Here is a 70,327-nt window from a genome sequence, read left to right as displayed (position 1 = left end):
AAATTTTCTAAAGTTAACTGTGGTAATGGTGACATGTATCTGTGAGAACATTAAAACCACTGAGTTGCATAACTGGGCTTCTAAACATGGCGGTTGGCTTCCTCCAAAGGGCGAATGTGGAAGCTGCCAGGCCTTCTTAAGCTTTAGGCCTGGAACTGACAGTGTCATTCCACTAAGTTCTGTTCATTAAAGCAGGTCACGGGCCAGCCCAGATTCAAGGGGAGGGAACTTATAATAATGTCATTTCAGAGATACATGGTTCACTGGGGCCCATTGAAGTAATAATGTATCACAATCTGCACTCTGTCTCCTAATGATATACTTCCTCCCATATGCAAAATACAGCTCTTAAGACCTCTCTCCCCAGGGACTTCCCTGGTGGTTCAATGGCTAAGTTCCATGCTCCCAATGCAGAGGGCCTGGATTTAATCCCTATCCAGGGAACTAGATCCCACATGCCACAACTAAGGATCCTGGATGCCACGATGAAGACTGAATATCCCGTGTGCCACAACGAAGACTCAGAGCAGCCAAATAAAAATGCATATTAAAAAAGACCCCTTCCCATCTCACCCCATTACTGTACCAAGATTGAATTGAAGTCTGTCATTTCATCAACTAATTCAGGTCCACATATGTTTGAGGTTTCTCAAGGAATTCTTCTCTGAATCTGACAACTTTGAATTAGAGACAAATTATCTACTCCTTTCAGGTAATGGTTAGGCAGAAGAAGGAAAATTCCAAGAGATACTCCTGTTCAGAAAGGAGAAAGTGGCATACACACAGCAGCCACAAAGAAAGAAAGAAAGTGAAGTCGCTCAGTCGTGTCCGACTCTTTGTGACCCCATGGACTGTAGCCTACCAGCCTCCTCCGTCCATGGAATTTTCCAGACAAGACTACTGGAGTGGGTTGCCATTTCCTTCTCCAGGGTATCTTCCCGATCCAGGGATCGAACCCGGGTCTCCCACATTGCAGGCAGACGCTTTACCATCTGAAAAACCATAGAGAAACCCTATAGCAGCCACAAGTCCATGACAGTTCTGAAGTCTAGTTGGGCACCTGTCACCCATTCCTTGGTTAGGTCCCAGTTCTTTAGGGTAGTAGGTCTTCTTACGTGGCATCTGGCATCCCCCAGAGCCAAAATATGGAAGCCGTCTTCTTAAGGCTTGAACCAGGCCCAGCGCAACATCACTGGCCCTACATTCTATCAGGGAAAGTGTATCACAGGGCCAGCCCAGAGTTAGGAGGATACCCATAGTTATGGTTCACTGGGCGTCACTGAAGGAATAGCCTACCACAGGAGTGGTCTATCAGAATCTCCAACCTTGGGAGGCCCTGAATTACAATTCTATACAAAAGCACAGCTCAGCCTCTCTGATGACTCAGACTGGCAAATGCCCTTGGATAAAAGCAGCCCCAAGTGCTGGACTCACTTCTCTGTTAGGGTTGCCAGATTTAATAAACAAAAACACAGGACATCAAGTTTATTTTAATTTCAAATAAACAGCAAATTATTTTCTAGTATCACTATGTCCCAAATATTGCATGGGCATACTTAAGCTAAAAATATTTTGTTGTTTATCTGAAATTAAGTGGGAGTCCTGTATTTTATCTAGCAACTCTAATCTCTCTGGATTCTTTTCGTGTATCTTGGTCCAGTAATTCCTCACTACCTTGCTAGATTTTTGATGCTTTAAAGATTCAAAAGTATTTGTCTAATGTATATAGCTGTCTTAGATAAGAGGAATGGTCCAAATTCTAAATGGCGTTTCTATATTTGAGGAAATCCTTCTATCACAAATTTCACCTCTCAACCTGGAAATCAGAACTCAAATTCCCAACCTCCCTTGCAGCTGGATCGTAGCTCTACCAATCACACACCTCAGGGAGAATTTGGAAATTTCTATTTGGAAATGTAGGACAAGAGGTTTGGTGACTGGCTCCCACTTTCCACTGGACAAGTGGCTATAAAAAAAATTCCAGTTTTGAAAATGAGGCAAATCTATGTATACTCTAGCAGAGATTGTTAGTCACCCCCAATATCCATTCTCCTTTTCTCCTCTGCCTTTTTTTTTTTTTTGACCATGCTTTGCAGCCTGTAGTATCCTAGGGGGATTGGACCCTCACCCTCAGCAGTGAAAGTGCAGAATCCTAACCACTGGACCACCAGGGGATTCCCTCATCTGCCTTTTGAACTGGTATACATATCTACCTAGAACACAGCCTCCTTTGTAACTAGATATGTCCCTGTGCTCTGACTAATGGGAGCTAAGCAGAAATGTCATAGGAAATGTCTTAATAGGAGAAAGGATGTCTCTCTCTTTTTTCCCCTCTTTCTGCTGGCTAGATGCAGATGTAATGCCTGGAGCTCAGCCAGCCATATTGGACCATGAGGTAGAAGCCCCATGTTGAATATGGCATAGCAAAAAACAGAAGGAATCTGGGTCCTTGATAATTGTGTAGTCGTAGTATTGCCTGGCTCCTTTCCTCTGGATTTCATTAGTGGAAGATAAACCAATGTCTAAGTTTTCAGGACACTGATATTTTGAATTTTCCATCACTTGTAGCTGAACCTAATCTTAACTAATACACATATTGATATAGAATGATTTCTATGATAAATTGTTAAATGAAAAACTAAGGTGCAAAGCAATGTACACAGAATGGTACTATTTTGGGAAGAAATTCAGATAGCTATAGCTATGTATGTATATGAGTAGCTTTTTCCAGAAGGATATACTGTTTTCTTTTCATGTTGAAATATTATTTAAGTTAATATTAACTTTAAAAAAATCAAATTTTAAACCTAGTTAATAAGGTTAAGTGATTTACATTTTAAAACCACAATATTTGGTGGAACTATGTTGATATTCTCCTCTTTCTACTTTTCTGTATTTTTAGATTTCTAAGCATATTTACATGCAAAATCAAATTTCCCCAGGCAATAAAAGTAATTTATGCTTTAAGTATTTTTTCTCTGTTGATATGTATACCCTTTAATTCCCAGGACCTCAAATATCAATATATCAAACATCCATTTTGGACTGCAAATCTGTTCAACAATACACATTGAATATTTACTCTATTAAGCTCTAGATAAACAAAAAACACAAAGTGTGTTTGGTCCTGGAACTGATGTTCTTATTGGGTGGACAATTAACAAGTAGACAAACAAATAAGATTCTTTCACATAGGACTCACTGCTACAAAGGAAGAAAAAACAGTAATATGATCAAAAATGTTGAGGAGAGGGTGGTGAGGAAAGGCCTCTGAGGAGGTAACACTTGTGCTGAGAACTGAATCATGAAAAGGAACTAGTTGTGGAAATTTTGAGAGGATGAGAATTCCAGGAAAAAAGCCCAGAACATGGGAGAAACAGAAAGATGGTCAGGGAGACTGGGGAAAAATGTGGGGGCAGGGGCAGTTGTCCCAGAAGAGGTTAGAGATATGGGCATAAGTGTGCTTCAGTGAGAGACCACTGCACACCTAACCAGTACTGCTAAAATGAAAAAGACCAACAATACCAAGAGTTGGCAAGGCTGCGGAAAAATTGGAACTCTTGTCCTTTCCTGGTGGGAACATACAGCCACTTGGGGATACAGTTTGGTAACTTCTTTTAACATTAATCATAGTTACCCTATAACTCAGCAATTCTGCTCCCTCGAGAAGCAAAAATGTACGTTCACAGAAAGAGTTGTATAAGAGTGTTCATAGCAACTTTCTCATAACAGCCTCAAACTATGATCAGGGACTTTCCTGGTGGTCCAGTGGTTAAGGCTCTGTGTTCCCAAAGCAGGGGACCCGGGCTCAATCCCTGGTCAGAGAACTAGATCCCACATGCGGCAACTAAGAATTCACAGATCTCGCATGCCTCCTCTAAGAACTGGAGCAAATATTTAAAAAAGGATAACCTCCAACTACAGGAGAAGGAATAGCAAATAGTGGTACAGTCATGATGGAGTAATATACAGCAATCAAAGGGAAAAAACTACTAATACATGCCAAAACAGGAACAAATCTCAAAATCATTATGGTGAACAAAAGAAGCCAGTTGCAAAAGCGTGTGATTACATGTACTTGAAATTCTAGGAAATACCAACCTAATGCAAAGTGACAGAAAGCAGATTAGGGGCTGCTAGGCCAGGTGGGGATTGATTGCAAAAAGGAACAAAGAAAAAATTTTAAGAAAATAATCTGTGTTGTGATAGAGGTTTCCCAGGGAAACACATTTGTCAAAACTCATCAAACTGTACAATGGGTGTGCTGTGTTGTTATATAAATTTTTGCCTCAGTAAAGTTGATGGAAAACACACACCATGTCCATGCTTATTTACTTGTCTGGTACATTATCTGCTTCCCACTGTATTTTCTAGGAAGTAGCTTGCAAATAATCATTTCTAACCTCCTTACTTGTTCTTCTTCTTCTACTCCTAACTCCAAAGAGAATTAAACTTGTCACCCAGAATTTCCAACTGTTGAGTCTGACTCATTCATCTCAACCCTCCATAGAGAAATGCTTATCTGCATTTTACAGAGAACAGGGGTCCCTTGTTTTTGTTTTTTTTTTTAATATTTATTTATTCATTTATTTTTGGCTGTGTGGGCGTATGTTGCTGTGCAGGCTTTTCTCTAGTTGCAGCACACAGATGTTACTCTCTAGTTGCGGTACACAAGCTTCTCACTGTGGTTGTTTCTTGTTGCAGTTTCCAGGCTCTAGAGCACAGGCTCAGTAGTGGTGGTGCAATGGCTTAGTTGCCCCACAGTATGATCTTCCCAGACCAGGGATCAAACTCACGTCTCCTGCATTGGCAGGCGGATTCTTTACCACTGCGCCACCAAGGAAGTTCCCCCCACGCCCAGTCATGTAGTTATGTCAGCAGGTGCGCTTTCCCCAGAAGCGTCCTTGGTGGGTTTGGGGGAGCCTCTTAAAGCCCCCAAGGAGTCTCTTTCCTCTGCTACCTGGTGCCTGAAATTCATGAGTCCAAGTTTCAGCATCGGGCTTTAGTAGCATGGGAAGGCAGATGGCACCAATCTTGCTGACTCAGTGAATGAAGAGAAACTCTTGCAGCTGAGTGTTCCATTCAACAGTGAGGCCCTTCAGGGACAGAGAGGCGTGACACCCAGGCCCTGCAGTTGGAGCGCTCACAGACTCCTTGAAGTGGTCTCCCTTCAGTACGCAGAAGACTCAGCCAGGAACTTGTTCAAAACAGACTCCCAGGGGATTCTTATTTGCGTGGGGCGTCATTAACAAGCTCCAGGTGGTTCCCGTCTTTGAGACACAATAGTTGGGATAGGATAAGTAATGACAAGAACTGTTCCAAAGTTGATGAATGAGCCCCAAGTAGGATAAACACAAGGGAAATCTCACCAAGACACATTATCAAACTATTTAAAAAAAAAAAAGTGATAAAGAGAAACTCTGACTTAGAGGATTTAAGAGAAAGTTTTTGCAGGATGGAAGGTGTTAGGAGAAAGCCCTAGGAGCAGGTTAAGAAGGGCAGGGTGGTGGGAAGGGGAACCTGATCATTCAAAGAGAATCATCAAAGCCCTGGGGGTTTGCTAAGGAGCAGCCCAGTGGCCTAGCCCCAGGAAAGGGCCCAGGTTCTGTTTTGGAAGTTAATTACCTCGCCACCTGAACCTAGGCCAGGAGGAGCCACATTTGTAGCCCATCCCAGCCTGGTTCTCAGGATCTTCAGCCTGTAATTGCATAGCTGGATTCTGCTCTCGCCCTGCCGTGCAAAGAACCAACAGGTATTTCCCAGGCCTGGCTCCCTGCAGGGCTGCGAGGTGGCCGGCACCCTGCACCCGCTCCCGGAGACGCTGAGGCACCAGTGCCAACTCCCAGGGACTTAGCTCTCATGTGTGGAACCTGGCTGACTCTCGAACTGAAATTGGCCCCATGCCCTGTGCACTCCCAGGAAGTATTTACTCAGGTTTCTTTGCAGCTTTGCTTTCTCGTCCCAGCCCTACGGGCACAAAGCAAAATTAACCTCATCGCAAGAAGCCAGTGTAACAGCACAGTGGGCACAAGGTGTTGTTGTTCAGCCACTCAGCCGTGTCTGACTCTTTGCAACCCCATGGACTGCAGCATGCCAGGCTTCCCTGTCCTTCACCATCTCCCAGAGTTCTCTCAAACTCATATCCATTGAGTTGGTGATGCCATCCAACCATCTCATCCTCTGTCACTCCCTTCTCAAACTATTTCAGTATTCTTGCCTCAAGAACCCCATGAACAGTATGAAAAGGGCATTAAGTGGGCAGGGACAAAAACTGGGGGCACTGACTTGGGGCATTTGGTGAGTGAGGACGGCAAAAAGGAACCACACAGCAAAGGCTCAATCCTGTGGCCTAGACAAGGGATAACTCAATGAGGATTTAGCACCATTATGAAGACCTCTGGCTGCAGTGACCATACTAGCTAGTGTCTACCGACAGCTGTGAGAAGCTGGATGCTTCCAATGATCTAGATGATTAAACACTTTAACTAATTTAATCTTCAATGACAACCTAAGGATGGATTGGATGAACTGCCAAGACAGCAAGTGGCAGAATCATGGCTTACCTTCTAAGCTATACCACAGTTCAGAGGTGTGTAGGACTGAGCTGTTGGCATTGGAGGATCAGCAATCTCTCCTGTCCTGGGGATGCTCATTTAAGCTTTTCTCCAGGCTTAAATGATCAATTTGCCCACAGGAGAGCAGAAAATTAAAAATAACTTTTTTTGACCATGTGTTGTGGCTTGCAGGATCTTAGTCTCCAACCAGGCATTGAACTTGGGACCCAGCAGTAAAAGCGCTAACCTCTGGACCACCCAAGAATTCCTGCAGAAACTTTAAAAATCAGCCACTTGTTCAAAACCGTATAGCTGCCTGGGGTGGAAGTGAAGGTGATTTCACACCTGCCACACCACCAGACACTGTTACCTGCCTGGTCTCACCTTCCATCACATCCTTTTTCCCTCTCCTGTCTTCCCGCCCTGCCCTTCCTACCACCCAACTCTGGAGTCCAAACATTCGCTGGCCTTCCCTGCCCCTCTCCCTTCTTGCCAGTTATCAAAATTCTTTAAGATTCAACCCAAATCTCATCTTCTCTAGAAAGCCCTCACTGACATCCCTGGGTGGGATGACTGTCCCAGGCCTGTGTGATGAGAATGGATGCGCTTCCAGCATCTGCCACAATTCACCTTGCCTTGGGTCACTTCTCAGTGGGTTTATCTCTCTGGGGGCAGCAGCACATGGTAAGCAGGTCATTAGAAGCAGCTGAGGACATTTGTCTCCATTGACCTGAAAAAAACGTAGGCTTAGTGATCCATGGAAATTTTACATAAAAAGCAAGACTATAAGATGAAAACATGATGTATGGGATTTTTCTTCAAAATCTATTTTCTTTAAACTGTTCTATGTTCTATAAAAGAGCTTTAGCATGGCAGAATCTTATAAATGAGGAGGAGCCCTACTTCTTCATTCCACTCAATTTTAATGAGTCACTCATTTATTTATTCATCAGACATTACCAGACTCTGATTGCTCAAAAGCTATATAAATTAGCAAACACAATAGTGAGTGAGGCAGTGTAGTGTAGGGATTAACTGCATAGACTCTTCAGCTAGCTTCCAGCACTTACGAGGCATATCACCGTAGGTGAATGAGTCACTTAAATTCTCGGTATCAAATTTCCCAATCTATAAAATAAAGATGATAATCTCTATCAGGGTTGTTATGAAGATTAAACAAGCTCATATGTATATATAATATATATCAAGTGATGAGTCAGAAGAGTGCCTAGTATGTGATTTTTAAGTCGCTTTTGTTAGCACTCTTATAAACGTGTTTTCATCGAGACCAAGAAGGACCCCACCTCAGTCTGGAAAGATGAGGAGGTCCTTGCTAGGTCAATGAGGGAAAGGCATTCCAGGCAAAAGGAACAGCACATACAAAGGCTTAGAGGTGTCCACCAGCAATGCCAGTTGGGGGAACTGGGAGTTGGGGGCAGGCTTCGTGGTACAGGGGAGCTGCGCATGCTGTATACAGGTGGATGCCTGTGCCGTGTCAGGCATTTATTCTAATGGTGGTGGGGAGCCAGTGAGGGCCTCTAAGTGACAGCCACTGTCTGAGGCAGGTGCCTCTGGCAACAGTGTCGGGGATGATGCACGCCTAGAGGTGAGACTTCCCCCGTCCCTTCAAGGTCCAGGAGGGAGGCGGTGAGAGACGCCCAGACGGTGAGCCCTGAGAGGAGAGAGCGGATGGAAGAGATGGGACGAGAAAACCCACAGGATGGGGGCTGACAGCTAGTGTAGGAGAGGCAGGGCTGGGGCAGCCCCCCAGGTGTCGCCCTGGGACGACATGGCCTTATATTAACAGTAAACCAACACAGGAAGCACAGCAGGGGGGTTAGGCAGAGGGCGCATTTGTGATGCTCTGGGCAGGGACGGGCAGAGGCGACGGCTTCCGTGCAGAGCCATTGTGTTTAAGTTCTCCTCCCAGGGGTTGTTCTGCCTGTGTGGGGTTTCATGGGCCACCACCCAACACACACACGTACACACACACAGTCACTCACTCACTCACTCACTCAAAAACAGTTACTGTGTCTTACTCATTTCTGAATCCACCCCCTCCTTCTCCCCACCCACCCCAACACCACATCAGGCACACACTGTGAGTGCAGCTAAATTGGGTTTAATAGAATCCAAGCTTGCTCCCTGCCCAACCCTCTAGATCAGGTAACTACGTCACAAACACAACCATTCCACCTCCTGTTCTCTGGACTACTGCTGTGCTGCTCTGGAGGAATCCAAGAGAAGCCCCCCACCACTTCCACTTGAGGGGGGCCAACCTGCCTGGCACCCTGCTGTTAGCCCCGGAGATGCCATATCAACCTTGGGACTGGGCCCTCTTCAAAGACTTCCACCCACCCCGTCTACACACACACATATAGGAAGAGAACATGGGCCTGAGGCCCATGAATGGATGGAATGGAGTGAAGAGCATGACAGTGAAAGCAGAAAGATCAGCCTCGCAAAACGAGCCTCCTTGGAGACATCGTCCCCAAGAGTGGCAGAGTCCCCCCCCCACCCTCCTGCCCCCATTCCTGTCTGTCCCCCACACCAGGTGCCGCCCTGGTTTGAGCTCACAGCTCTTAGGGCTTTCCCTGCTTCCCATAGGGCCACCCCTGTGGAAAGTTGGGAAACAAGACTCCAGTTTGATATAAATACAGAGGCACCAGACCCCAACAATGGAGCACTCTCCTCATTCCAAGTACAAGCTGGGCCGCTTCATCTGAGAGCTGAGGGTGGAGAGGAGAGTGCGTGTACGTGTGTCCTCTGGTATGCAAACATGCATGCCTGTGTGCACAGGCATGTGAGTGTTCCCTGCCGCAAGGTCCTTGTGGGCATGACCGTTGCCCGTGATGCACCCACACGTGTGCCCTTGTGTCTGTGTGTGCCCATGTGTCTGTGTGCGATGATCTTGTATTTGTGTACAATGCCTGCCTGGGGGAGGGGCAGAGGGAGCGATGGGGTGCATGTTTACAAAGTCGCCAGTCTGTTTGTGAGCAAGTGGGTAGGTGTAGGTTTGGGTGTGGCGATGGGAACAGAAGCCATATGTTTGTGGTAGGAAAGATTTCTGCCCAGGTGTCTGTGAATGAGGATGGGTCAGGTGAGGCAGAGCAGCTGTTCTTCTGCCTGAGACCCTGCCCGTCCTTCCCATCCTTCCTGGGCTCGCCTCCCAGGGCAGCCACCTTTGCCAAAAGGGCCCCAGTTTGATGCCCTGGGCAGGGCTGGCTGCCCAGCAGGAAGGCACAACCTCTTATAGGCCCCGAGGAAGGATGAGCTCGTTCTCGGCAAGTTGAAAGGGGCACATGGAAATGTGGGGTGGGAGCAAAAGTTCACTTTGCCTCCAGTGTGGCTGACAGAAAAACACCTCCTCACCCCACGGGAGGCCCTGTCCCAAGGTGGGAGCGGGGTGGTGCAAAGGGAGGGAGGCTCTGCCTGTCCTGGTAGTGGAGACCTGGGTGATACCCCCTCAAAAAACCCCCTGGACTGCAAGGGCCTCAGATGGGATTAGATGGCAAAAGACTGGGAGGCTGTCAGAGGAAGGAAGCTGGAGGGAAAAGGGGCTTCCAGCAGGAGAAAAACCTGAGCAAAGGCCCTGAAGCAGGAAGATGCCCAGTTCGCCTGAAAGACTTAGAGCTAAAGGAAGCTTAAAGCTCCTCTTGAGGCTGCCTCCTCAATGGACTTGGGAGAAAACTGAGGCCCATAGAGGGGACATGCTTCTGAGCCCTAGACGCAGCTAGGCTCCTGCCCTCCAGGTCAGCGTTCACTCTGCTGCTCCCGAGAGCCTGCAAGGAAGGAAGCCAAGGAGCCGGGCTGCTGGTTTCGCTTCCTTTGCTTTCTCATCCCAGCTAGGCTGAGTTGGGGACCCCCTCCCTCTGCCAGCAGCTAGCTGTGCGATACTGATCAAGTCGCTTTACGTCTCTGAGCCCCTGCTCTACATTAGGAAGTGGGCATAAGGCCTTGCCTCACCCAGGGATGCTACCTCTGACTCCTTAGGGAGCTGAAATTTGTGGTGGTCATTCTCCAGTCCCGAGCAGGAGCAGAAGATACAGCAACGTGGGTGCTGTATCTTCAGGGTAGGTGCTCAAAGAAGTGTTTTTCTCCTAAGGCTTTTTTTTGGATGGGACTATTTTTAAAGTCTTTATGGAATTTGTTACAATATTGTTTCTGTTTTTTATGTTTTGGTTTTCTGGCTGTGAGGCATGTGAGATGGAACCAGCATCTTCTGCATTGGAAGGCAAAGTCTCAACTACTGGGCCACCAAGGAAGTCCCAAATAAGTGTTTTAAAATAAAAGAAAGAAGGAATGATGGGCTCCTTGACACTTCCTTTCCCACCCTCCTTTGAGAGCCTCAGCCTCTCCCCTCCCCTTCATGTAGGGTGAAGGAGGCTCAGAATCACAAAGATCTTGAAAGGGAAGGCAGAAAAGACTAACAACCTTGACTGCACAGAGGCTCTGACTTCTCCCTGTCTCTAGGTGAGTGCCTTTGAGAGTGCCATTTCCTTGCAGCCTTGGCCTTGCTGAACCCTGCCTTGGTGAGGGGCTCGAGGAAAGGCCTGGATCTCTAGCAGAAAATGGGGGCAGCTGGACCCAGGAGGACCCCTGGCAGGAGTGAGCCCCGCTCACTGCCTCTCTGCTCAGGCGAATGTCTCCAGCCCTCCAGTCCCAAAGCTGAGGGGTTGAGCTAGTTCTGGAACCTCCCATTTCCATGCCAATTTTCCCTTAGTTTTTTCAAATTCCAATTACCCTCTTTTTTGAGGCTCCCTTTCACATTAAATTTTTTATTGCCCATTTCTTTCTTTTATGATAGCAGCTATATTTCTTCTAACCTTGTAAAACACACACACACACGAAACTAGTCTTCAGTTCAGTTCACTCACTCAGTGGTATCCAACTCTTTGTGACCCCATGGACTGCAGCACGCCAGGCCTCCCTGTCCATCACCAACTCCTGGATCTTACTCAAACTCATGCCCACTGAGCCGGTGATGCCATCCAACCATCTCATCCTCTGTTGTCCCCTTCTCCTCCCACCTTCTATCTTTCCCAGCATCAGGGTCTTTTCTAATGAGTCAGTTCTTCGCATCAGATGGCCAAAGTATTAGAGTTTAAACTTCAGCAACAGTCATCAGTCCTTCCAATGAATATGGGGATAGAAATCAGATCTTGGTCATCTCAGGGATGGGGCCTGACTAGGAACAGGCACGAGGGAACTTCAGTTCAGCTCAGTTCAGTCACTCAGTTGTGTCCGACTTTTTGCAACCCCATGAATCACACCACGCCAGGCCTCCCTGTCCATCACCAACTCCCAGAGTTCACTCAAACTCATGTCCATCAAGTTGGTGATGCCATCCAGCCATCTCATCCTCTGTCGTCCCCTTCTCCTCCTGCCCCAAATCCCGCCCAGCATCAGAGTTTTTTCCAATGAGTCAACTCTTCACATGAGGTGGCCAAAGTATTGGAGTTTCAGCTACAGCATCATTCCTTCCAATGAACACCCAGCACTGATCTCCTTTAGGATGGACTGGTTGGATCTCCTTGCAGTCCAATGGACTCTCAAGAGTCTTCTCCAACACCACAGTTCAAAAGTATCAATTCTTTCACACTCAGCTTTCTTCACAGTCCAACTCTCACATCCATACATGACCACTGGAAAAACCATAGCCTTGACTAGACGGACCTTTGTTGGCAAAGTAATATCTCTGCTTTTCAATATGCTATCTAAGTTGGTCATAACTTTCCTTCCAAATAGCTGTGAAAAGAAGAGAAGCGAAAAGCAATGGAGAAAAGGAAAGATATAAGCATCAGAATGCAGAGTCCCAAAGAAGAGCAAGGAGAGATAAGAAAGCCTTCCTCAGTGATCAATGCAAAGAAATAGAGGAAAACAATAGAATGGGAAAGACTAGAGAACTCTTCAAGAAAATCAGAGATACCAAGGGAACAGTTCATGCAAAGATGGGCTCGATAAAGGACAGAAATGGTATCGACCTAATAGAAGCAGAAGATATTAAGAAGAGGTGGCAAGAATACACAGAAGAATTGTACAAAAAGGATCTCCACGACCTAGATAATCACAATGGTGTAATCACTCACCTAGAGCCAGACATCCTGGAATGTGAAGTCAGGTGGGCCTTAGAAAGCACCACTACAAACAAAGCTAGTGGAGGTGATGGAATTCCAGTTGAGCTGTTTCAAATCCTGGAAGATGATGCTGTGAAAGTGCTGCACTTGATATGCCAGCAAATTTGGAAAACTCAGCAGTGGCCATAGGACTGGAAAAGGTCAGTTTTCATTCCAATCCCAAAGAAAGGCAATGCCAAAGAATGCTCAAACTACCACACAGTTGCACTCATCTCACACGCTAGTAAAGTAATGCTCAAAATTCTCCAAGCCAGGCTCCAGCAATATGTGAACTGTGAAATTCCAGATGTTCAAGCTGGTTTTAGCAAAGGCAGAGGAACAAGAGATCAAATTGCCAACATCCACTGGATTGTGGAAAAAGCAAGAGAGTTCCAGAAAAACATCTATTTCTGCTTTATTGACTATGCCATGATCTTAGTTTTCTGAATGTTGAGCTTTAAGCCAACTTTTTCACTCTCCTCTTTCACTTTCATCAAGAGGCTTTTTAGTTCCTCTTCACTTTCTGCCATAAGGGTGGTGTCATCTGCATATCTGAGGTTATTGATATGTCTCCTGGCAATCTTGATTCCAGCTTGTGCTTCTTCCAGCCCAGCGTTTCTCATGATGTACTCTGCATATAAGTTAAATAAGCAGGGTGACAATATACAGCTTTGACGTACTCCTTTTCCTATTTGGAACCAGTCTGTTATTCCATGTCCAGTTCTAACTGTTGCTTCCTGGCCTGCATATAGGTTTCTTAGTCAATAAGGGGAACTTAGGGCTACTCAAAATGTTCAAAGTCTTGATCTAGGTGATGGTTACACAGGTATACATTATTTGTCAAAATTCACTGAGCATTTGTGCATTTTACTGTTAAGATTTGTGCATTTTACTGGGTATAGGCTATATCTCAATAAACTACTGCTAGCAGAAAAGACACCCATACAGAGAAATACACAGACCAGGCAAGATCAGTTTAATGAATTATAAAGCAAGTACCCACATAAACACCACCCAGAATAACTGGTGCCTCCATGGAGTCCATAGTGCTGGCTCTCCTTGGACCCCAATTCCCACACACTGGGCATCAGGCCCCCCAGATTTAAGGGAACGCAGAGACCAGAGATGAGGGCAGCCCATGGGCTTTGGAACCTAGAATTTCCCACCAGGGTAGCCCCAGGCTTGATGGCAACTCCTGTTCTGGTGAGCTGGAGGAACAGAAAGCACACCCGTTTCCCCTTTCTGGGAGGGGGGGTTTCCGAAACAGCCTCCCCAGGGAGAGTCTTGGCTGGGGGTTGGGGGTGTCCCCAGTGAAAGTCCGGGAGAGATGTGCCTTCCCGCATCCCTGCTAAAAATAACCCCAGGCCGCAGTGCCAGCGCCACCGAAAAGCAGGAAGGATGAAACCAGGTTTTGCTTTAAACCTGGAGGCAGCACAGCAGTCGGGGCTGAGGGAGGGGTGGGGGGAGACAGGCTAGGGGTCTGAGAGCCCTGGCAGGACTCTGCCTGCTCCCACCCCCCAGCTCCAGCTGGCCCTCTTAAGGATGCCTGGGAGGGGTGTTGCGGGGGACGGGGGTGACAGGGCCTTCCCGCAGGGCAGAAAGCCCGGGAAGGCTGGGGATGCGTGGGGAGGGGTCTCTGTCCTGCTAACTGGAGTGTGCAGGCTGAAGGGTCAGGAGTCACGTACTCCACGGGGTCCCCACCTCCTTTAAGAAGGACTCTGTCCCAGCCGCCCACGCCAGGCTCCCTCTGCCGCCCCTGCCCTCCAGCAGCGGGGCCACCTGCCCCCCACCCCCTGGGAGGGGGCTCCTGGCACACACAGGGCTGAGGATGGCGACTTCACTGTCCCCAGCTCTGTCTGGCTTGCACTCTACCCAAAGAGATCGGGAGGTGTTCAAGGGCGGGTGCGGTCCAGAGACGAGGAATTTCCCTGGAAACGGGAAGTACAAGATGTGTCAGTATGGGATCCCGGCACGAGAAGCCGGCGGCTGGGCAAAGGGAAGAGGCCCTCCCGGCCGCCCTCTTCCCCTGCAGTGCCCCCACCCCGCTCGTGCGTCAGAGGCCTACACGTGGTGACAGGACCATTCTCCTGCGACCCCAGTTTTGAGAACAACCACAAGTGGAATGTGTACCCTGCTCCAGGCACTGTACTGACCGTATATAGATGACCTCATTCAATCCTCAGTTGGCAAGCCTATGCCATTGGGATTCTTATTCTCCCTATTTGCTGATGATCAAACTGAGGCTTAGGGGGATGATACGGCCATCCTCGGCTGCTGCTGGTAGAACGTGGCAGAGACAGGGCTTGAAGTCATGATTTGGGACACAGAGAATGTCCAGGGTGCATGTCCAGAGAACAGTGAGGCAGAATTTTGGAAACTGGATGGGTCCTAAATAATTTAGGACACTGGTTGTACAGCAACATGATACTTTGGTAGAAAAAAAGAGCAGTGGATTTAGAGCCCAAATTTGGATTACCAGTTAGGATATTGGCCAAGGAACTTAACCATTCTGATCCCCAGTTTCCATCTCTACAAAATGAGTACAATGATCCTTGCGTAGAATTGCTGGAGAGTAATGAACCCAGCATTTTTCTAAACCTGAAAGACACCAAGCTTCATCATGTTTCAGGCCCTTTGCAAGTGATTTTTCCTAGGCCTAGAACCCTAAGTGCCTGCATGTTCACATACTGGTTTGTTCTTGCCATCTTGGTCTCAGCTCAAAGGTAACTGTCCTTACAGCAGCCTCCACTGACTACCCAGCCCACCCCATCACTTGCAATTTTACCACTGTGTTTTGTTCTTGCACTCAGCACGACCTGAGATTATCTTTTTCATTTTCTTGTTTTGTTTGTGGCCTATCCTCCCTCCCCAACTGCCAAGGAGGTAAAATTTCTTGAGAGCTGGGACCTCGGTGGTGGTGGTGGGGGTGGGGGGTGAGCAATGACCCCTTCCCAGTGCTCAGAGCCGCAGGTGGCAAACAGGAGAACTTGTGAAACATTTATGAATGAATGAATGATTATGCTTTGGAAACAGCATTATATTGAAGTGTCTGCCTCTCTCTCAGGTCTTACGGAGCCAAAGGGCAGTAAATGTGGGTTAATGGCGACTTGAGAGTATTTCAGGCCTGGCCTCAGCCCAACCCTGGGGCTCCTAAGCTGTAGGGAGCCATCAGGCTGCTTTGGTTTCCGGCTGCTCCAGGATAAAGGTCAACTCTTGCTGAACAGGAGGTTCTGTACCATCTGGGGCTGCTTGCCTCTGGCCCCATCTGCTCAGGTTCCCCAATCTGCACTCCAGGTTCAGGCCAGACCAAACAACTCAAAGTGCCCGCCAGAGAACCCAGGGCAGCTTCACGCCATGTGCCTTTGTATAAAGGCGCTGTTCCTTCTACCTGGGACGCCCTGCACCCTTTCTCTGCCTGGCCAGCTCCTCTCTGGCTTGAAGACTGGCCTCCTCAGAGGAGCCCTCCCTGAGGCTTCTGGTCACTCCCAGTCTCTTGACTTCCCAGGCCATTACAGTAACTTGTTTATATGCATCTTCCCAAGTAGCCTGGAGATCTTTGGGGGCGGTGCACTGTACCACTTGGGGGACCTTAGTTCCCCGACCAGTGACTGAAGCCAGACTCTCAGCAGTGAAAGCCTGGAGTCCTAACCACTATACCACAAAGGAATTCTCTTACCTGGAGATTCCTTGAGGACAGTGACCAGCTTACGGGTCCCTAGGTTGAAGCACAATACCTGATGCACACAGTAGGTGCTTAATAAATGCTCCACCACAGCTTTTGGACTTTAGATCCTAGGCACTAACTTCCTTCTCCAGGGGATCTTCCTGACCCAGGGATCAGACCCGGGTCTCCCGCATTGTAGACAGACGCTTTACCGTCTGAGGTACCAGGGAAGTCCTAATAAACGCTCCACCACAGCTTTTGGACTTTAGATCCTAGGCACTAACACAATTCCTGGGACACAAAGTAGGCATTCATTAAGTGCACACTGAAGGCATGAACCAGAGTAATCTGACCCCTCTTCTCAAGTTGGAAGCAAAGTGAGGAGTGGGGGTAGGGGTAGAAATGGAAGATGCTTCCTTAAAAACAAGATGGTGTCAAGGGCAGAGGGCACGGAGGACCTTAGGGAACTTCTCAGGAGAAGGGACATACAAAACGCAAAGGTAAAAAGCAAACACGGATGGATGGAGGCATATAAACAGGACTCTCAGTGAGCAAAGAGTGAAAAAGAAGGAAGGATAAAAGAGGAAGAAAGAACTGCGCTCACAGGGGACAAAATGTGCCTGTGAGAGCCGCAGAGGACAGGAAGCCAGAGCCCAGGCCAGGCCAGCTGACTACAGGATGTCTGGGGCCCTTGCTTCAGCCCTGGGGTAGATAAGGGTGGCGTGGGCAGCATCCTAGGGTGAAAGGGCTGGATGAAAGGTCACATGTCACCAGGCTTGGGGACATCTTGGGAAACTCTGTCTCTTAGGAGAGGCTCAGCGTTATGAAACAAAGCACCCTAGATATCAGAGTTTCTTGCCCTTGAGTGAGCAACTGACCTGTTCATGCCTCAGTTTTCCCATTAGGAAAATGGGCACTATTCTCCTTCCTTTAGAGAATCATGAAGATCATAGTGAGCGTAGCGAGTTAGGAAATATAAGTGAAATGGACACACCCCGATATGGCCGGGGATCTGACATAATGGTGGTGATTTCTGCCAAAGCCCTGCTGTAAATGTAAGTGGGTCCTTGGAGGGGCCATGCCACCATGTCACCAAGTACCACAGAAGTTCTGAGTTGAGTCCTGGATCCAAGGTCTGGTTCTTAGTTCCCAGAGTGGTACGGTGAGAAAAAGTTTACTCCCAGGTGAGGGGCTGAGTGGGAGCTGGCATGCCAGCCGAGAGATGACTGAGGCTGCCCATAGCCAGCAGGTCTGACCACTTACCTCCACCACTGAGTGTCCCTTGGGGCCTCTGCATTGCAGCCTGTCCAATGGGCTGAAAATGGTTTTCCAGCTGTCATACGATACCTCCAGGCATATATAGGCTCTCAGGAGGCAGAGTTCCTGGAATCATTTGAAGGGTGGGAGGAATAGGACTCTGAGGCTTGAGAAATGGAGGGTTTGTGATTTAGATACAGACCTGTCATCTAGCAGGACACTCAGAAGTGCTGGCTTTGCTGTGAGATAGACCTAAATGTGGATCCCAGCTGTTACTTCTCTGAGCCTCAGTTTCCTTAACTGTCAAAGGTGGGTACAGAAGCACCCACCTCCTAGAGTCACTGTGAAGAGTGAATGAACTTGTGTATATAAACCCCTGAACCCAGCCAATGCTTGGTCCCTAGGAGGCAGTGGACACTAGTTCTTATTGTGAATAATAACATCATGTGCTCTTGGGGGAGGAAGGCTAGATCATAAATGTATCGATCTCTGAATGTCAAACCCACTTTGAGGAGAGTAAAGTGGTCACAACTCAAAAATAATTTTGTCACCAAGTGTCAAATTCCATTTTGCAGCTTCTATTAGGTATGCTTGACTCCTAGAGTGGGGGGAGTGGGGGTAGAATCCCCCTCCCCCACTCCCACCTCTGCCTTGTTCTGTAACCGATGCCTGGAGGATCATGCCTGGAGGATGGAAGATTAACAAGTCTGCCAAGGTTTTGGGGTGGGGTGTGGCAACTTAAATAGAGCCTTCAGTTCACTTCTCTAGCTGGGCTCAAGCACACTGCTGAAGCGCTCAGGAAAATAAGGGTGGCAAGGAGTGGTAGAGGGGGGTCCACCTCAAAGGCCCAGAGAAAATTCAGCCCCAGCTTGGAGTGTCCATGGCCTTGGAGGCTGTTTGGGGCTGGCTGATGGGAGGGAGAAGGGGACTGACGGCTTCAACCTCCCAGAGTCCAACTTTCCTCCAGGGCTTGCTCAGGTCCCCACCCTTACCACCCAGAAGAGTGCAGAACCCCTGGTGAATGGGGGAGCCCAGGTGGGAGGTAGGCAGATGAGAGCAGGGGTGACAGGCAGCAGGATGCCACGGCTGAAGAAGGAAGCATAAATATAAAGCAGCCAGTGTCGGACTGGACAGAGGCCATATGAAACACACGGTACATTCCGGCCCCAGCGTAACAAACTGTACCAGCCTTTTTCAGAGCTGAGAGCACTGAGGGGAGGGAGCAGAGCAGAGGTTCCTTCGAGGTTGGCTCTGCCTACTCCTCCCCCACTTCTCCCACAGCAGGGAAAGTCCCGATGTTCCTTTTGCAACCACAGGAAACCTCCTATCCCTGCTCACACTCTGTACCCAGTGTTCCTCTCAGCAGCTCCAGACTGGGAGGGAGGAGCAACGAGGGGGGTAGGGGCTAGGGGAGGGGAGAGCCACGGCAGCCCAGGTCACATCAGGGGAGGTGGTAAGCATCCCTGGGACACTGACCCACAGAGTCACAGCCTGGAAGTGCTGCAACGGAGGCACAGACGACCACGGAGAGGTGTAGGGAAGGGAGTGCCTGGCCCAAGGTCACACAGCCAGTCGTGCACCAGGGAGGGACCAGAGGGCATCCAGAGCTGGGCAGTGCTGGGCAGCTCTCTTGGGTGTAGTATGTAGGAGTGGCAGGCCACGGAGCAGGCAGTGCCTGGGGAGCGAGGGTGGGAAGCCCAGATCCAAGGCTGCCTCTGAGCTCTGGTTGGCTCTGGGCACGTCTGGCTTGGGTCCCCTCCACTCTTCCCAAACCCAGCCTGTTCTCTTAAATAGTAGAGATAATGCATGGTGAAGTGCCTAGTGTGTAGGCGGGTCTGCGGTGATGTAAACCAGACTGAGTCACCTCCACACCTTCTCTCTCCTCCTCCACACACACAGCTCAAAGCCTAGAGCCTCCTGGGATCTTTCTCCCATATCACCATCTCCTTCCCACCGAATCCCTATAGCTGTCACACATTTGGTACTCACCACCTGCTGGCTTGGGTTATTATTTAACCTCACATGCCATGTGTTTGTCTCTTCAACTGGCCTGCAAACTGCCCAAGGGCAGGAAATCACTTCAATGCACCTAACATTTATTGAACATCAACTCCAGTGCCAAGCTTGGCCTGTGGGGGATGAGCTCAAGCCATGGGAGAAGGCTCAGAGAAGCAGACTTTGTTTCTGCCTCAAGGACTTTCTAATCTGGTTAGAAGAACAGGATTAGTAAACAGATCACTAGAATATGAGACAGGCCACACGCTGTGCCCTGAGAAAGGTACAGACTGAGTGTGCTGGGCTTTCAGAGGAGAGAGGAATCAGATTTGGCTGGCACTGTTCCAAACAGGCTTTATGAGCTGGAGCTTGAGAGGTGGGTAGACCTTGGAGGATGAGCCCTCCCAGCATGGGGGAAATGGCACAGCAGACTGTGGAGGTTGGAAGGAGGGAGAAGAAAGGACTTTCAGAACTGCGTTGGAAACTTTTATATTGACCTCCTTAGCAGGAGCGAACTTATCCTTACATACGGTAGGGGCTCGGTATGTAAGTCCTTTGTCCCCTCTCCTTGGTCCAGGAACCTCTAGGCCAAGCGCTCAGGGACCTCTTTCTGCAGAAGGATGGGTAAGAAGACGTGGCCCTGAATACACCCGGGTTTGGGCTGGACGAAGGGAGGAGTCAGGCTCGGGTTTGGGGTCGTCTTCTTTCACCCTGCCGCCCACTCCCACCCGCTAGTGTCCAGGCTCTTCCTACTTACTCCTGGCGTCCAGCCAGGGGGTTCCCAAGCTAGCCGAAAGCTAGGCTTGGTTTGCCAGCCCCTGGGAATCACTGGAGTCTCCAGGCTTGTGTGAAGAAAGGATCAATCAGGGAAGGGGTCGGAGGAAGGAGAAGGCTCCGGGAAGATGGCTTGAACTGGCCCCTCTAGCGGGCTTCCGTTGTCACGTGACCGCATCCCAGGTCTCGCAAGTATGGGGCTGGCGCGTTCCTTGCTCTCCTCCTCCAGACTCCTGGACTGAGCACCCGTGGGGCTTGGGCGGCAGCCTGGGTGGCTCCTTCTCTCGCGTTTAGCTACCGATATCTGCCCCTCGCCCCTTCCCAACTGTGCTGCCCCAGGCCCCCCACTCGCCCAGGGATCCAAACCGGGACTCAGGTGGGGGATGGAGTGATCTGGGTTTACTAAGGCCGGAGATCGGGCAGAGCCTCAAGGACCCCTGGGGGATCCCGCTTGGGTGCTAGAGTTGAGCACCAGCCCCCGACCGTCCCCGGTGTCTGCGCCGGGCCCGTCCCCAGCGTGCACTCGCGGGACCGCGGCGGCGGCGGCGGCGGCGGCGGCGGGGAGGCTGCGCGCCGAGCGCAAGCCGCGAGCACAAACAGGGCGAGGAGGCTGGTGTGAGCGCCTGGGCCGGGTGCCAGCGCGCCGGGGCTGGAACACAATGTCCCAAGCGGGCGGGCGGGCGAACGGGGAGCGAGAACAGCCTGACTCAGCAGCTGGGTAAGTGGGTGTGCTCGCTCACCAGATCAACCGCTCTTGCAGCCTGCGGTCAGCGACGACTCAACTCTCTCGGAGGCTCCCTCGAGCGGGAGGAGCGAGCTTACGGCCTGCTCGCGGCTCCCGCCCCTGCCTATCGCTCTGGACCTCCACGTGGCCGGTTCGCGCAGACCTCTGTCTTCTTGCCCCCCCCCCCCCCCACAATTTCAGCGTTTCGCGGCCCCCGGGCCGGACCTGAATGGGCTCTGCCCACTCAGGAAGGGCATTCACCTCACCCAGCCCGGCAGGTGTGGCCCTCCAGACAAGTTGATCGTCCCCTTCTCCCACCACTCTGGGAGACCTCTGGAGGTCTTAGCATGGTGGGGGGTCGTTAACTTATAGTTGCAGATGGAGGTAGAAATTTGGTCTAGGGTGGAGGGGAGCAGAAGACGCTGGGAGAGATGGGATGGATGCAGGGCAAGAAGTCTTCCCCATCTCTGTCCTCGGTTGACCCAGAGTTCAGAGTCTCTTCCTGTCCCCTCCCCTCAAAACCACTAGGCCCCTGAAGATTACCCCGCAGGGAAGAAGCAGGTGGGGAGGTGCTTTGAAGCCTGAGACCCTGCTTTTCTGCCTTACCCACGCTCCCACCCAAAGCCACAACAAAGACCCACGAATCCTGCCACCCAGCCACAAGGCTTCTCCTTCCTCCTCTGGGCCTGCTGTCCCCTGGGGTCTGGTGGGGCCATTGTGAGGATGACAGCCGCAGGGCGGGAGCTCAGATGTCTGCCCAGACCAGTATTCTTCCTGGGGGATGGGGACCTTTCCTACACCCCAGTCTCCTGGGGTGTCTGCAAGGTTTCCACCCCCGCTACCCCACATCCCGGGACACAGTGTACCTGGAGTGTGCCAGGGCAGGCAGGGAGGGGCTCCATCTTCTGCCAAGTTCCAGGAAATGCCCTGGCAGTCAGCACAGTCCTGGGCTCCAGGGCCTTCCAAGGTGGGGCGGGGGGGTGGGGGTGGGTGGGGCGGGATCCTAGGCTGCTGACATGCCTCACCTGGGCCTCAACCCCCACTTCCCAGGCATCTCGGGCACCTTCTGTAGCCAAAGTTGAGGCGATGGATGCCAACCATTTTCCCACACATACAGGCGTCCTTCCCACACATGTGCTTACCCAGCCAACGCTCACCAAATCCCTCAGTCAGGAGCCACTCTCACTGTGTCGACTCCAGCCTTTTACCTGATGGATGAAATCTTTCCACAGTATCCCAGGCCAATGTTCTGAAGCTGTTTGCATACCCACAGTGACGAGGACACTCTTTTACGAGGCAGCCACAACTCTTCAAGATGTCCCTGTGTCCAAGTCCAATCACCTAGAGGATACCTGCCCTCACATGGCCCAGGAGGGACGGAACTCACCCTCAGGTCCCTCACACCAGCTCCTCCTCCTTGCCTGCAGTGACCTTCCTACTGCCCAAACTCACCATAAAGGAGGATGAATTCTTAACTCTTGGGGCTTCCCTGGTGGACTGGTGGTTACGAATCTGCCTTGCCATGCAAGGGATGCCGGTTCGACCCCTGGTCTGGAAAGATCCCACATGCCTTGGAGCAACAAAGTCTGTGTACCACGACTGCTGACCCCACACTCAAGAGCCCTTGAGCCACAACTACTAAAGCCCGTGCATCCAGAGCCCATGTGCTCTATAGCAAGAGAAGCCCGTGCACTGCAACTAGAGAGCAGCCCCCACTGGCTGCATCCAGAGAAAGCCTGTGTTCAGCAATAAAGACCCAGTGCAGCCAAAAATAAAAATCGGAAAAAAATTAACTTAAAAAATTCTCAACTGTTTCCTCTCCTTCACCATCTATTACCAAATTCTTCCCACTCCTGCTTTTATTACAAGGTGTATTGTTTGTTACTTTCCTCATGCCTTCCTTTCCAATACCACAGATTCCACCTTTGGCCCAAATTCCCACAGTCACTGCCACACTGTCCTTTCTGACCCAGGTTTTTCCTTCCTCCTACACACCCTGCTAGAATAATCTTTCTCAACCACTGTTTATTGTGTATGTTATCAACTTCAGACTCTTCAAGCACACTGGGTACAGCAGCTACTAATCTGTGTGTTCCATACGAAGGGGCCCACACTCATTCATGGTGTACCCAAACCACAGAATCCAGCACAAGGCCTGGTGCGTGGCAGGAAGGCATCCAGTGTTCCTCGAGTGTCCAGTCCATTGGGTTGTGCCTCTTTTCTCCTCACAGTTCTCTTTCCTGGCTTGGTCTCCTTGTCAGCATCAAGCCTATTGGTTTCCTGATGCTCATGCAGGCCCTTTTGTTTTCAGCAGCCCTGGTTTTTAAATTTCCCAGAATCTTCGGGGTAGAGGTGGGGAATGAGAAGAGAGAATCTGACATCCAAATTAACATCAAAGTGAGTGAAGTCGCTCAGTCCTGTCTGACTCTTTGCGACCCCATGAACTACCAGGCTGCTCCATCCATGGAATTTTCCAGGCAAGAACATTGGAGTGAGTTGCCATTTCCTTCTCCAGGGGATCTTCCCCACCCAGGGATCAAACCCGGGTCTCCCACACTGTAGGCAGACGCTTTACCATCTGAGCTACTAAGGTTGTGCCAAATACCAACTCTAAAGTACTGGAGTGCTGAATGGAACGAGTCTAGCTGCCTGCCTGGAGCCTGTGCTCCAGCAAGGAACAGAAAACCACTGAGGAGGGTGGAGGGCAGAAAAGAGTGCAAGCAGTGGCTTTGGGGTTTACAGAGGGATCTTGCCATTGGAGAGCCCAGCCTGCCTAGCTCTGGGTTGCTGGTCTGATGCCCTTAAGTTCTCTTTCTTGGCACCACATCACACACACACACAAACACAGACCCAGTGAGCTTGATCCCATCACCACCTCATAACCCAGCTCAAAGGCTCTGATAAAGGCCCCGCTTGGATCATTTTGTCATCAACTTCCCTTTAAGCCTTATGGGTGGCCTTTAATCTTTCCTAGATTTTATTGCTTCATTATGTCCTGTAATATTTTCAGCCTCAAATATTATAAGCTCCTTCACAACAGGGACATGGTTATTTATTTACTTATTTAATATCATCTGTCTTGAAAAGAAAGACTAAGATTGGGCTCTTGGATTTTGAAGGCCACAAGGACCTAGGTCCAACACTTAGCTGTATGGCCTTGGGCAAGCCTCTTCACCTTTCTGAGCGTGCTTCATCTGTAAAAGGTGAGAGAGGCAAAGATTACAAAGAACATGGTGCTGGCTGCAAAGTGAGCAGACAGCAGCCTGCTCTGCGGGAGCTTTCCTTGAATTGGGGGATGCGGTACCTTAACTACTGTCCTCCAACCCCCAACTAAGACATTTCTAAGCGAGCAGAAGGGACAGTTAACAACACCAGTTCCAGGGAAGTAACCCAGGATGCATAGCCACTCTACCCTGACTCAAAATAATCAGCGAGGGCAGGGTTCGGATCCAGCGCCGCCAGAACCCAGTGCCTAAGCCTGATGCCAAGCACGGTTCAAGCTCAACGAACGTCTGTCGAATGAACCGAACCTGTCCGGCCCTCAGCTTTTTGGAGCACCAGCGAGCGAAAAGCAAAGATTGAAAAGGCCGCCCACGCCGCCTCCCCACCCCAACGCACCCCCCACCCCCGGGTCCCAGTGTCTCTAGCAACCTTGTTTCGCTAAGGTCTCTCCTTCCCCAGCCTGCGTCTCCGCCCCTGGTTGCCTTGGAAACAGTGACGTGTACGCGAAGGGCGTGACCTCTCTCCATCCTCTCCCGGAGAGCCGGGGGCCCCCTTCTCGTCCCAACCAGGGAGAGGATGAGGTTGGGGTCCTCGACCTTGCTGACCCTACGCCTGGTCTGGCGCGGACGCTAACTGCGCCCAGCTGGCTGCCCTCCTCGGTCGCGGGACTCGCCGGATTTGCGGGCACCCCCACCCCCAGCCCACCTGGCACCAGTGGTGAGCTGGCCTGGGGGGTCCGGAGAAGGCTGGCTTCAGGCCCTAGGATCTCTCTTCATCCCTTCCCCTCCCACCCCCGACGGGCCAGTGGATCCGGAGAACCGAGCCCCAGCGTTCGGCCGGGGCCCTTCTTCCCATGCCGCCCTGGATCGAGCTCCCAGTCCTGGGGGTGGGAGGGAAGGGTGGGACCCCCTCCCCAGCAAGGGCGCGCTGGGCGCCGCGAAGCGCGGGAGGGAAAGAGTTAAACAAGGTGCCGGCGGCGGGAGTGGGGGATGGGAGCGGAGGGAAAGTGAGAGCGGGGGCGGGGGTGGGGGGGCCCGAGCGAAAGAACATCCTGTGCCCGCCGCCGGATGCGCGCGGGGCGGGGGAGGAGCGGGGAGCAATCGGAGGAGGGGGGGCAAGACGGGGGAGGCCAGGGGCGGGAGGAGCCTCGGCCTCCGCCCCACGCCCGGTCCTCCTTCTGCGGGGGGCGCCGCCCCCTTCGCTTCCCCGGGTTTTCGCCGCCTTTTTCCCGCGTCCCCACGCCTTCGCTGGCGTCACGAGCTACTCAAGAGGCCCGCCAGCCTGGTTCCCGGCCCGGGGTATGCGCGAGCTTAGACGGCACTGTCTCGGAGCACGTGGAGCCCACGTCAGGGCGCGGGCTGTCCCCAGACGTGCACCCCTCCGCTCTCTGCGGTGGCAGCTCGCACGTGCAGAGCTTCCCCAGTTCACCTGGAGTCGGGCGTACAGCGTCGCATTCAGTTCTGACGGCGCACTTCCGTGTAGTAGGCGGGTATTGATAGACCCGTTTTCCGGAGGAGGAAACTGAGACTCAGATTATGGAACTTGCCCAAACCGAAGCTCGAAGGACTCCAGTGCGCTTTTTATTATAGAGTAAGCTGATTTCCCCTTAGCGTCTGTCTCCTGGGCATGCAGGTGCGGGACCCAGTGGGTCACACTTCTTAATGGCCTACTTGCACAGCAGGTCCCCAGTAGCACGTCAGTCTCCTCTAATTAACTAGGCTGAAACACCCATGCCTAGAGTCCTGATCGTGTAAGCAGGTAGTCTTGGGGTTTTACACGTGGAAGGATGGTTTTTAGGAACTGAGTAGCCCAGGGCAATGGGGGGGGGTACCCCTAGCTCTCCAGGTTTAGGTATGTGGTGGGGTTGAAGGGTTCAAGGAGGACTCCAAAACTGGCAAAGAAAGTAAATGGGCTACAGGAGTTGAGATTGATTAGCCTGAAGACGACCAGAGTGGGAGGGATAGAGGATAAGGGAAGAGACTGAATAATGTACCTTTTAGGCCTCATAGAGGCCAACCGTCTGAGTGCTCACTTCCTTCCCACCCCTGACATTTTTGTCCAAGGGGAAGCCTGCTTATAATCAAAATGATCATAGTCACATTTGGTGAGCTCTGTGTGCTGAGCACTGTTCTGATAAACCCAAGAAGTAGGTATTACTATTTTAGCCATTTTATAGGTGTGGAAAATGAGGCACAAAAAGATTACAAAGCTAACTCAGTAACTGAGCAGGAAGTCTGGGTGGAACCCTCACTCACTAAATAAATCGCACCTAGTGAAAGAAAGGGAAGTCACTCAGTCGTGTCTGACTCTTTGTGACCCCATGGACTGCAGCCCACCAGGCTCCTCTGTCCATGGGACTTTCCAGGCAAGAGTACTGGAGTGGGTTGCCATTGCCTTCTCCAGAGGATCTTTCTCACCCAGGGATAGAACCCGGATCTCCCGCATTGTAGGCAGACGCTTTTACCGTCTGAGTCACCAGGGAAGTTACTGGAACATGTTGGGAAATCAACCCTGAATATTAATTCTTCCAATTAATAAGGAAGGACTGATGCTGAAGCTCCAATAACTTCGGTCACCTGATTCGAAGAAAAGACCCTGATACTGGGAAAGATAGAAGGCAGGAGGAGAAGGGGATGACAGAGGATGAGATGGTTGGATGGTATCACTGACTTAATAGACATGAGTTTGAGCAAGCTTCCAGAGATGGTAAAGGACAGGGGTGCTGCAGTCCATGGGGTTGCAAAGAGTCAGACATGACTGAGCGACTAAAGAACAACATGATGGGAACATCAGCAGCCTTCAAGGTGGAAAGCTGGTGCAGATGGCAGAGAGGTGTGCTAGGGTGGCCTGTGCCCTTTTGCCTTGGTGAGGGCAGGTAAGAAACTTGGGGTTGGCTGTGTGTGTATATGGCACCTCAGACTTCTCTCTAGCCAATATTCCAAAGTTGGGGGTTTGACAGGGGAAAAGAACCAAAACCCAAATTCTCACCGAGAGCTGGTCTTTTATGCTCCCCAAGAACATTCACTGTCACGTGTTGTCACCATCATTTCACAAAAGCAAATATATTTTAATTCTCCTCAAAAGAAGACAGACATCATCTGAATCAAAAGCGGTTACTCCCAAGAAAGAACAGTCCTTGACTTTCCACCAACAAATACATATTTTTTTCCTTCTATATTGTGCTGTGGATTAGCAAAAATGTATAGTGGGGCGGCTGCCTCTGCTTCTGATCCCTCTGAATCATTTGAGAGCAGAACCAAAAAAAGGGCTTAGATATAGCAGGAAGGAATTAGCTTAGAGCCAAGAAAGAACTCCGCATCTTTGGAGAACTTTAAAGAGCAGGTGAGCACTGCGTTTGTTTAGGATGTGAGGGTCTTGGGGTCAGCTCCATAGACTGAGGAGGCCAGTAGCCCTGGGTCCCCCTCAGAAGAGGGCTGGAACTTTGTTCCGAAGGCCCTCTCCTCGGATCCATCAGGGGAGTCGGAACCTAGAACAGTTCCATCAGGCAGCCATTTCCTGCCCAGAGTTCATGGAGCCTGATAGGTGGTCCCATGGCAGTGCAGGGAGGGGGCCTCCAGCGGCCTCTGTCACCTTTCAGTGCGGGGAGTCCGTGTAGTCACCTACTGGTGGGCTGCACCCCACAGACCTGTAAGCCTTAGAGATGCCCAACCTTGAGACCAAAGAAAGAGCCTAGGACAGCAACGAAGACATTCATAGTGCTGAAGGCTGGTGGGTGGTATAAGCTCAGCCTACAGGGTATAATGGCACTTTTTCTCCAATTAGGAGCTGGATTAATTAACTTAAGTAGTCTTGGATGGGTCTAGTATAAATCCAGGTGAAATCTGTAATTCCCTTGCCAATCCTACTCACCACGAGGCAGCAAACCCAAACCAGCAGGGACTTCCCTGCCAGTTCCCGGGTCATTTGATAGTGTGTTCCTCTGGGGGTAAGATCCTGTGGTGAGAGCAAAAGTAAGTTGTTGTCCCGATAGTAGGCATTTGTCTTTAGACGGTCAACAGTTAAGCTCAGACTGTATTGACTAGTCACTTCTGGGTTAACATAGCCCTGGGCTGATTGCCCCTGGGATGTTCAGTTTGAATTCTTAGAGCTTAAGTTAGCCTCTGGTCCACCGGTGGAAAGAACAGGTTTCCATTTCAGTTAAGTTGTTCTTTCATCCTTTCCATTAGCCTGGTCGAAGTCGGGGGAGGGATGTCCATAAGGCAAGTGGAAAGGCCAATGTGTGTCATTTTTATCAGCCCATTCCTGAACTTCATGCCTGGTTAAGTGGAGTCTTTGGTCTTTATCAATGTCCATGGGGGTCCTGTATTTCACACACAGCTATCCTAGACCCCAAATAGTGGGTTTTTGCATTGCTAGACCCAGGTAAGCGTTTTGTAGTGTGAGCTGCACATGGCTGTTGTCCCTCTGTGGTCTGTATCGTTGCTCCCCTTCCACAGCTGGGACCAGACGCCCAGGGGTACACTTTATTTTGTTATTGTCACAGGCCCTAACCAGACTTTTCGGCCACGTCCAGTTCACAAGCCTGTCCCTGAATTAAGATCCCCTAAAGCCTGTGTCTGTGACTGTTCAGTGGTGAGAGGTTTGCAGATCGGCCTCCTTGTATTTTGTCTGTATTCACCAGCCATCCTCGTGCAGTCAGATGAGCCACAAGCATAGGGCTGCTGCTTTTAAACTGAAAACAGAGACTCCAAGGTTACCAGAGTGGAAGAGAATCAATTTAGTGGAAGAGAAAGACCTCTCATGGCAGTCAGCTGCCACAGGGCCCCACCTGCTGGTGGACAGCCACCTCGAGATCATGCCTGTGACCTCCCATTCCCCATCCTTGACTTCTCGACATCTTGGGTGTTTCTTTGGCCTCCTGGCCAGCTGACCAGTCATTGGGCTGCACCCCACAGTCCTGAAAGCCTTGTGGTTGCCCCACTTCAAGACCAAAGAAAGAGTCTGGAGATAGCGATGGAGACCTCAGTGGTTTTTTGGACAGGAGGTTTGGGGAGGGGGTTGGTGCTGGTCTTAAGCAAAAGGTCCTGGAGCAACAACCTGTGGGTTACAGCGGGCAGGCCATAGCTGTAATCTTGCCCACTCGGGGTAGAAGGAGACTACTATTTATAGGGGGACTTGAGGTCAGGTTGGCTGGTCAGTTACCAAGGAAACCAGCTGGGGCACGTCCCTCACAGCCCCTCAGTTAAGAACCATCATGAGGGCAGATGTTTCCTTTAATAAATTAGCAGGTAGAGCAGGGGTGAGATCAGCCATTAGCTGGGGCAGAGGGCAAACCTGGTCACGTGAGTAGGTTGCAGGCAAAATTGAGACTGGTCAAGAGACTTCCCCAGTTGTCCAGCGGTTGAGACTCTGAGCTCCTAACGCAGGGGGCCTGGGGTTCAATTCCAGGTCAGGGAACTAGATACCACAAGCCACAACTAAGAGTTCTCATGCTGCAACGAAGACGGAAGATCCCTCGGGCCGCAACAAAAGCGGCACGGCCAAGTTTTTTTTTGTTGTTTTTTTTTTTTAAAGAAGGGACAAGTAGAGCAAGAGAAGAACAAAGAGCAGAAGAACAGCCATCTTGAATGGCCTGACCATACACCCACCTTGAGGCTGTGTAGAGGGCCAGGAATGACCCTTGAGGAGGGCCGAGGATGGAAGAGAATGGCCCCCCTGGGAGTGTTGCCTGCAGCCTGGGGTGACGTGGATGAAGGCTCTGAGTGGACTGTCCTGGCTGGCTGCTGTAGCATCCTTGGTGATGTGTTTCCACACCTCCTGCAAGCCCAGATGGAGCAGCCCAGGGCCCCAAGCCTTCCAACAGGAGCTCAAGGCCAGGCAGGAGAAACCCTGTTCTGGGGCAGCCATGCTCAGGGCTGACTCTGGGCCTGAGCCTGGCTTGGGCTCCTCCCTGTTCTGCACCAGAAGGTGAGGCCAGAGGCTGTGGGGACACGGTGGGTGGGGGGAGGAGGAGGAGGGAAGGGTCTGGTCTCACGTGCCCCATCCTAGTGGTGGAGGTGGTGGAGACAGGCCTCCAAAGTTGGGTTTCTTCTCCTCCAGGGTGGTGGCATTTTCCAGAGGCCTCCAACTGCATCCCACCCTGTGTGTATACGTCGGGGGAGGATGGGGTGCGATTCTCCCAGATTCAGGCCTCCAAGCTTTAATGGCACAGACCCACCCAGGTTTTAACCTTGGAGTTTTAGAATGCTAAATCGGGGTCCTCTCAGGTTACAAATGATCAAGGCAAGGGCCCCTTCTCCTCCAGAGACACAGTGGTTAAATGGTCCTGGCATCCCCGTATTCAGATTCTCTGACGTTCTGTCCTCCCATTCTCAAGGGATAACAGAAGTCATGGCTTGAGCATCTCCTAAGCGCAGGGCTGCTGGATGTTGGAGATGCAGAGACAACTGCCCTATGAGCTTTTGGCCACCACTAAGGGGAACACGTGGATGCTGGAAGATAATGGATTTGCCCTGAGACTCTGGAAAACTTGGTAAGGTGCTCGTCATCTTTTCATCCTCCAATGGAAAGAGGGGCCCTTCCCTACAGAAACGCTCCAAGGCCCAGAAGTGGATCCATGGCGAAAAGATCAAAGATGGGAAGGCCAGGAAAGTGAGGGAACAGGGCTGCCAGGGGCCACATCCCAAACCCCCAACACCCCCAACCCCACCTGACCCCCGCAGCAAACGTCCAAACTTCCAGAAATTGGGCCTCTGCTGCCCTCTAATGGTGAAACCGCCTTGTGGCTCAGACGGTAAAGAGTCTGCCTGCAATGCAGGAGACCTGGGTTTGATCCCTGGGTTGGGAAGATCCCCTGGAGAAGGAAATGGCAACCCACCCCAGTAATCTTGCCTGGAAAATCCCATGTATGGAGGAGCCTGGCAGGTACAGTCCATGGGGTCGCAAAGAGTTGGACACGACTGAGCGACTTCACTGACTTCACTTTGCCCCCTAATGGAGGAAGGGAAACCTCTGGAGCTGGGGGCTGGGGCCCCACCAACCTGGGTCCCCTAAAAATGGGGTCTGCGAAGGACCTTCCTGCCCCAGAGCTTGTGTTTCCCTGGAGTCTTGAATTTGATTTCCCGCAGCCTCCGAAGCTCCCTGGCTGCCCTGTTCCCAGACCGCCACCCTCTGTCCTGCTGTTTCCCCAGTTCCCTTTGTTGCCCATGTTCTGATTCTGGTGCCCTAGTTCCTGGCCCTGCTGGAGTTCTGGTTCCGGAAGGCCTTCGCTGGGTGCCTCGGGCATGTCCTGCATCCGCCAGCGCCTGAGGCAAATGGACATCCGCAAAGGTGTGGTGAGCCTGGCCACAGGCGCCGGAGCCATCTACCTCCTCTACAAGGCCATCAAGGCCGGCATAAAATGTCAGCCGCCCTTCTGCTCTGCCTCACCCATCTGCATCGCCCGTGAGTGTCCCCGCCCTGGGGAGAGGGCTTGGCCCCAGGAGGTACCTATTCCCCAGGCCTCTGAGGGGCCCAAGGGGACTCCTCCACGTTCCTCTCTCGTGCCTCTGTCTCACCTCCATCTCCCCCAGACCCATTCTAGAGATGCTGGAGCAGGGTCCCCAGGTAGTGGGTGGTGCTCTGGTGTATCCTTAGGAGTCATCGGGCCGGTTCCTAAATTCTGCATTCACTCTGGCATCTAGGATGGATAGAAACTTGGTATCAGCAGTTCTCCCCAAGGGAAAACTGGGGGTCCTGTGTGCCCAGAGCCTCCACTAATCTCTATGACCACTCAGTGCAAAGTTGAGAAAGAAACCCTTTCTGCAAGACTTTGTGTTGCCACCTGCTAGAATATCATTGCCATATACCAGTTATGATGAAACACCGTGTATGACTGCCATATGCCAGAAAGTTGTTATGGGAAACGTACAAAACATATTTGTTTATGACATGAATGACGCAGCATTAGATGTGGTGCCCTTGTGCAGTGCACACCCTGATCAACTGCACATGGTGGTCCTGTGTATGGCAGGAAGTCTTCTCTTCAGAAAACGCAAGGCAGCCTTGTGTCCCAGGTCCCTCTGCCCTGCTTCCCAATCCCCTTCTTTCATCACCTTTGAGTTCACAGCCTGAACCGGTCTGGGGTGGCTGTCTAGGCCTGGCAATCGAGCGAGAGCGACACGGGCGCGACTCGGGTGAGCTCCGGAGGCTCCTCAACTCTTTGGAGTGCAAGCAGGATGCGTACACCAAGAGCATGATCCTACACAGCATCACGCGCTGTGTGTACTTGCTGGAGTCTGAGGTGAGGGAAGGGAGGCCGGAGACCCCTCCCCATCAGCCTAGCCCCTGGGGGCTACCAGTGTGTGTCCTGGTACCCCCCCAACCCCCCTGACTAGCCAGGCAGTGTCCTGGGACCTGTCTCTCTGAGGGTGGGAGGGGTTGTGTTGAGGGGTCTTGGTGACAGGGTGTGTGTTGGGGGGAACCAGGACCCCCGCTTCTTCTGCCTCTTCCATCTCTCCTGGCACACTCTAGGCCTCTGGTTGTACTAATGATGACATCACGTTGGTGGGCTCCATGCTGGATGATAAGGACAACAGTGTCAAAATCCAAGCCCTGAACACACTTAAAGCTTTCTCTGGCATCAGAAAATTCAGGCTCAAAATCCAGGTAAGCCTAGCAATAAGGGTGGGGCAGAGCACATGTGGTGTCCACAGGCCGTGGGCCCTTTAGTGGGCCTAGGATGAATGGTCATGTTCCAGAAGTCTGTTTGGGTTTTGGGTCTGAGTTTGTAACCCAGAAATATGTTTTTCCTTGGAAATTGGGGGGGAAATGGTGATCACTTTCCCAATAGGGGCAGAAAAGTCTTTGAATCCCAGGATAAAACTGAACTGAGTCCCTTGGAGAATCTCTGAACCCCAAGCAGAAACCCCCAAGGTTCTTTCTGACGCTAGCCAACTCTCTTGACACCAGCTAGATGTCCTATAGTTCAATTATGACATGTCTCCCTGGGGTTAGTACAGACCCCACCGCTGAAGGCTGAGTCCCATAGGACCGTCTCCCACTTTTGACCGGCCAGCTGTAAAATTGAAGGTTCCCCATGACCTCTCTCCTCAGACTTGATAATTCACTATAAAGAGTCATAGCATGCAGGAAAATGTTTTACTTACAGTTTATTATAAAAGATACAACTGAGGAGGGACTTCCTAGTGGTTTAGTGGTTAAGACTCTGTGCTCCCAATGTAGGAAGTACAGGTTCGATCCCTGGTTGGTGAACTAAGATCCCACATGCCACACACTTCAGAGCAAGGGGGAAAAAAAGATACAACTGAGGAACTGCCAAATGGAAGAGATGCAAGAGCAGAATGTAGGGGAAGGGCTTCCATGCCTTCTTCAGGCCTGCCACCCTCCTAGCACCTCAATATATTTCACCAACCCAAGGTTCTCCAAACCCTGTCATGTAGGTGTATTTATGGAGGCTTTACTATGTAGACATAATTGATTAATCATTGGCCATTGGTGACTGAACTCAGTCTCTAGCCCCACCCTTCTCCCCAGAGGTCAGGTATGGGGGTGAACGTTCCAGCCCCCTAATCCTAGCTGGGTCTTTCTGGCCTCATCCAGCAGAAATCTAGGGGTCTGCCTAGAGTTGCCTCATTAGCATAAATTCAGGGGTGATGGAAAGAGGCTCATTATAAAAACCAAAAACACTCCTAGTAGGAAATTGCAAGGATTTTAGGAACCTTGTGCCTGCAATCAGGGACAAAAACCAGATATACTGTCAGACCACACCCCATGCTGTGTTGGTCTAAGGCTGGTGGCTGGACCACTAATGTTTTCAGTACTACGATGTAGAGAAAAACAGAAGCCACCAAATGTCAGTTCCCCCAGCTTCCTACTGCTAGGCTTTCAGGCTTACCTGTTCCTCATCCTTTCCTGCTTTCCTGCTGGTGCCATGGAAGAAAGGCGTTCTTCCTGCCTGTGTTCAATGATAGTCTCAGTCCTGCATCTACCGCCTCCCCTGAGGGGCCCTCTCCTTGATTAAACTCTGTTTTGTATAGCCTCCCCTGGCTCCTTCCCATTAGATTCAACAAGCTCTATTCTTCCATCTTAAAAGACAAAACTAGAAAACATCTTCCTTGTGTCCTCTAATCTCTCTCTAGCAAATGATCTCTCCCAAAATATTTTACTTAAAAATAGCTAAAATATTCAAAACATGTGAACATTTTATGAGTGTTTGGTAACAATAAAACACCGGAGCTTCCCTTGTGGTCCAGTGGCTAAGACTCCACATTCCCAATGCAGGGAGCCTAGGTTCGATCCCTGATCAGGGAACCAGATCCCACATGCTGCAACTAAAGATCCCTGTGTCAGCCACAGCCAAATAAATCAATAATGAATATTTAAAACAAAAACAGGACACACAATCAGAACTCAGGCTAAGAGATAGAACATGACCAATGGGCTAGATGCCCCTGGACACCCCTTCCTTAATGCCAGCCTCCTCCCCGACCAGAGGCAGTCATTCCTCTGCATTTTGTTCATCAATTTCTTGAATTTCTTTGTAGTTTTATCATGTATGCATGTGTTATTGTTTTCTAGCAGGCCACAGCAGCAGGCAAAAATAGGTGAAATATAATTGGAATGTTTTTATGCTTCATGGATCTGAAAGTCTGCAGTTTGCATTCTGTGGTTTGTCTTTTCCCTCCCACATTGAAAGATTCGTCCTCATTGATAGAGACTGCTCTGTTTCTTTTCCACTGTTGTGTAGTATTCTCGTTCATGAATATCCTGCAGTTTTATTTATCCAACTGCTCATGGGTAGGTATTTGAGTCATTTGCATATGGTGCCATGAGCATGCGCGTATGCATCACCCTTGGGACATGGGAGACTTTCTCTAGGGCATGTATGCAGTTGTGGGATGGTCAGGTGAAAGGCATGCCCAACTTTTTGAGACGGGCTGAATCAGTTTATACCTTCTACCAGCCCACATGAGTGTTTCTGTTGCATCATTTCTTCTCCAACACTTGGTCTTTTCACACTTTAAATTTTTTGCATCAGACTTTCTTTGGAGGGAAAAAAGGTTTTGAAGTCTCTACTTGCTGGCTGCTTCTACTTCATCTCTCAGCCCTCTCAGTTGCCCTAAGGCTGTGAGTCTCATGCATATCAGAATTGCCAAGAAAGCTGGTTAAAAATGAAGATTTCAGGGCATTACACCCAGGGAACCAGTTCAACAGGGAAGCTTTGTTTTTCATAAGCCCCCCAGATTCCAATGCAAGTGGCATGGGCACCGCTGTCCTTTCTTCCCCCAGGGTCTGTATCCTGAGGACCTAACTCTGGGTGAAAGCGGCCACTCCCTAGCCTCAGTTTCCACCTACATGTGCTCTCCTCTGTCTCTCTCTAAAGCCTGCAGGCTCCCTTGACCTCCAGACCCATGGCCAGCTGCTCCACTTAGTCTGGAGACCCTCTGACCCAACATCCAAATGGAGCTCGCCCCTGTTCCCTGAGCCAGACCACCCTCTTGAGAGAGATCTGATTGCATCAGTTCCCTGCTGGGTCTTCCTCAAGGCTCTCATCAGAAAATATATGACCAGGGACTTCCCTGGAGGTTCAGAGGCTAAGACTCAGTGCTCCCAATCCTGGGGACCCAGATTTGACCCCTGGTCGGGGAACTAGATCCCACATGCTGCACCTAAAGATCCTGCATGCCACAGCTACGACCCAGCACAGCCCAATAAAAATACAAAAACTTTTAATGTGTACAACGAGCTCCACCTCCCTGCCCACACCCCAGCCATTTACACGGTGTGTTTCAAGCTCTCTCCCCTCCCAGCTCTTGCACCTGGTGTTCTGCTGCCTGAAAGCCCACCCCAGATTTGCTAACTCCTACCTGCCCTTCAGATCTCAGCAGTCAGTAAGGGATGAGGGCAGGAAGGAGCAGGGTACTAATGGGAAGTCTGTGCTTCCCACTCCAGGCTTCTGGCGTCCTTCTTAAGTGACTTGCGAAAGTATAGTTTGTAAGGTACCTGCCTTTCGTAATAAGCCTCAAGCTTCTGCAGCTCAGAAGCCAAGATCCCTTTTTTCATTCAACAGACGTATACTGAACACTTCCGTCACGCCTGGGCAGTGTGCTAGGCATATGAGATACAACAGGGAATGGAACAAGAAGGAACCTTATCCCAAGTGAACTTAAATTCTAGTAGACAGCAAGGCAGGCAATACACAAATAAATGAGGGCTTCCCTCGTGGTCCAGTGGTTAAGAGTCTGCCTTGCAGTGCCTGGGACACACATTTGATCCCTGGGATGGGAAGATCCCACATCCCAGGGAGCAACTAAGTCTGAGGGCAACAACAAAGACCCAGTGCAGCCAAAACGAATTAAAAATCAACAAAATCTTAAAAAAAAAAAAAAATAAGTGAAACATATAGTGTTTCATGGGGGCAAATGCTATTGAGAAAAATCAAGAAGAGTGGTAAAGAAGGCTGACATCAGGGTAATGCTGCAGTTTCAAAAGAGAAAATCTTTGGGGTCTAGGGCTTGATAAAGAGGTCATAGAAATGACACTAAAAGCACAGTCTATAAAAGAAAAATGATAAATTGAACTTAATCAAAATTAAAAACATTTTAGTGAAAGACCCTATTAAGAGGATGAAAAGATAAGCTTCAGATTGAAAGAAAATAGTTGCAAACTACATATCTGACACAAGACTTATATCTAGTTTATATAAAGAGCTCTGAAAACTCAATATTTTAAAAAATCCAGTTAGAAAATGGGCACAAGATATTGAAATATATCACTGAAGCAGATATACAACTGCAAATAAGCACATGAAGAAGTGTTTAACATTTAACTAGACACTAGGGAAATGCAAACTTAAGACCATAATGAAATATTACTATATACCTATTAGATGCTGCTGCTAAGTTGCTTCAGTTGTGTCCGACTCTGTGCGACCCAGTAGACGGCAGCCCACCAGGCTCCCCCATCCCTGGGATTCTCCAGGCAAGAACGCTGGAGTGGGTTGCCATTTCCTTCTCCAATGCATGAAAATGAAAAGTAAAAGTGAAGTCACTGAGTCATGTCCAACTCTCAGCGACCCCATGGACTGCAGCCCAACAGGCTCCTCCATCCATGGGATTTTCCAGGCAAGAGCACTGGAGTGGGGTGCCATTGCCTTCTCCGACCTATTAGATAATCTAAACTAAAAAATTAGTGACAGTATCAAGTGCTGGTGAAGATGGAGAGAAACTGAATCTCTCATATGTTGCTGGTGGGAATGTAAAATGTAAAGCAGCCACTCTGGAAGATAGTTTGGTAGTTTAAAAACAAAAAACTCTACATTTACCATGCAAAACAGCAATTGCACTCTTGAGCGTTTATCCTGGAGAAATAAAAACTTACATCTGTACAAAAACCTGTTCACAGCAGCTCTATTTGTAACAGTCAAAAGGATAAACAACCAAAATGGCTCTCAGTAGATAAATGACTATGCAAACTGGTAATCTAGTACTAGGGGACATCACTCAGTAATGAAAAGGAACGAGCTATTGATACACACATTTTGGATGGATCCCAAGGGCATTATACTGAGTGGAAAACATCAGGTTTGGAAGATTACAAAGTATGCTTCCATTTATATAACCTCAAAATTGACAAACTTAGAGAGGTGGAAAACAGCTTGGGGGCCCGCACTGGTGAGGGCTGGTTTTGATGGGTGGGGTAAGTGTGACAATAAGATCACCCACAAGGGTGATCTGTGGCGATGCTGATGGAATAATTTGTTGACTGCAGTGGTGGTTACATGAATCTACATACATGATAAAATGACACAGAACTATATATACACATTGTACTAATACCATTTCCTTGGTTTTGATACTGTAATTATTTAAGATGTAACTATGGAGGGAAACTGGGTGGAAGGCACATTGGGACCTCTCTGTTTTTGCAACTTCTAGTGAACTTATAATCATTTGAAAATAAAAATTTAAAAACAAAAAGTGTGTTTCATGTGACAGTGGTATAGGGAAAAATAAAAGGGGGGTGGATAGGAAGGCAGGCATGGGAGTGGTGTTCTCATCTTAGAGAGTGGTCAGGGAAGCCCCCCCACCCCCCGAGAAGGTGACATTAAATAGCAAAGCCTTGAAGGAGGTAAGAGAATATCGGAGGGAGAGCATTCTAAGCAGAGGGACCAGCCTGTTTTCAGGGAATCCGTGGGAGCAGAGGAGAGAATAGGAGATGAGGCAAAGAAGTAATGGGGGAAGCAGGGGAAGATCTTGTAAGCCACTGTAAGGATTTTAGCCTTTATCCTGAATGGATCAGCAACTCTGGAGCAGGGGCGGGAATGTCCAGCCTGTCTGCTGCTCTGAGAATAGATGCAGGGGACAAGGCTGGAAGCAGGGAGGAGGAGGAGGCTATTGCAGAAGCCTGGGGGGGATGCTGGTGGCTTGGACCAGGGTGGCGGAAGGGGCATGGCGAGCAGTGGCTTGACTGTTGGCAGGTTTTGAAGGCAGAGCCCAGGATGTTCTGAAGGGTTGGAAAAGGGTGTGAGAGAAAGAAAGGAGTCACGGAAGACCAGGGAGTTTTGGTCTGAGTAACTGGAAGGCAGGCGTAACCAACAGCGGAGACAGGAAGGGTGGTGGAGAGAGCAGGTGTGGGGACGGGAATGTGTGAACTCAGAGGTTTAGTACGATTCTGGGAAAGAAGTGGAATTGGCACTTGCATCTGTGAGTCTGGAGTTCAGGGAGAGGTCTGGGCTGGAGACAGGAACTTGAAAGGCATCAGCATATGGATAGTCTTTAACACTGAGTCTGTGAGTCTTTAATGCCGTGTCACTAAGGCAGGGAGGAAGACAGAAGAGGAGGTTGGCGGAAGAACCCGGGAAAGAAGCTTGAGACAGACAAGCCCAGTGAAGACAGATTTTCAAGGAGGCGGGAGGGGTCAATAGGTCAAACCACGGGGAGAGTTTAAGCGGGGAAGTGTCTGTGGGGTCGGCTCAGTTGTCCTGAGTGTAGGCAGAGGGTGGGCTAATGTTGAGGGTCGTCCTGTGAAAGCAGGAAACCCTTCTCTTCTCCCCCCGCCCCTCCCCAGGAACACTCCATCAAGGTGCTGGAACTGATCTCCACCATCTGGGACTCAGAGCTGCACATCGCAGGCCTTAGACTCCTCAACAACTTCCCGCTGCCTGACTTTGTGCATCCACAGCTGCGACGGGTGATGCCTGCCTTGATGGAGATCCTGCAGTCGGACTATATCCTGGCACAGGTGCCTGAGGACGGGGGCCCAGGCCCCGACCCCCTGCCCGGCCCTGGCACAACGCCTAGAGGGAAGAGCAGAGATTCGTGTCATCCCTGCTCAGGCCCACCTGCCTTCTCACGTGTGGCCCTTTCCTTTTGTTCAGGTGCAAGCCATACGGTTGCTGAGCAGCCTGGCACAGAAGAACGACCTTCTCTATGATATTCTCAACTGCCAGGTGAGAAAGGATATGAGAGGCGGGCCGGTGGATGCTAACAGATATTGGGAAAGGCGGACTCGTGGGTTCTTCAGACAGACTCAGCCCTGACAAGATCAGCTTGTTCCTCTTTCTGCCCCTGCACTAGATACGTATTGCAAACCACCCCACTCCTGTCCTCTCAACAGAATCAGATTTTCCTTTGAGGGACTTTCTGAACTCTGAGAGTCAGGAACACAGGTGACACAAATTAGTCTAGGTATTTTAGTAATAGGGAAAAATTACAACATTGTGAAAAGATTCCTACCATCTAGGTAATTAACACAACTGCCCCCTCACCTCACATATTTGTTTTTGGTGAGAACATTTATGTTCCATTCTCTTAGCTAACTTCAATTATATAATACAGTATTATTAATATCAACTATAGTCACCATGTTTTGTATTAGATCCTCAGATCTTTTTCATCTTTTAGCTAAAAGTATGTACCCTTTTGGGCTTCCCTGGTGGCTCAGACGGTAAAGAATCTACCTGCAATGCGGGAGACCTGGGTTCAGTCCCTGGGTTGGGAAGATCTCCTGGAGGCGGGCATGGCGACCCACTCCAGTGTTTTTACCTGGAGAATCCCCATGGACAGAGGAGCCTGAGGTTGCAAAGAGTCGGACACGACTAAGCACTGCACATGTACCCTTTTACTAACCTTTCCCTATTTTCCCAAACTCCACCCCAGCCCCCAGCAACTACTTTTCTACTATTTATATGAGTTTGACTTATTTTTTTCCCCCAATATTCCACATGTAAGTGATACCATGCAGTATTTGTCTTTCTCTGTCTGGCTTATCTCACTTAGCATAATGTTCCCTGAGTCCATCCATATTGTCACAAATAGCAGGATTTCCTTCTTACAGCTGAATAGTTATAAAGAAAAAAGGACATGTTTACCACCACAGTGGAAGATTTGGAAGGTTTTAACTATTGTTTCAGCAATTAATAGATAAATATCTAAAACTGGTAAGGTTACACTTGCTGCAAATAACACAAATAAGCTTAAGCCATTAGATAATATCCAGAACACTTGACAATTAGTACACGCACATTCCTCTCAAGTACACAAAATATTTACAAACATTAACCACACGCTAAGCTTTAAAAGGAAGCTCAACAAACTTCCCTGAATCAATATTATCATATCACTCATGTTTTATGACCACAATGGAATTATGTTAGAGAGTGATATTGAAAACCAAAAAGATTCCTACACAGTCGCATCTGAAGCTCAGGTATATTGGGAAGCTGAGGCAATGGGAGGAAGGAAGAACTTTAGAACTTGCCGTGGACTTGATTCCTTGCTGCATTCTGCTCACAGGTACACTGCAACTTCCTGAACCTGTTCCAGTCCACACAGCCTGGGAGTCTGCTGTTTGAGGTCCTGGTGTTTGCAGAGCGGTTGAGTGAAGGCCGGAGTTCACCCCACTGCCGTGCCGTGAAGTGGCATTACAACAAGCAGTCTTTACATGAAGCTCTCTTTGGGGGCGACTCACGACTGGCAGACCGGCTGCTCGCCTTGGTCATCCACCCCGAGGAGGATGTTCAGATCCAGGCCTGCAAAGTCATAGTCAGCCTGCAGTGCCCCCAGGATGTGGGAATCCGGCCTTCCTGCCCACCCAGTCATTCCTGCTTTAATAACGGGGAATAAAATTATGGAGAGCCAATAAATGAGTATGGGAGAGGAGGCTGGGGGACCATGTCTGTCCTGGGCCTTCCGGAGTGGGTGGAGATTTTAGCCAGCATAACTGCCTGTCAAAGCGTAGGCTTGTCTCCTCAAACGCGTTCCCACTTCCCTGTTTAGTTGGACTGATCCCTTCTCTTGCTGCTTTTTAAAATTTATTTATTGTGACCAGACCACGCAGCATGTGGTATATAAGCCTGCACCCCCTGCCGTGGAAGTGTGGGCTCTTAACAACTGGACAGCGAGAAAAGTCCCTTTTTTTTGAGTGATAATTTTTATTGGTGTATGGTTGATTTATAGTGTTGAATTAGTTTCTGCTGTGCAGCAAAGTGAGTGTTAACACATATACCTTCTCTTTTTAAAATTTTTTATTTTGTCTTGGAGTATAGCCGATTTACAAACAATGTTGTGATAGTTTCAGGTGAACAGCGAAGGGCCTCAGACATACATATACCTGTATCCATTCTCCCCCAAACTTCCCTCCCATCCAGGCTGCCATATAACAGTGAGCAGAGTTCCTTGTGCTCTACAGTAGATCCTTGTTGGTTATCCATTTTCAATACAGCAGTGTGCACATGTGCCTCCCTAACTATCCCTTCCTCTCACCCTTCCCGTGGCAACCATAAGTTTATTCTTGAAGTCTGTGAATCTGTTTCTGTTTTGTAAGTAAGTTCATTTGTATCATTTCTTTTCAGACTCCACATATAAGTGATGTCATAGGATATTTCTCCTTCTCTGACTCCACTCAGTATGACACTCTCTGGGTCTGTCCATGTTGCTGCAAATGGCATTATTTCATTCTTTTTAACAACCGAGTAATATTCCATTGTATATATGTACCACATCTGTATCCATTCCTCTGTCGATGGACATTTAAGTTGCTTCCATGTCTTGGCTATTGTAAACAGTGCTGCAATGAACACGGGGTGCATGGATCCTTTCAGATCACGCTTTTCTCCTAATATATGCTCAGGAGTGGAATTGCAGGGTCATATAGTAGTGCTGTTTTTAGTTTTTTTAAGGAAACTCCATACTGTTCTCCGTGGTGGCTATACGAATTTCCATTCCCACCAACGGTGCAGAAGTGTTCCCTCATCTCCACACCCTTTCCAGCATTTACTGTTTGTGGATTTTCTGATGATAGCCATTCTGACTGGTGTGAGGTGATATCTTGTTGTGGTTTTGATTTGTACTTCCCTAATAACTAGCAATGTTCAACATCTTTTCAAGTACCTATTGGCCATCTGTATGTCTTCTTTGGAGAAATGTCTATTTAGGTCTTCTGCCCATTTTTTGAGTGCTATACCCACTCTCTCTTAGATTCTATTCCCAGGTAGGTCATTACAGAGTACCAAGTAGAGATCTCTGCTATACAGTATGTTCCTATTAGTTATCTATTGGATATATAGTAGTGTGTGTATATGTTCCAACCCCAATCTCCCAATTTATCCCTCCCCATCTCTTGCTGCTTTTAAATTTGAATGTGGAGCCAGTGCTTTCAGGGAGTTTCAGGGAGAAGGTGGGTTTGGGGACTGAGGCCAAAGATAATCAGTGAGAGAGAGTATGGCACTGCAGACAGTATAGCACTGGGTTACTCAGAATGGGCTGGGTTAGACAACAGTAACAGCAACTGCCAAATCTCAGTGCTTAAAAATGGCCACGGTTATTTCTTTTCCTTAACACATGCTCCTGAGAAGTCGCTGAGGGGTTGGAGGGGCAGGAAAAGTGACTTGCTCAAGGTCACATGACTGGCCTGTGGCAGAAGTAGGACTGGAACCTAATTTTTACTGGACTTTTTCTTTCATTTTCCGTGGCTTGAGCCCCGTGAGAGGAAACCATGGATTCTAAGCCAGAGTCTGTGGCAGTTGAGAAAGACCTCAATGCTTCTGGGTTTTAGAGGCCAGTTTAGGACTGAACTATGAGCAAATCTGTCCCCACTGTTTTCCTGACCCAAGACCCCATCACTTGAGTGGATGGATGGTGGGTGGAAGGGTATAGGTTAGGAGATGCTGATCAGAGAGCCAGGTTTGTTTTTTTAATGTTTTATTATGAAAACTTGCAAAACGTGGGAAAGTAGACACATTTGTGGACACTCATCCAGGCTCAGCAACCATTGATGCAAGATTGATTTCATTTTATCCACCTACTTTTTCACCAAGAGAGCCAGTTCTTACGAAGGGACCATCCTTATCACCGTCTCCCCAAGTTTGATCACCATCTGTGAGTGAACAGTCACTACCAGCTCTGAATCACCAGCTCTCATCTTTCTCCTGAGCTCAGGACTTAGGCTGCTCCTCCCTGCTACTTGGCTACAGTGCAGTCAGCCCAGTGGAACTTGTCAAATGCCAGCATCATCCTACCCACCATGTTCCTATGTCAGCAGCAAGGTATGGGGAGTCACCTTAAATTCTCTCCCCATCACATGCTCCAATTCCCACTGCTTTAGTCTCCCCCATGTAAGGACTTCTGGGAAGTCATTCTCCTACTTCTGTCCATCCTCCAGCCCTACACACTGCAAACTAATCTTTGAATCCCACATTGGGACTTACCTGGCAGTGCAGTGGTTAAGACTCTGTGCTTCCACTGCAGGGGCCATGGGTTTGATCCCTGGTCAGGGAACTAAGATCCCACATATGATGTGGCATGGCCAAACAATTAAAAAAAAAGATCAAAACCCCACATTGCACCATCCTCAAAAACCTTCAGAGGTTCCCCACCACCAAAGTGAACTTTTCTTCGCCCCAAAGCTAAGTCACCTGATCTGACTAGTGCAAGTGTACCTACATGAAAAGCAGACAGGATTTTGTCCTGGAAGGTATGGTCACTAGAGCCCTTTGCCACATAATAGCACCAAATGAATTCGGTTTGCATTTAAGGCCCTTCAGCATCTGTTCATCCTGCCTGCCACTAGCCAAGCATGTCAACACTCTTCACTAGTCAAACTGGAGCAAACAAGTCACAGCTGACCTAATCCTGTCATGTTTAGTCTTGCCCCTGAGGTTTTGATGCAAACTTCTCCCTGCCTACAGGGCTTGTCTTCCTGCTTTCCCATGGGCTGTGTCCCCATGACCTGTGGTAGTCTAGAGTTTTCTTCAACTATACCCGCTTTGGGGGCTTCCAGCAGCACTTCTCATCGGAGTCTCTCATGTGGCATTTGGCAAATTAAAGCTTGGGTCTTATAAATTTTGTTCTTTTTTGCAGTAGGTCCTATCTGACTCCTTATAAAAGCCTTGAAGGCAAAGCCTGCTCTGGGCAGGCACATGATAACAATTGGCCGATGGTAATGAAAGGAGATCTGGCAGTGGGCAGTGACGTGGGGTGCACTGTGTTGGTTATTGGTTGCTGCGTAACAAATTATGGGTATCAGTCTGGGTCCAATCAAGAGAGAGAAACCACACCATAATTTGAACAGGGAGATTTAAAAATAATTGTTAGTCCAATCCCCATAAGAAATAAAGAATTGGTTAGTGAGGAGTAAACGGGCTTCCCTTATAGCTCAGTCAGTAAAGAATCTGCAGCACAGGAGACCTGGGTTCGATCCCTGGGTTGGGAAGATCCCCTGGAGAAGGAAGTGGCAACCCACTCCAGTATCCTTGCCAGGAAAATCTCATGGACAGAGGAGCCTGGTGGGCTGCAGTCCATGGGGTCGCAAAGAGTCGGGCACAACTGAGCGACTAACAGTTAGGAGTAAGGTGAAAGTGTTGGTGGCTCAGTCGTATCTGACTCTTTGTGACCCCATGGACTGTAGCCCCCCAGACTCCTCTATCCATGGAATTCTCCATGCAAGAATACTGGAGTGGGTACCCAGGCCCTTCTCCAGGGGATCTTCCCAACCCAGGGGATCAAATCCCCCTCTCCTGCATCCCAGGTGGATTCTTTACCATCTGATCCACCAGGGAAGCCCAGTAAGGAGTAAAGAGAACTCTAAATACCTGAACAACAGACACAGCAGCAGCCCTTGTGCCCAAGACTAAGGCTGAAACAGAGCATTCCAGAAAGTGATACCTGCCTCCTACCTCAAGGTTGAAATCTAGATCCTGTTGAAGAGAACAGTCTGTGGCTTGCCAGAGAGCAGAAAGGTCATGTTGGTGTCATGCCAGGGGCACTTGCAGAAGTCTGCCTCCTTAGATGCCAGGGAGAGCTCGTCTCAGGGATGTGTCGAGCCAAAGGCACTCAACCCGCAACAAAACCGCCTGGGCAGGGTACAGGAGCCCCCGCGTACCACAGGAGCCTGGTGCCAGAGAACCTGTCAGTGCCTCAGAACCTCTGGCTAGAGAAGCCACGTGCACAGTAGGTACCAGATGCTGGAGAAGCTGCAGGAGGTGGGGGCACTCTGCTGACACTGCTGCCCGAGAGGCAGCGCCAGGAGGACCTGCTGGTTACTGGATTTTGCTGGCCGCTCCAGGACCTAGGCACTAGTGAAGTAGTTTGCACTAAATGAGTCTGCCAATCAAGTACACTAGAACAGGGAAGCAGAAATCTTTTCTTCCTGCCCCATCTCTCCAGTTCTTTTCCTAACAATTTAAAATATCGATAAGAGCTTCTTATCTCTCGGAGGAATTTGGGAGCCATCTTGACTCAGTGCTTCTGATTCAATCAAGTTGTTCTTGAGGTCAAATTACATTGGCCAGGCTTGCAGTCATCTGAAGACTTGACTGGGGCTGGAGGGTGACTTCCAAGAAGCCCACTCATGTGGCTGGCAAGTTGGTGCTGGCAGCTAGCATGAGGCCTCAGTTTGTCTACACATGGGCATCTTCACAAGGATGCTTGAGCATCCTTGTGACATAGAAGCTGGCTTCTCCTAGAGTGAATCATCCAAGAGAGAACAGGGCAAAAGCTGCTGTGCCTTTTCTGGCCTAACTTCAGAAGTCATACATTATCACTTTCACCATCTTCTGTTTGTTAGAAGTGAGTCTCTAGGTCCAGTTCACATTCAAGATGAGGGGAGTTAGGTACTACCTTTTGAAGAGTGTCAAACACTTTGTGAGTATTTAAAAGCCATCACAGGGTGACCTAACAGAAGGAAATCCAAAAAGAGTGGATATATGTATATGTATAGCTGATTCACTTTGCTGTACAGCAGAAACTAATACATTATTAAGCACCTATATGCCAATTTAAAAAAAAGAGAAAACCTGCCACAGGTGGCATCCATCAACAAGGACTAGGGAATCCCCTGGCAGTCCAACGGTTAGGATATAGTGCTTTCACTGCCATGAAAGTGAATATGTTAGTCACTTAGTCATGTCTGATTCTTTGTGACCCCATGGACTATAGCCTGCCAGGCTCCTCTGTCCATGGGATTCTCCAGGCAAGAATACTGGAGTGGGTTGCCATTCTCTTCTCCAGGGGATCTTCCCGACCCAGGAATCAAACCCAGGTCTCCTCCATTGCAGGCAGATCCTTTATCGTCTGAACCATCTGAGTTCACTGCCGGGTTCAGTCCCTGAGATCTGAGAAGTAAGGTCCCACAAACAGCAAGGTGCCACAATAAAAGACAAAACAAAAATCAACAAGCACTAATCCACACTCAGCAGCTAGATGTGCCTGTTTTCCCTCTGGGAGGTTCTCTGCCAGAGAGAAGAGAACGTTCACACCAATGAACACCACCCTATCTATCCCATCCTTCTGTCTGACTTCCAGCTGGTTAGCTTGTTTCCTTTCCTGCAGAGTTATTTTATCTTTGGGCAATTATTTCTCCAAAGAAGCATCTCTTTCCATCTTTTCAATTGATTCTAAGAAGATTTCACAGAAGAGATGGGCTTGAATGAGATCTGGAGAGAGGGAAGAGCTTTCCAGGGTGGGAAACTATTATACTTGAAATTTTACCAAAAGGGAAACCAGAGTTTCCTCTGATGGGATTACGAGATGGGCTGGGGTGCTGGTAGATGGTATTTGACCAGGCAAACTGCCAATTACTCCTGTAACTGGTTTCCTGAAGGAGACGTGTGACAGACAGAGATGAGGTAACGCCAAACCCCACTGGATTGCTTCCAGCAGGATCCCAATACAGGGTTTCAAGCAAACAGGGCTGGAATCCTCAGCTTTATCTTAAGACTTAAAACAGACCCTCTCTTCTCTAAACTCACATGTTACCACTGCTCTTGTGTAATTTTCTCCCCTTGAATGTGATCTGGACCTGGTGACTTGCTTCTTACCAATAGGATATGGCTGTCAGGCTTCACCTTGCAGGCTTGCAAGTCTTGTGATTGCCTAGCCTCATGAGTGAAGAAAGAGCCTGGAGACAGTAACAGAGAGATAGGGCATCTTACATTTGTGAAACAAAACGTCCTGGAGCAACATCCCACCATTACAGCAGAGACCAGGCAGAACATGACAGCCATCTTTGCTACCTGGGGAAGAATGAGGCAACTAGTTATAGGGGGATTGACATCAGGTTGACTCATCTGTTAGTTACCAGGGAAACCATCAGCTGGGGCATGACCCTCATAACGACCATCACAAGGAAGGTATTTCCCTTAATAAACTAGCAGGTGGAGCCCTTCTTGCCGGGGTCCAGCCCCAGTGGATCCAGGGAATTCGAAGGTGGGGACGGCGTCGGCGTCCTTGGAAAAATACATATTTAATTACAGATATATAGAGAGATTAGAAACGGATAGTGTAGTAGGAAAATTAGTGGAGAAAAAGAGGCTGAATAACTTGGTTTACGTGGAATAGCATCCATGCTCCAGATGGGAATTCAGCCAGAAAAACGGGGAGCAAGAAAGAAACGACATGGGGGAATCAGTCTTTCCGGAAACTGATCCGATTTCTTTATTTTGGGGTTTGCTTATATACCTTTTGTTACACATAGGGATGAATACAGAGTCACGCGGGGGTCAGCAGTCCTGACCTTTATCAAAATCAGGTGCTTCACATAAATGTATAAAAAAAAGGTCTTAGGGATATTACATCATCTTCTGGCCATGAGACCTGCTGACATTTTATGATCCTTTCTTTCTGATAACCAAAAAACTTATTTTTTCCAAGGGTGTTTTTTCTTAAACCAGGCACCACCCTCCAAATAAAGTTGCATTCCTATAGGGTGAGGGTGTAGTGAGTTACAATCAAGAAAGAAATTTATTTAACCGAAGGTTAACATGATTAATCTTAAAGGTTAACACTTATTTCTCCTATATGCTTAAAGGTTAATACTTATTTCTCCTATATGCTAGTTATATTCATTATAAGGGCAGGGAACATGGAGATTTAGCAGCAAACATCAACCCAACAAATGAAAATCCTTTCACCAATGTTCCCCTTAAGATCTATTTAGTCTTAAGATAGTGATAAAGTTACATTTTTACATAGCAAGGACACAGTGATTTATAACAAAGTACAGTGATCTATTACAAAAGAGAAAATTCATTAACTCAAAAAGTCTAGTATTGCTAACCTTAAAAACTACTATATTTCCTTTTCTATATTCCAAATACATTGATTAATATATTCCCAGGTGCCTAAGGATATGGAGGCCTGGCGGCAATCATTGACTCTACAATGAGAAAAGCCCTATGCTAATTAAGACTCTCAAAACACTCCAAAACTCTCTGTGCTGTTTATGGTTGAGAGGTAGTAAACAATCATGAGCATGGATAATCCTGTCACACAAGCTAGTCTGTCAGCAGAGAGGTTTGACCTAAGACACCCTTGTCACACCCAGGGCAGGGAATTAGCAGCAATTATTGGCACAACAAATGAAAAAACCCTTCACCAATATAATTCCTAACCAACCCACTATACTAATGATTTCCAACTCCCCAAAAGAATTTACCTTTAGTAAGTCTAAAACATCTTGTGCCTCTCAGATTGGGAGGCTGTAAACAATCGCATGTGGTCGGATGAACCTATACAGGCGGGCTAGATAACCTTCAGAGGAGTCCGTAAGCTGAAACACTCTTGTCACGCCCAAGAATTTTTATTGACTTGGAGCTGCATGTTTACTCCTTCTCCGAGAGAAATGGTTATGGGGGAGAGCATAAAACAGACTCTGGTTTTGGGGTAGATGCTCGGGAACAGGGGGTTTCCTGAGGCTTGATCACGCCTTTGCGTATGCCAAGCCTCCTTCTTCATGACCTTTGCCATGGGCAGAGTTCCTCACACTGGTCCCCAGCACCTTCTGGCTGAGGGATTAGATCAGCCACTAGCTGGGGGCAAGGGGCAAGCACGTTCTTGCAAGTAGGATGCAGGTGAAACAGGGTCTGGCTGAGCAGGAGATGTATAAAGAGCAAAAGTGGCCTGATTATGCAATGGCCAAGTGAGGAACTGTTACTTTAAAGATCAGATTACAGGGACTTCCCTGGTGGTATAGTGACTGAAACTCCATGCTCCCAATGTAGGGGGCCTGGGTTCGACCCCTAATCAGGGAACTAGATCCCACATGCTGAAACTAAGAGTTTGCACGCCGCACGGAAGATCCTGTGTGTCACAACAAACATTGAAGATCCCACGTGCCACAGCCAAAAAAAGATATTAGATTACAAAACACTGTGACTTCCATCTTGCTTCCATTCTCCTTTTTCTTTCTTTCACTGGTTTGTGCTGATGAAGCCAATGGCTGTGTTGTGAGCTATCCTATGGAAAGGACAGCCAACAGCCTGTGAAGAACTGAAGTTGTCGGTCCCACAACCTGCAAGGAACTGAAATCTGCCAACCACCACCTGCGTAGACTTGGAAGTAGGTCCACTCCCAGGGGAGTCTGAAGGTGACTGCATCCCCCGCCGACACCTTGATGGCAACCTGTGAAGAGACCCAGAGCCAGGGGACCCAGCCAAGTTGTGACTGCATTCCTGACACAGAAATCTGTGAAGTAATAAATGATGTGTTAAGCCACTAACTTTTGGGGTAATTCATTATGCGACAGTAAGTTACGAATGCAACAAGTGACTCTTCCAAGAGTCTTGCCACTGGCTCATTCCTTCCACTCAAGGATGAGAACAAAAATCACCAATACCACACTCAAGTGTGAGACTTTTAATGCCCGTGACCCCTGCCCACAAGTAACTATGGCCATTCAAATGTCCTGGGACACAACACAGTTTCCTTTGAGAGAACAAAGAAGTGGGTAGAGAGAGCTTTTACCCTCCATGATACCTGCTTCCATGGAGCCAAAGGGTGAACCAAAATGCCATCCTGGAAGGTCCCTTTTTTCCTCTCAGCTGTCCTCCCTTCCTCCTAACCCCAGAGATTCCCAGTCACTGGCATCTTACAACAACTCGTTTCCTTGAGCTGGGCCGAGGACTCCCGTAGCTGAAACTAAGTAGTGCCTGTCTTTCTTTAAAGTAGGAGGGAAAAGTGAAAAGGTATTTTTTCACCTAAATGTTTGTCACCTGCTATAGCTTATCTGCCAACGAGTAACAGATTTCAAAATGAATGAGCAAGGAGCAAACAAATAGTAATAGAAAAACATAGAAATGTGATTTATTAAAATAGTTTCCAAGTCATTGTTCAAGATACAGTGACCTAGATACATACAATAGAGTAAAAGGAGGGAAGGAAGGCAGAGAAAGAGAGCCGAGTTCATGAACTTGGGTCCCATCTCAGGCATTTCCTGGTGTTCTATGAGAGCACTGAAGGCACCAGGGTATCGAGGCTGCCAGAGCGAGTGTGGGAACCTCAGCTACTTCCAAGGCAGTGAGCTGGTTCCCAAGATCTGACCTCTGGATGGAACCTCAGGGAAAATTCCCAAGGCTGGGGCACCATCACTGGAAAGCGGGGAGGAGGTGCTATGTAACAGATCCTGTCTCCTAAGACTAGAAACCGTCAAGGTTAACTGCCCAGCTCTAGTGTTATACTCTGGGCACATGGCTGGCAAACTTTTTTTATTTCCAAGAGTTGTAAGTAAATTGTGAGCCACTGTGGCCCAACCCTGTTGGTCTAGAATGACAAAGAATGACAAAGGGAAATTAATCCTTATTGGAGGGCCTCTCCACTCTCATATCACTCTGGGTACTTGAATTCTGGGAGGGGGAGGGTGCTGGAATCAAATGTGAGTCCAGGAGACAGGACATAGAATGGAGATTGCATGGTTAAGATTAGACAGAGCTCTGTGAGTATAACGTATGGAAGAAAGCATGCTGCTGCTGAGTCGCTTCAGTCGTGTCCGACTCTGTGCGACCCCACAGACAGCAGCCCACCAGGCTCCCCCGTCCCTAGGATTCTCCAGGCAAGAACATTGGAGTGGGTTGCCATTTCCTTCTCCAATGCATGAAGGTGAAAAGAGAAAGTGAAGTCGCTCAGTCGTGCCTGACTCTTCGCGACCCCGTGGACTGCAGCCTACCAGGCTCCTCTGTCCATGGGATTTTCCAGGCAAGAGTACTGGAGTCGGGTGCCATTGCCTTCTCCGATTAGAAAGCAAATACACACACACACACACACACATATACACACACATACTTGAGACTGTGGCCCATGTCTGATTTTTACCCGGGCACATGGCTTCCTAGAGTAGACACTGCATCCCAGTTTTTCTTGCAGCTGGGCTCAGTCATGTGAACAAGACTGACTGATGGAGTGGAGAGTATTAAAGCAAGCAATCAGGCCCTCCCACACCCACTCTCATCCTTCACTTCATACCTGAAATACGAACAGGTTATAAGGCAATCTTTGACCAGGCTGATGAAGAGAATGACTATAGATGCCAGAGCAGTGAAAATAAAGCAACCTGGACCACTGAGACCATGAGACCCCATTTTCGCCTTGGACTGCATATCCTTGGGCTGTTACGGGAAAGAGAAATAAACTTCTGTTTTATAGTAAGCCATTGGTTCCGTGGTTTCTTTTGCTGCAGCCTGTCTGTATATCCTACAGCTCTGTCTTGGTACATGAAATTCTGCTATTAGTAATTTACTTGTTTCATAATTTTCTTATTAGACAAATATTTTTCAAGCTTTGAATGCCCTTTCTGTATCTTCTTAAGTAGGAGCTGGCAGGTGAGCACAGAGCTGGGTACCCGGGATGGGAGCAAGTTGGGTCCATCAAAGAGTAAACTCATCTATCTGCCCATCTTTCCTAGAACCGTCTGTTTAAAAAAAAATTTTTTTTTTTTTTTTGCCAAACCATGTGGCATATGGGATCTTCCTTCCCTGACCAGGGGTTGAACCACTGAACTACCAGGAAATTCTATCCCAGGACCATTTTTTGCCTTGGTTTCCACAAATGGCAGTTATCATCATCTGTCTGTGAAGCAACTGTTTTTACAGGGGGGAACTCTGACTGCCGTGGAAACTGAGAAGGGGGCAAGCAAGTTCAAGTGGCCAGTGACTGAAAGAGAACAGAGCTCCTCATCAGCAGCTCCTGGACCCTGGGCATTAGTTCAGTAAAGACTGACAATGGCAAGAGCAGAGGGAGCATTCTCTCTGGACTGTGGCTGGAAGGAAATAACAAGGGAGCAGGAAGTGGAAGCTCACCTTTCCGAGAGTGCACCAGGGTGGGTGTGCAAGTTGGTGAGGGAGAAGGTTGTGAGGCATGGAATCTCCCTAACAAATTCCTGGCAGGGGTGGCGGGGGGGGGGGGCAAAACCCCTGATCAATGGAGATGTGACTTAAATTGAAAAAAAAAAAAGTTAAATATATATGAAAGAGAAGCAGGGAGTTCCCTGGTGGTCGAGTGGCTAGAACCCTGTGCTTTCACTGCCAAGGGCATGGGTTCAATCCCTGGTCAGGGAACTAATATGATCTAAGCTGCATGACATGGCCAAAAAAAAGAGAGAGACAGAGAAGCACAGAAATAAAAAGCATAGGTTGACATTCAAAGTGATCTGTAGCTGTAACCATTAAAAAGTTTTCTTATAGAGAGAAATCAACTTCCACCCCATTCAAGTAACCCGTGCCACATCCAGACATTCTGTCCCAGTGGTGGCTGCTGTAGATTGACTTGTTTTGGCCTTTGTTCCACCTCTTCCCTGGACCTTAGGGCTGGAAATGTGAGAGACATTTTTCTTCTTTTAGGCCCCTGACAGATAGAGCAAGTACAGGCAACACTTCATGATGGCAGCTTCCTGATTCTGAGAGCACAGCTAAGATGTGTGTTTCCTGGGGTCCACAGTCACAGAATGGCCTCCTGACTCCCATCCTGCTAATGGTGGCAGAGTCGGTAGGTTCCTTGGCAGCTCAGTTTTTAAATAAATTTTATTCCAGGAAGTTCAGCCTAGATTCTACTCCTCAAACCCTTTTGAAGACTTTATAAGCCCTCAGTTACCATATTATATCCCTTTCTGCTTAAAATAGGCACAGTGGTGTCTGTTATCTGCAACTGAACTCTGATGATAAAGTGCCTAACATAGAGTAAGTGTCGATAAAATGTTTGTTGAATGAGTGAATGAATGGGCAATGGAGGCTGCCAAGGTATCTGCAGTGGGTTGGGCAGTCAAACTAATTGGACTCAATACGGACATAAGTGGGCAGTGAAATCAGTTTGGAAGTCTGATCGATATTTTTAAATTTTTAAAAATGTTTTAAACTTCTTATTTTGTATTGGGGTATAGCCAATTAACAAACAATATTTTTATATTTTCAGTTTCAGATGAACAGTTAAGGGACTCAGCCATAAATATGCATGTACCCATTCTCCCCCAAACTCCCCTCCCATCCAGGCTCCCACATAACTGAGCAGTTCCATGTACTATACTATGTGCTGTGGTCCTTGTTGGTTATGCATTTTAAATATAGCAGTGGGTACATGTCCATCTCAAACTCCCTGTCACTTCTCCCATCCTTCCCCCCAGCAACGATAAATTTCTAATCGACATTCTGAAAAGATGAAATAGAATAGAAAATCTCAGAGCAGATCACATATAGTAAATGTTAGTATTCTTTTGTGAAATTTGTTTCATACACATATACACGTTACATATGTGTATACACACACATACACACACACGTTTGCAGTGATAGTAATCCAAATATTAAACAACCAACATGACAGAGTCAGTCAGTTGGAATGGATGCTAACAATATCTACTAATTCTCTGAATACCAGTATAAAAAGTATCTTTGTAGTAAAAAAAAAAAAAGATTGAAACCCAGTGGTCTATGGAACATACCTTACAGCTTTTGGTGGGGGTAGGAGGCAGTGGGCACATGTTTCTGAGGATCCTTCTGTAGGCACTGCCCCTGGCTAGAGAAACTTAACCATGATCAATTTCTGCACCTGGAGGCACAGCAATCTTCCTGCCCACCAGCATCCATTCCCATCCCAACCCCCCATGTCCCTGCCTCTTGGAATCTGCTCTGACCAGGCTTCACAAAGTCCCGCCAGTCACAGTCCCTGGCCCCCTGGCCACACTGCTTGACCCAACTGGGGCCAGTTGAGTCTTCTAGGGTTTTGTATAATGGGTGCTGAGGGGAGGGGCTTGGGGCTTTACACAGCTTTGCCCACCCCCCTGCCACTATCCAGAGAGGCAGCCAGCCTCCCAAGAGACAGACAGACTGAGGCCCCCACAAAGGCTAAAGCCAAGGAGGAGACACCTAATATCAGGGAGTGTGCCCCTGGGGCCCTGGGGCCAGCCTCACGCAGCTGCCGGCCCAGTGCTGTTCCTTTGGCTTTTATTTTTAAAACAAGTTAGTCTTGCATTTCTTTGAGGTGTATCTAAAGGGGTTGTGATTACATCATGGCTCCTTGAGGAGGTCAGAAACACTCTTTGTCCAAGCGACTAAGTACAGTTAGGGCTCAGAGGCTCCACTGAGTCAGAGAAGGACGAAGCTCCCATCCTCACGGGCAGTGCGGGCCGGGTGCCAAGTCAGGCCGCCCCTCTGTCCCCTGAAGCTGCACGGAGATCTCTGAGGAACCTCGTCATGAGCATTTCCCCCGAACACAGAGGCTGTGGGGAGCCCTCTGTGGCCCCTCTGAGGAGGCCTCCGTCATCTGCTAACCTGTCGAGATGCTCCCGCGGGTGGAGAGCAATGCAGTAACCCTCGGGCCACTACCCACTTCTGTCCTCCAGGTGGACGCCTCGGGGTCCAAGAGCTGGCTACCTCTGGAGGAGCGAGGCTGTGGTCAGCTCTGTCCTCTCCCTCCAGGCCTGTCTTCCTCTCCTGCTGAGCTGACAGCCCCTCCCCAGGACCAGTCTGTCCTGGGAAGAAGCAAGATGGGAGCTGTGTGTGTGTGTGTGAGAGAGAGAAAGAGAGATGACCTGAGGATGGGTGTGAGGTAACCTCCTTAGGACTGGGCCTCTTCCTCTCTCAGGAGACCCCTCCTGTCTTCACAGAGCAGGAGGGAAGCCCCACCCCATGAAACCCCTGGACCCCAGGCTAGGTCCGACTCCAGCACGGCCACCATCAGCCCAGCTTTCCACGAGGAGTCACCACAACTGGGGTTACTCCCAAGGTCCCCCCACATTCCCTGGAGCACTGACCACCCCCGACTCCACCCTGCATCCTCTGTAAGCAGAGAGCCAGCCCGTCTCCTACTTATTCTCACCTCCAAACCTTTGTCCCTCTGGACTCCTGCTTGTATGTTTAGTTTGGCCAAGTCTTGCAGCTTGTGGGATCTTAGTTCCCCAACCAGGGATTGAACCCAGGGCCCCAGCCGTGAAAGTACCAAGTCCTAGCCACTGGACAGCCAGGGAATCAGACCCCTGCTTGCAAGCCTTTACTCTCAGCCTGCTCAAATCGTAGTGCCCCTTCAAGCCTTCATGGAAGAGTACTGTCCCCGGCTGCAGGCTTCCCTGCCTGTCTTGGGCATGAGAAGGACCCCGGCGCCTCCACCCCTGTACCAACGGACACCGCCTATCCTCTTCCCCAGGAAGCCTTGGCTGTGCTCTCTCTACTTCCCAGGCTCTTTCCAGCCTCTGCTCGTCATTCTCCTCAGACTCCCTTGAGCATTCCTTCAGGAATGAGTAGAGAAATGGATGATTTTTTTACCTAGGGTAGTTTTCACTAGATTTCTATTTTGAATTTCCCAGATTGATTAAAAGCTCCAAAAATTTTAAGAAACTGACAGAATTTGTGTGTGTGTGTGTAAATATATATATATATATATATATATATATATATATATATATAATATATTGGCCAAGAAAAAACATGGAAAACCAAATAAAACTACTAGTATTGTCTTATTTTCCATTGTTTCATAAAAACGCATTGGAAGGCCAAGAAAGTAGGAAGGATGTAATTTCAGAATAAAGAATGGTTCTTTAAATATGTTTAACGACAAGAACAAAAACCACGTTGCCCTAATTTTTTTCCATTTTGCTGTAGATCAGTGAGAATATTGTTATGGAAACCAACAGAAAGATGCAGGGAAGGAGAAGACACTGGAGGGCGTCTGAGGATGTAAGAATGGATGGGGAGGGGCAGGGGGGCTGGTTGCAGGGGTGGGAGAACAGAGGACCACCAGCCAGGCCCTTCCTGCCCGCTTCTCCTCATTGAGACTGGGCTGCCCAGGTTTGGGTCCTGGCCAAAGGGCAGAGCTGGAGCCGCTCTCACGGGTCAGGTGTCTCAGGGACCCTAGTAATCTGGTGCCCACCCCCTCACACTGCACATGTGTCCTGGATTTGTTCTTGTGACCAGTGCTGGCTGGATTTGGGAAACAAGCCATCGGTGCAAAAGAAAGAGCACAGGACTTGGAGTCAGGAGCCCAGGTCCAGCCCTGGGGAAGTCCCTTCTGTCTCTGGGCCTCAGTTTCTTCACCTTAAAATGGAGGCACTAGTGGGTCTTCCCTAGTGGCTCAGATTCCACTGCAGGGGGTGCAGGTTCAATCCCTGGTCAGGGAACTAAGATCCCACATGCTGTGAGGCATGGCCAAACAAAATAATAATTTTTAAAAATGAAAGCTCTATCAACTAGACTTGAAAAAAATTAAAAAAGAAAAAAACCCTGAAGTTTCTGAACCAGTCTCTGAGACTAATGCAGTCCCGTGCCTTAAAAAAAAATTTTTTTTTGTAGAGAATTTAGAATTTCAGGGGCTTACCTCCCCCTCGGGGCCTTCAATAAGCCTCTCTGAGGCTCCTGGGCCTTGGATCAAGAATTCCAACCTGCCAATCCTGACACACAGTCACTGGTCTCTTGCCCCCAGATTAGTCCCTTTCCTGAGCAGAGACACTATTTACCTATTATCAACCACTCACAAGGCAGGGCCAAATACCTCAGGGAAGTAGGTGACTCCACACGAAGAATTATTATACCCTGGGGCCCCTCTTGGGTTCACAATGAGCTTTATAGACAGGAAACAAAGGATGACAGAAATTCCTTTAAGGGACAAAGACTTCTGGCTGCCCACAGCAGTGGGGAATGGGGAGAGCTTGACCTCAGGAGCTAGAACGCCCTGGCTTGATATCTCGTCCTGTGACTTAACTGTTATTTGGGCAAATTATTTTACCTTGAGCCTTTGGGTTCTTCACCTGTAAAACGGGCAGCAGAAACGATAGTAGACGCTAACGCTTCTAGGACTTGGATTTCCCGGCCTCCCTTGCAGAAGGTCGGGGTCACGTGACTTGTTGTGGCCAATGGTGTGGGTGGAAGAGGCAGCTGTCAGGCCTGGCGGAGGCACTGAGGTGTCCATGTACCTGCTCCTCCTCTCTCTCCCTTCCTCCGTAAGGACCCTGGGGGCCAGTCTTCCAGATGATGTGGCTATGAGATGGAAGAGAGTCTTCCTGCCCCATATCAAAACTTACATGCCTGACAAGTAATGCATGATTGTGCCAAGCCACTGAAATTTCAAGAGTTCTCTGTTATGACAGACTGTGGTAATTACCATGACTGATACAGGGAGGGCTGACAGAGATCTTGGACACAAACCCCTCTGAGCACAGTGGGGGCCGTTCTTCTTAAAGAAAAGACCTAAACCCTCTATAATAGTCAGCTCACATTGCCACAGTAAAACACCGTAGTCTGGCCTAGACGACAGACGTTTATCTCTCACCCTCTGGAAGCTAAAAATCCAGCTTAAGGGTGGTCTGGGTCTGGTGAGAATTCTCTTTCTGGCTGGCAGACAGCTGCCTTCTCATGGGGTCCTCACATGGCAGAGAGAAAGAGACAGTAAGCTCTCTGGGGTCCCTTCTCATGAGGGTGCTAATCCCATCCTGAGGGGACCCTCATGGCTTCATCTAACCCTGATTATGTACCAAAGGCCCCACCTCCAAATCTCATCACACTAGGGGATAGGGTGTCAACTTAAGAACTTGGAGGAGGGGGGAACAACTCAGTCTACGGCACCCCATCAAGTCAGGGCACCCCATCAAGTCAGGGCTCCTCAGATCGTAAGGGCCAAATTTTACATATATTTTAAAATTTTTATTATATTTATTTACTGTTGTCTGTGCTGAGTCTTCCTTGCTGCTCACAGGCGTTCTCTGGTTGCAGAGTTGGGGCTGCTCTCTAGGGGCAGTGCGTGGGCTCCTCACTGCGATGACTTTTCTTGCTGCAAGAGCACAGCTCTAGGGAGCCAGCTCAGTGGTTGTGGTGCCCCGGCTTAGTAGTTGCCCTGCGGCATGTGGGATCTTCTCCAAGCAGGGATCGAACCTGTGACCGTGCGTCAGTGGGTGGATTCTTAACCACTGGGCCACTGGGGAAATCCAGGAGCCAAATTTTAAAAGCAAAGAAGCAGCCCAGGGTGAGATGAGGTGGGAGTTTCATCCAGAGGAAAGAGATGAAGCAAGTCTGCCTCCCCCAGGGCCCATGATTGCTGCCAGCAGCTCTCCCCAAAGAACCCTCCTTTTCCTTCCCAGTCTTCCTGTCCTCCATCCTGCGCTCATACCAAGGTGGCTGAGTCACATACGATTCACAGATTCTTAGACACTTCATCGACTTCTTAGAACTGGGAGACCTCTACGTCTTAGAGGTCATCTTCTCTTGGCTCCTGATTCTTACAGATCACATGTCTGGGCCTGGAGAGGGTGTGGGAAACACCAGAGGTCCCGGCTGGCTTGTCCAAAACATAGGGTAGGCCAGGAGGCAGTTTGGTGCAACGAAGGCAGAAAGAGAGTCCGAATATCAAGAAGCCAGCTGTTTTCATTTCAGCATATAAATTTTGCATAATTTTGCAAGAAAAAGTCTTAGTTTACAGTTTTAAGTTTTTACTTGTAAGTATTTCACACGGAGAAGACAGTGGCACCCCACTCCAGCACTCCTGCCTGGAAAATACCATGGACGGAGGAGCCTGGTGGGCTGCAGGGGGTCGCGAAGAGTCAGACACGACTGAGCGAGTTCACTTTCACTTTTCACTTTCATGCATTGGAGAAGGAAATGGCAACCCACTCCAGTGTTCTTGCCTGGAGAATCCCAGGGACAGGGGAGCCTGGTGGGCTGCCATCTGTGGGGTTGCACAGAGTCGGACACGACTGTCGCGACTTAGCATTATACACGGAAGGCCCCAGGGCCCCGAAAATCCGATCATCTGGCCCAGAGTCTCATTCTTTTCCGCGGGCCGGGAGCTTCCTGGGAGCTAGAACGGGTTTCCGCGGGGTTTGGCCTCGGCTCCCGAGCGGCCTGTGACCATTAACTCCCTCACCCTCCGCCTCCAGCCCAGGGCGGCCGCTGGGGCACCGGTCACGAGGCCGCCAAGGGGTTTCTCCCCACACCGCTCCTCGGCTTTGCGGAGCCGCCGCATCTCTGCCTGCCAAGCCTATGGCCTTGGCCATCGCGCTTCTCCTCTCGGGGGTCCTGCTCCCCTGCTGGGGAGAGTTCGTGCTCTTTAAAAAGGGGTCTACAAAGGTGAGCCAAGAGACGTTTCAAACCTTCCGCTCTAGCCGAGGGCGGTGGCTGGGGCATCACTCTCCATCTAGAAGGGGCCAGTTGGGCTTGGAGAGAGAAGAGGGGGACGGGGCCGGGGTGGGGGGGGAAGAGGGGAGGGGACCACCCCCTACTGGGGATTTCTTCTCAGGCTGGAAGCTTGGTGTGCTCCCAAAGGACTTGCTTCACCTCCCTAGTGGCTCTGGAGGTAAAAGAAAGTGGCCTTATAACCAGCAGCATCCTCCCCCTCCCCTTTCTGGGACACTCAGTCCTGCCCCCCAGTCATGCCCTGCATACCTGCCCTAGCATCTGCCCCTCTCTGTGCCCTTCTAGGCACTCAGCTCTTTCCTCCTTTTCCTTCCTCGTCTTTCTCTCCGCCCCATTCTCTGTCCCTTCCCCATCCCCCACTAAAGTGTGATGGGGAGTATTTGGTCCTTCCACACAGGTGACCCTTTGGGACCCACAGAGGTGAGGGGGTCCCCAGGAAAGACGAAGCAGAGGGAAAAGTCCTAACCTCCCCCTTCCTCGCCCCTGCTCCTCTGAGTGCAGTGGGGGGTGGGACGCGGGGGTGAGCGTCTTTAGGACTTCTCTCTCTAAATCCGTGGGGCCACACGCACGGCGAGAGAGCTGGTGACTTAGGGGCTGTCCCCACAGGCCAACGGGGCTAGGTGCTCCCACCACTCTGAGTGTTTCAGTGACTGCTGTCTTGTCAACTTGGACTCCGGCGGCGCCTTCTGTGCCCCTCGGGCCAGAATAACTATGACGTGCTTGCCCCAGGTGAGACCCTGCCCCCGTGGGGCAGCGCCTGCTGGTACGTAGGGTGGGGACCGTTCAAAAACCCCACATGGCTGCACCTGCTTTTTTTCACCCTTTGCTTGAAGCGTCCTTTCCCCCTTCTGCACCTGGCAAACTCCTGCTCGCCCTGCGATGCACCTCCAGGCGCCTCCTCCAAGAACCCTTCCCTCCTTGAAACTCGCATACCCTCGGGACCCACACCCTCAGCAGAGCATGTATCTCCCTGATCCGCCTGCCTTCTGTCTGCCTCCACCACTGGTCAGAGCTCTGCAAGAGCAGGCTTAAAGCATATTCACTTTGGAACCCCCTACCGCCCAGCTTAGTGCCTGCACATAGTAGTTGCTCAACAAACGTTTATTGCATGAATGAGTATCTCTACTCTAACATCACTGCCGCAGAGCAGGTGGGAAAAGACCTCCCAATCCATCCCTACCACGCTGCCGCAATGACTGAATTTCTTGAGAGGAGCTGCCCAGGCAGGTCAATGGTTTTGGGATTGGATTTGAATTTAAACCCTGCCTTTACCAACCCCTGTCTTTGTGACCTTAGACAGATAATTTCTGCTCGCTGAGCCTTAGTTTCCTCATCTGTAAAATGGGGCTACGGTACCCATTCGACCAGCTTGTTGGGAAAAGTATGTGATCCTGGCAATGACGGTGCTCAGTGAAGCATGGTTGTTATCAGCTGGTGGAAATGCAGGGAGCAGAACGCACGGCATGTCTTGTTCTTGCTTGCCTTTTTTCTGGCCCTGGGCCCAAACCTTTCTAGGGAGGTTGGGCTCAGTCTCCATCTCTCTGTCTGGAGAACTGCCAGTGCTCAGGGAGACAGCCAGGTCCCTCCTGTGGCCTAACTCTACAGCTGAAGTAGCCAGAGGGTCTTTTCATTATGGGCACTTAATCTACTTTGTTTTGTTTAATTCCCTCAATGACAAATGGGATTACTATGATTTCCTTAAAAAAAAAATTTTGTTTGACTGCACTAGGTCTAAAGATCCCGGCATGGGGGAATCTTTAGTTCTGGCATGTGAACTCTTAGCTGCAGCATTTGGGATCTAGTTCCCTGACCAGGGGTCTGGGCCCCTGCATTGGGAGCTCAGAGTCTTAGCCACTGGACCACCAGGGAAGTCCCTTAGTATTCCCATTTGACAGATGAGGGAACTAAGAGAAAGAAGCTTGCCTGAGGTCACAATGTTATGAGCTGTAGAGCTGTCAGACCTCAAGTCTGTCTCATCCATCACTTGGGCTCTTGCTTCTGCTCCCCAAGAAGTTTAAGCCTCCTTCTTCCCTGCTCCTTGTTGGCTTTCAACTCTCTCACTGATTTTCTGCAGACCAGGAGCGCCATCAACATCGTATGCCCCTGCCGAGTAGGCCTGAATTGCATACACAAGGACCCAGACTGTAGCCGTCGGTGCCGTTTGATTTAGAGGAGGATGCAGTCTGGTCACTAACACCCTCCTCCCGCCCCTCCTTGAGGGGCCTCATCTTGCTCAAAAGACATTAAAGTCACTTCCTGGCTCTGGTCTCTGTCTGTGCTTCCTGGGAGAGGGAACCAGATAGGGATTGTTCTGAAAGAAGAGACATGATAGAGCTTCCCATGGTTTGGCCCTGTCTGGAAGCCTGGTGGTCTCAGGGGGAAACTGTGGGAAGGGAGTGGGCTTGTGGGGGTGTAGTTGCTGGGGGAGGGAAAAGGGATGGATTGGAATTTGGGGATTAGTAGATGCAAACTTGGAGAAGGCAATGGCACCCCACTCCAGTACTCTTGCCTGGAAAATCCCATGGACGGAGGAGCCTGGAAGGCTGTAGTCGATGGGGTCGAGAAGAGTCTGACATGACTGAGCAACTTCACTTTCACTTTTCACTTTCATGCATTGGAGAAGGAAATGGCAACCCACTCCAGTGTTCTTGCCTGGAGAATCCCAGGGATGGGGGAGCCTGGTGGGCTGCCGTCTATGGGGTCGCACAGAGTCAGACACGACTGAAGCGACTTAGCAGCAGCAGCAGCAGCAGATGCAAACTATTATGTATAGAACGAATAAGCAACAAGGTCCTACTGCATAGCTCAGGGAACCCTATCCTGTGATAAACCATAATGGAAAAGAATATGAAAAAAGAATGGATATGATATATAGCTGCATCACTTTGCTGTGCAGCAGAAATTAACACAGCATGGTACATCAACTATACTTCAATCAAATAAATGTTTAAAAATAAAAACTGAGGCTCACAGAGCTACATGTCTTACCCAAGTCTCACCATGGTGTATTTTCTGCTGCAAGTATCCAAAAAATAAAACAATTGCAACTGGTCTGGATGCTGAGGGAATTCACTGGTGGTCAGAACTGCAAGTGCAGTAGCAGGTTGGCCTCGGGTCTGGTTGAATCCAGTAGCTCCATGGCCCTCTGGCTGGATTCCTTCCCAGTAGCTGTAAAAGTTCCAGGTGTCACATAATAATAACAGTTAAGATTTATCAAGCACTTACTATGTTCCAGACACTGTGCAATGTGTTTTCTTATCTGTATCAACTCATCTTATTGTCACAACAAAGTTATAGTCGGTACTATAATTATCCCTAGTTTAAGAATAGGCCGTTGAGGCTCAAAGTATCCTTCTTAAAGTTTCCAAGTGGGCTGGGGTTGGACCCCAGGCTGTCTTGCTCCACAGGGCAGGGTCTTAACCACAAATCCACCTCACATATGGAGAAATCAGGCTCCCCAGGGAAAGGAAACATCTGTGTCACAATTCTCAGCAAACATCCTAAGACTGATTCTAGTTGGATTAGCCTGCTTAGTCTGCATACTCAACCCTGACCCACTCTCCTGGGTCAGACTGGAACACTGAGTCTTTACCTCAACCCCAGGTCAGTCTGCCTCGGGGTCACCTTGCCCTGGACCCACTCACCACTCCTCATTTGACATAAACACAGTGTAATTCAGAGATCCTTTGCATCACCCCAAGATCATAAATTTCTTTTTCTCCTATCTCATTATATCTCAATCATTCCCCTCATGTCACCAAAATAGTTTTTAAAACAGCAATGTCTTGCTACTATGTATAAAATAGATAACTAAGGAGGACCTACTGTATAGCACAAGGAACTCTACTCAATGCTTTGTGGTGACCTCAATAGGAAGGAAATTCAAAAAAGAGGGGATATATAGATACATATAGCTGATTCACTTTGCAGCATAGTAGAATCTAACACAACATTGTAAAGCAACTATTCTCTGATAAAAATTAAAAAACAAAAAACACAGTAGTGACTGCCTAATTTTATTTTATACATGGACCATATCTGCTTAACTATTTCCCTATGAGTAGACAATAAGATCATTTCCAAGTCCAAACCATCTGTGTTCTGTAGGACACAAATTTATGGCTGCAAAAGCAAAATCCTGTTCTAATGATGGCTTCAGCAAGGTGGATGCTTTGCCTCTCGCCTGGAGGTTGGGGGGAGGCTGGCTGAGGCTCTGCTGGGAGAGGTCATGTGCCCCCACCTCCTTCCACCTTCTTGCTCAGTCATCTGCTGCTCTGTTTCCTTCCATTTTTCCCCTTTTTTACAGCACGACACACATAGCAACGTCATATTGATATAGCACCTTGGCATAAGAGTAGAAGGGTCTTGGGGCCCTAAAGAGGCTCTCCTGAGGGCAGAAGGCACCCACATCTCCAGACACACGAGTTGGGACGCTCTGCCTCAAATTGTTTCTTTCCTTCTATAGTCAGAGAGAGTGCACCACCGTACCTGCTGGGTCCACCTTCCAGTTACACGAAAGGGGGGAGAGGGGCAGCAGGCAGCTCACCCTTCCTAAAAGGGCAGCAGGAATTACTTTCACTTACAACCCTCTAGGCAAAAGTTGGTGTCTCAGATGGTAAAGAATCTGCCTGCAGTGTGGGAGACCTGGGTTCAATCTCTGGGTCAGGAAGATGCCCTGGAGAAGGAAATGGCAATCCACTCCAGTATTCTTGCCTGGAAAACTCCAAGGACAGAGGAGCATGGCTGACTACAGTCCATGGAGTCACAAAGAATCAGACAAGACTGAGCGACTAACACGTTCACTTTCAGGCAAAAGTTAGTCACATGGCTACAGCTAGCTGCAAGGGAGGCTGGGAAATGTAGTTTTCATCTGGACATCCGTGTGCCCAGCTAAAGCTTGCGGGGTTCTGTTATTAAAGGACAAAAGGAGAATGTATAGTGGGAGCAATTTGCTGTCACAAAACCCTTTATTATTATTTTAATAAGCCAGGAGAGCTTGGCTCCCAGGACCCAGAGCTAATGACTGTTGCTGCTGCTGCTGCTGCTAAGTCGCTTCAGTCGTGTCCGACTCTGTGCGACCCCATAGACGGCAGCCCATCAGGCTCTCCCATCCCTGGGATTCTCCAGGCAAGAACACTGGAGTGGGTTGCCATTTCCTTCTCCAAGGCATGAAAGTGAAAAGTGAAAGTGAAGTCGCTCAGTTGAGACCCCATGGACTGCGGCCCACCAGGCTCCTCCATCCATGGGATTCTCCAGGCAAGAGTACTGGAGTGGGGTGCCATTGCCTTAGGCAGCTCTAATCAGGTTGTTTTGTTGTTGATTGTAGTTCTTCATATTATTTTGGATGGTCACTCCTTATTGGACATATCATTTGCAAATATCTTCTCCCATTTTCAGTATGTTGTCTTTTCATTTTTTTGATGATTTCCTTTGCTGTGCATAAGTTTTTATCTGCTATAGTCCCATTTGTTTATTTTTGCTTTTGTTTCCCTTGCCTGAAGAGTCACAACTATTAATAGAAAGATACTGCAAAGACCAGTGCAAACACTTGTCTATGTTTTCTTCTAGAAGTTTATGGTTTCAGGTAGGAAGACTTCTTTGACGGAGGGGCATGCTGCGTGGCTTGCAGGATCTTAGTTCCCTGACCAGGAAAGGAATTCACACCCCTTACAGGGGAAGCATGGAGTCCTAACTGATAGATGGCTAGGGAAGTCCCAAGGAAGACTCCATTTTTGATTGGCCAATGATATCTTTTGAGCCTTCACACCCCTTTTGCCCCACATCTAGGCCAGCCGATAACAGCCCCCCTCCCTCCCTTGGTGCTGGTGGGAGATGCAAACTACACAAACCCAAGCCTGCTTGGGGGACCCGCACCCTGGCCCCATCTCCTAGCTGCAGTAAAAGTCAAAGCCGCCCAGCCTTCCAGCCCTACGACTCAGACCCCCGTGCACCTGGCCTGCTGTCCTCGGAAAGGTCCATTATTTGAGTGGTAATCTTTTCATGCTGTTTTGATATATGTGACATCATCCATTCCAACATCCAAACCAGTTCTGGGTGAGGGTTGATTTCATCCTCCAAGAGGCACCCAGGGAACCTGGATCGCTAAACTATGACTTCAGGTTCTGCAGTTCTCATTCCCTTCCACAGCTGGGTGACCAGGGGACGCTCTGTGGCTGGGAGAGGCCTGAAAGGCTGAGTCACCACATGGAGGATGGTGGCCCTGGAGAATGTCCTGATTCACAGCTGACTTTGCACAAGCAAGAAACCCACTTGTGTTGTGTTAAGCCTCTATGCCTCCTGGGTGGTCTGTTTCCACAGCATTTCCTTTCCTGCCATGATTATTGTGTGTTAGAATGTCTCTTGCCCATCTGCCCGCAGCATTACCACCTATTTCCACTCTCAAGACTCAGGCACTTTGTTCTGATTGTCCGCCGCCAGACCCACTCCCAGTTCACGTGTTCTGAGCTTGTAATCCTCGTGCTCACTGAGAAGGCCCACAGAAATGTGCTCAGGCGACCGCACTTTCACAGGAGAGGGAGTTACGAAATTCTCATGGAAGGTCTCTGGAGGAAGGGAGTGGAAAGATAAAAACCAGAGTCTAATCTTTTGTTATTAGCTTTGTGACTTCGGGAAGTTTGGCAGCTTCTCTGGGCCTTAGTCATCTCATCTGTGAAACAAATATTCACAATGCTATTTGTTAACAATAATATACAATCAGATAGGATGAGAGAGTCTTTTGAAATCGTTCTGAGACCTTCTAACTGTATAGATAATGACAACAGCTTCTATTGATTGGGTGCCTACTCTATGCATAGTAAAATACCTGCTATTTAAGCATTGCGTCATTCCTGTGATGTACTGTTATTATGTCCTATTTTGCAGATGGGGAAACTGAGGTTCAAAGAGGTTAAGAAGTCTGCCAAAAGCACACAGCCAGTAGATAGCAGAGCTATCTGAATCCAGATCTATCTTGCTGGTGCAGAGCCCAAGCACATGGACTGGCTACTCTGCCAGCAGCAAGACAAGCACAGCGAACGGTCCAGGAAGCAGCAGTGGCTCCTGGGGAACCTCTGCTTCATCCCCATTGCTTGGTCCCCTGTCCTTTTGGTCTGGGAGCTGGCACTGTTGGCCTCTCCCTCTCAAGCCCAGGACTGGGCATTCATACCTCATTACCTACCCACCAGGCCTCAGTCACGTGGAAGATGCAGGGTTTTTAGCTGGAACATAGAGGCGGCTGTTCCTGGTCCTCCACTTCCTCCTCTCCTTTTTCTTCCTCCTCACCAGGGAGGAAATCAAAAGTTTGGGAGGGAACCTAGAAGGTACACTGTCTACCACTATCCTAAGACTCTGGGAAGGGTGGGTGGACCCAGAGGCTTATGAGAGTGAAAGCTGGAAGCTGGGGGGCAGCAGGGAGTGCTGGGTGTTTGGGGGGACAAAGAAAGCTCATCTGGATCATGGGAGCCCTGCTGGGGCACTGCTGATGGCCTTGCAGCGGTGAACTCAACAGAGCACTCCTTCCCAAGCTCGCTCGCATCTGGTAAGAGACACAGACATTCGTCTCCCCTCACGTTTTATTGAGCACTTAGTGTATATGAAGGATTTTGCTGGGTGCTAGCGATAGGTCTGTGAACAAGACACCAAAATCCTTGCCCGGGGAGAGCTGACGTTCTATTGTAGGGGGTAAATAAGTAAAATATTAATATATTCCATGTGATCAACATCTGAGGACAAAAAAAAAATAAAGGAAGGGGCTTCAGGAGTTGTGGTGTGAGGAGAGGGTATTCAGGGAAGACCTTACGAACAATGGGAAATTTAAGCAAAGATCTGAAGGGAGTGAATGAGGATTAGTCACTCGATAGTGTCCGACTCTGCGACTCCATGGACTGGAGCCTGCCAGGCTCCTTTGTCCTTGGGATTCTCCAGGCAAGAATACTGGAGTGGGTCACCATTTCCTTCTCCAGGGGAATCTTCCCAACCCAGGGATTGAACCCACACGGCAGGCAAATTCTTTACCATCTGAGCCACCAGGCCTTTCCTAAAGGGAGCCAGGCAGGCAGAAGGACTTGCCCAGGTGGAGGAACAGCCAGGGCAAAAGTCTAGAGGAGGGACCTTGCCTGGCATATTCAGGAACAGCAAAGAGGAGTGAGAGAGAATGGAAATGTCAGGAGAAGAGGTTAGAGAGGTCGAAGGAACGTCACGGTATTCTCCTTTATTCAGCAGTTCTGCCCTCAGCACCTGCTGTGTGTGAGGACCGTGATCATGAGTGCAAAAATCACTGCCCTCCTGCAGTTGAGGGGGGATAGAAAAATTTAAAAACAGGATAAAGAAGATAAATTCAGAGAGTCATGTATGTTGTGAACACGGCAAACCCAGGTGACGGGCCTGCTCCGGTTGGGTGTCCGAGAGGGACGCAGCCTGGGGCAGGACAGGGAGGCAGCCAGACAGGGCCCCCCGGGGCGGGGCACGCACAGCAGGGCAGGCAGTTGTTGGTTTTGTTCCCAGCTGGAGCCCCAGGGCCTGCACACAGTAGGCGCTCAGTATTTGCTCCTTGAAAGACTACTGACATTGTCGGACAGAGGGCTAATGGATGGCAGTCCTGGGGACCCAGCCCTGGGGACCATTGATGTGTGAGCGTGTGCACGTCTTGGGGGTGCAGGTGACAGGCAGGCAGGTGGGTCTGGCCCAGTCTCCTGTGCACCAGGGGAGAAGTCACCTATTTGGGGGACACTGTGGGCAAACCTTCCGAAACTGCTTAGTCCCCTCTAGGCACAAGTCAGGTCCCACAGACACCTTGTGTGCCCCGAACCCCATTCACACAGACGCCCTTGGGGCCTGAGAGACTGCCCAGCCTGGCAGGTGGGGAGGGGGCAGTGTGGGAGAAGGAGGCAGGCCAGGCCGTCTCCCCGCACGACACGGGGGAGATTTGCTTCCAGAAGAAGGGGTGCAGGAGCAGGTGCTGCCGCTGGTCTGCTGGGAACTGTGAGTTGTACTGCACCATAAGGGCGTCCGAGCGCAGGATGTGTACCTAGGGGTGGGTGTCAGGGCCTCAGGGGAGCTGAGGGGGAGAGACCCACAGAAGGCGGAACTGGAGCGCACCCAGGGGCTGGGGAAGAGGGGAGGGGTAGGTGGGTGGAAATGACCCGGGAATCCTCTGCTGGGGGAGACTTTGGACAGACCCAAGGTGGGTTCCCCCACCCAGGGGCGTGGAATCCTGGATGGTGGGGCAGGGATGGGGTGAGGCGATGTTTGTTTTTCTAACATGGGTTCCCGTTCTCCGGGGGTCTTCTCAGCAGACTCTGAAGTAGCACGGTCAATGGCACAGTTTAGGTCTGGCCCTAATCCTGGTCTACCTCGGGCTTCACCACTCTCATCCCAAGCCCCAGGAGTTCTGCTGTGGCTTCCTGGGAGGAAGTGGGCTGAGAGAGGAACTGAGTGTGCTGGAGAGGGGAGTTCATTGACCCATGAGAAGATTTAAGGAGAGGAGATGGGGCCCCCTCTCAGTGTTCATCCACTTAGGACTGGCAGGTGGGATAACAGGGGAAAGGCAATGCCAGGGGCAGAGTGAGGAGGGCACTGTGCAAACCCAGAGGTCAGCCTGGAGGAGGTGACCAGAGGCACAGACTCAGAGCAGCTGGGCGAGAAGGTCTTTTATGCCCAGGCTCCTCTGCTGTGCACAAGTCGAGGGCCCCCGAGCTGGATTGTGGTGAAGGTGGGGGGCTGCCCCAGAGCAGCCCTCAAGGCCGAGGTCAAAGTGTCGCCTTTCCCTGGCATTCCTCAGGCTGGATAACAGGTATCCCTGCCAGCTGGACCTGACTTGTGTATTTCCAAAGAACCAGAAATAGTTTAAAGTCATCTACAGCCATTGTAAGAAAATTGAAAAAAAGAAGCCAGCTAAGAAAGCTTTCTTCTAATGATTGCTCTTTGTTGCCTCCTCCCACTTCTCCACCTACTCCTGTGCCACCCAGAACTGTGTGTTCCTTTCCCTGATTCCCAGAGCCTCCCCCAAGGGGGAGGGGCAAGGAGGGAGAGATGAGGCACTATCACTGAGATAAAAAGCTTGCAATGCATGCTGGCAGCCATTGCCCCCCTTCCTTGCTAAACCCCAATATTGTTTGGGCAGGCCACATTCCCAGCCCTGGAGCAGGATTGTAATTAGCCTCAGCCAGTTGTGGCAATCCCATT

At 49.3% G+C, this 70,327-nt stretch overlaps 2 protein-coding genes and 1 long non-coding RNA gene across 6 annotated transcripts; 2 read left to right on the top strand and 1 right to left on the bottom strand.

Moving 5' to 3' along the window:
- Window positions 1-23,457: 23,457 nt before the first annotated feature.
- Window positions 23,458-41,426, top strand: ARMC12 (armadillo repeat containing 12). 4 transcript variants are annotated; one of them, XM_040249839.1, is made up of 8 exons: window positions 23,458-25,896; window positions 30,684-30,799; window positions 31,496-31,710; window positions 32,403-32,548; window positions 32,779-32,913; window positions 39,337-39,510; window positions 39,647-39,718; window positions 41,064-41,426. In XM_040249839.1, the coding sequence occupies exons 2-8, from the start codon at window positions 30,693-30,695 to the stop codon at window positions 41,391-41,393; spliced, it is 1,179 nt and encodes a 392-aa protein (XP_040105773.1). In that variant the 5' UTR covers window positions 23,458-25,896; window positions 30,684-30,692; the 3' UTR covers window positions 41,394-41,426. The 4 variants fall into 4 exon arrangements, with proteins under 4 accessions (XP_040105773.1, XP_040105775.1, XP_040105774.1 ...); XM_040249841.1 differs by lacking the exon at window positions 23,458-25,896 and adding an exon at window positions 28,685-30,234; XM_040249840.1 differs by lacking the exon at window positions 23,458-25,896 and adding an exon at window positions 28,685-30,234 and having other exon boundaries at window positions 30,644-30,799.
- Window positions 36,651-38,246, bottom strand: LOC120870218. The gene is made up of 2 exons (XR_005722755.1): window positions 37,431-38,246; window positions 36,651-37,149 (listed from the first exon to the last, which is right to left on the bottom strand). It is a non-coding gene; the product is annotated as an uncharacterized LOC120870218 (long non-coding RNA).
- Window positions 41,427-59,852: 18,426 nt separating the features above from the next.
- CLPSL2 (colipase like 2) lies at window positions 59,853-62,411 on the top strand. The gene is made up of 3 exons (XM_040249838.1): window positions 59,853-60,079; window positions 60,752-60,874; window positions 62,220-62,411. The coding sequence occupies exons 1-3, from the start codon at window positions 59,993-59,995 to the stop codon at window positions 62,313-62,315; spliced, it is 306 nt and encodes a 101-aa protein (XP_040105772.1). The 5' UTR covers window positions 59,853-59,992; the 3' UTR covers window positions 62,316-62,411.
- The last annotated feature ends 7,916 nt before the right edge of the window (window positions 62,412-70,327 follow it).

This window comes from Oryx dammah, unplaced genomic scaffold (assembly GCF_014754425.2).
Source record: "Oryx dammah isolate SB20612 unplaced genomic scaffold, SCBI_Odam_1.1 HiC_scaffold_11, whole genome shotgun sequence".
NCBI classification, from domain to species: domain Eukaryota; kingdom Metazoa; phylum Chordata; class Mammalia; order Artiodactyla; family Bovidae; genus Oryx; species Oryx dammah.
The sequence above is the reverse complement of the archived record's forward strand: the minus strand, read 5'-3'. Positions and strand labels throughout refer to the sequence as shown.

Coding starts and splice junctions, on each gene's coding strand:
- CLPSL2 (XM_040249838.1), top strand. CDS start 59,993: ATGGCCTTGGCCATCGCGCTTCTCCTCTCGGGGGTCCTGCTCCCCTGC. Junction 60,080..60,751: donor TTAAAAAGGGGTCTACAAAG/GTGAGCCAAGAG, acceptor CTGTCCCCACAG/GCCAACGGGGCTAGGTGCTC. Junction 60,875..62,219: donor CTATGACGTGCTTGCCCCAG/GTGAGACCCTGC, acceptor GATTTTCTGCAG/ACCAGGAGCGCCATCAACAT.
- ARMC12 (XM_040249839.1), top strand. CDS start 30,693: ATGTTGGAGATGCAGAGACAACTGCCCTATGAGCTTTTGGCCACCACT. Junction 31,711..32,402: donor CTCACCCATCTGCATCGCCC/GTGAGTGTCCCC, acceptor GTGGCTGTCTAG/GCCTGGCAATCGAGCGAGAG. Junction 39,719..41,063: donor ATGATATTCTCAACTGCCAG/GTGAGAAAGGAT, acceptor TTCTGCTCACAG/GTACACTGCAACTTCCTGAA.